Here is a 72,089-nt window from a genome sequence, read left to right on the forward strand (position 1 = left end):
CCACTGGGCTAAGAGCAGGAATTTCGTATAATTCAATAGAGGCAGCTCATCCATTGTAGTTTGTTGGAGAATACTCCTGGTTTAACAAATACTTTGGAAGCCATAGTGTTAAGTGGAAAAGTTTAACTGCACTAGAGACAAATACGCTATTTAATTTTAAAATGTTATACTGTTACACAAGAAAAACTGATCATGTATTTTGTTTACAATGTATAGCACTGCATCAATTAAGCTAATTATTTTAAATGTTGCTTTTGAGTTTATAAAACTGCCTTTGTGATCCAGTCACAAAATAACTCCAGCCTTCAGTATTAGAAGTATAGTAACACTACTGACATGGCATGAGCTAGTATTTTTTACCATATTCATAATTGGACATATTTATTGTACATTATGTAATAAATAGGGCATGATATTGTTCAGTATAGCTGTTTAGCACTAAAAGATTAATGTATGCAAACATGTAGCTCTAACTTATGTGCTTGAAAATACAACTAGACTTAAATGTGTATATAATGTAATAAAATATTAACTACTCTTGTCTGTATTTGTACTGTTAAGCAATTGTGATTCATAGTAAAAAAAAAAAAAAAAAAATTTGAAGCACCTTCTCATCCCCACAATATAGAAAATAGAGGGATGTCACCCCCTCCCTCCCTATTAAATAAAGATAGTCTGTCTATGACTCTCACAATAAGGGGGTATGGGAGCCTTCTAAAATACATGTCTGCATTTTTACAATCATCTTAGAAATTCTGAGATGGTGGTGAGAGTTCCAGAAGGTTATTTAATAAAATTTAGCTTTTTATAAAAAAAATTTACAAAATGTTTTAAGTAGGATCAAATTACCCCAACTCTTTGTTTTTCATTCATTCAATTAAACAAAATTAGCTATGTTAAACTTTGGTTTTGCTTTCTTTGAGACAGTAATACCCCTTTCAAACAAAAAAAAATAATAATCGTGTGTGTGTGTGTGTGTGTGTGTGTATCCAGGTCCTGCTTATGTCTGAAAGGAATAACCCAGGTTGACAATCCTGGGTTTGTGACCCTGCAACCAACCAGGATTTTTCCCGACACTTGCAACCCGGTTCAGTGCCCCAGCTCATGTCTGAAGGGTATGACCCGAGTCATGCCTAAAAGGACTTGATTGGAGGATACAGTGGGCGCTTAAAGATGACATCATCTCCAGGCACCCACTGAGAGATGAAAGACCCAGATACGTTGTGAAGGGTGATGACTCGGGAATAACCCGGGTCCTCACCAAGATGTGAATGGGGTAAGTACAAAAAACCCCGGTTTCAACCTTGGTCAGAGCCGGGGTTTAGATCTCAATTCTTTAATTTTTAACGCAGGCTTTTGAAGTAAAAATTACCTCATCCATATTTTCTCTGCAATTGGATAGCATGTGAATCGGGAGCAAGCATATCCACATTAATGGAAATATGATGATGATGGCTGCAGTAAATTTTACTTCAAAAAGCTTGCGGGTTATTGAATATGCCCCTTAGTATATTAACCATGTAAATGTAGGACTGAGATTATGGATGGACAAAATTATAAAGGATAAGAGAAAATATTGATCCTGTATCACAAAATTAGTTACTTAGGGGGACATGTACCAAAGCTTGGTGTGAGTTAAAGTACCAACTAACCAGCTCCTGTCATTTTTCAAAAAGTGATAGTGTAGAAGCTGATTGGTTGGTACTTTATCTCTCTCCAAGCTTTGATACATATCCCCCATAATGTGCAAAAGCGCAAACAGATCCAAAGTCAGAACTTCACATGGTGCTAGGCTGTCTGATCACATACATAGAACCTGAAAAATATATCCTGTACTTTACCATAGTGGTGTCTTGTAACAGAACATGTAACATTGTAACACTTACATTTTTAATGAAGGTGTGGCCTATACCAATTCTCTACAGTTCCTGTACTAACTCGGATTAAATCTACTGACACTGAAGAACTGGTGAATAAAATTACAGAGGCATTGATTTGGATTAATGTATATGTTTTCTATGACCTTATTCTCTGTCACTTAAAATTGATTTGCAGTTCAGTCATTCCTACTACCCTGTTGTGCTATTAACACTGCAGTCTCACCATTGCCAGTCCATAAGCTCCAATTTATAGTCAGTGCTCCTGTCTTTCACTGTCTACATTGATGTACATGTAACCCAAACTTGCCAACTCTCCATGATTGTCAGGGAGACTCCTTGAAATAGTAGCAATCTTCCTGAAGAGTCTAGCTATCTTCCTGATTGCACCTTACCCCCATTATGTAGCTGTTCTATAAAAGAAAAAACAGAGATATATACATTCAAATGGCATCATTAAGGCGCACATCCACTACCCGATTGAAAGATATCGTTATCGTTCAGTCGCTCGTTAATCGGGCTAGCAAATGTCGGAAACGACCAGCAATGTGCGCTCCCGCTGGTCGTTTCCATCATCACCCGAACATGCCGGTCAATCTGCTGATAACGACTGATTGGCCATGTTCGGGGATGATGGAGGGCGCCTACACTGAACGATCAGGGGATGGGGAACGACGGTATGATTACGATGTAGTAATCATACTGTCTTTCCCTAGTTGGCATGTAGATGTGTGCCTTAAGTATAAATTCCTTGTATATGTTACAAGACACAATGATCCCTATGGCTACATTCATTATCTGAAAAATATCAGTGTGTTTTCATCAACACGTACATCTTACTAACTGCTTTGGGGCTCATTTCCAATAAATCAGGTTTATGAAACGCCTCTCAGATGTAGCAGTACACGTCCACTTTAACGCTGCGCTCATAGGTGTTGCTTTCACAATCTACCTGAAATCTTTTTCAAAAGTAGGAAAGTGTGATGTAACCAGGCTGATAAACATATTTACATTTATTGACAATCCATTAAAAAAATAGTATATGTAAACTTAGTTTCTAATTTTGCCAATCATCCACTTCAACCACAAATGGTTCCTTTACAATTTTCTGCCCGCTGTTTACTATGACACATTCTTGTAAAGGGCGATCTTTGTCATCTGTCTCTTGGAGCTCTATAGAGTGCACCACAGCCTAGAGAAGGAAATAATAAGGATACAATTGGCAGGTTAGCAGTAGAAATACATTAAAAAGACATATTAACGCTGCAGATTTCAAAGTGACAAGAAAGTAAATGTCCTTCATGTACCAGGAATTTTTTTTATTTTTATGGACAAACAGGATTTTCTGCCCTTCACTAATGTTGCACAAGCCTTTGAAGTGCAGCTATGAATACATTAACCATGACAACGTGTAGGACTCAAGTCCATATTAGTAATGCGCATTTTGGCAGAAAAATAGTTTTATATCCTGCCTTTAACTTTATTAATGGCAACTATGCATTTAATTCTCCTAACATACTTATGGTTTCATATGTAATGCTGGGTACACACTAAGCAACGGGTGTACCCAGCGATGCGTCAGACGACCCACCCCCCCCCCCACCGACATTTCGGTCGACCTGTACACACTGGACGATTCAGTGCCTGACCACCCGATATATGAACCCCAGCCACATAGCACTGTATGGGGTCGTCAGCCGCATCGTCTGATTGGACTGCATGTACAAAAGATCAGACACAGCGACTGCACGATATAGTGCATACATCGCCTCGTGGAAGTGTATTCTGGTACTCCAGCGGAATTACGTTGCTCCCAGCTCTCAGTCTCTTCAACTGCTCCCTAGCCGCACCAGCAGCTTCTGCACTGCCACTGGCTCTCCAGCCTCTTCTACGGCTCCCTAGCCGCACCAGCAGCTTCCGTGCTGCCATAGTCTCTCAAACCACTCCACTGGCTTCTCGGCTGCACCAGCAGCTTCCGTGCTGCCACCGGCTCTCAAAGCTGTACTACAGTACACAGACTTGTGTACCGGCTCTCAAAGCCGCATCAATTGTGAACTTTCTTCTGCTACCGGCTCCAAGCCGCAACATCAGCTCTCAAAGCCACATCAATTGTGTATAATCATCTGCTACCGGCTCCCAGCCGCACCATCGGCTCCAAAGCCACTGCACGTGCATACCAACTTCTGCAATTGGCTCCTGCCGCACCATTAGCTCTCAAAGCCGCATCACTTGTACTCCAAGCTCTGCTACCAGTTCTTGCTGCACCATCAGTTCACTAAGTCGTACCATCGACTCTCAAGCCTTACCTGTATCTGTTCCTGTCGTTCCTCTCACCACTCAATCCCATTGTACCTTTGTGTAAATCACTACTACCAGTGGCGTAACTACCGTGGGTGCAGGGGGTGCGGCTGCTATGGGGCCCGGACCAACCCGGGGCCCGGCCTTCCCCCTGCACCTACGGTGCCAGGCCTCTGTCCGCTGCCCTTCCCTCCGACCCTCCTCAAACCCCTCTACTGCACTTACCTGCTCCGGGAGCTGCATGGAGAAGGAGCGCCGCTGATCGGCGCTCCACCTCCATTGGCGTAACTATGGAGGGTGCAAGGGGTGCTGTCGCACCCCTGCACCCTCCATTTGCCGGGCGCCCGCTGAGTGTGTTACCAGCGGGCGCCCGGCTCTCCTGGCGGTAGCCGGAGGACGGAGCTCACTCCGTCTTCCGGGTCCCGCAGTGCACTATGGGAGTGACGTAATGACGTCACTCCCATAGTGCCGAGGAGCGGACGCCACGGATGGACGGCAGCAGCACTGGAGCGGGGATAAGGTAAGTGTTTTTTTTTTTTTTGTGTGTGTGTGCGTGCGTGTGTGCGCGCGCGGTGGGGGCCATCACTACTGGGGGCAACTACAGGGGCTCACTACCGGGGGCAACTACAGGGGCTCACTACCGGGGGCAACTACAAGGGCCTACTACTGGGGGCAACTACAGGGGCTCACTACTGGGGGTAACTACAGGGGCCTACTACTGGGGGTAACTACAGGGGGCAACAACAGGGGCCTACTACTGGGGTAACTACAGGGGCTCACTACTGGGGGCAACTACAGGGGCCTCACTACTGGGGGCAACTACAAGGGGCCTCACTACTGGGGGCAACTACAGGGGGCTCACTACTGGATGTACTGCATAGGGGGACCATTACTGGGGAGCACTACATTAAATAAAAGGAACTGCATAAGGGGGGCGGCGGCAGCTGGGGCTGGCATAGGTGCTGGGGGGTGGTACATTTTAGTTTGGGGGGGGGGGGGGCACCATCATTTGTCTTGCCTCCGGGCACCTGGGATGAAGTTACGCCACTGGCGGGGGGGCCTCAGACCGGGGGGGGCAAGAGCGGGACGAGATTGGGGGCCGCGGGCTGAGAGGGGGGCCAATAAAAATATTTGCTATGGGGCCCCTGTAGGTATAGTTACGCCCCTGACTACTACTCTGAGTTTTAAGACCAGGCGGCCACCTAAGTAACGGTGAATGTGTCTCAGTTCTAAGGGAACAACGGGCGGTTGTTAGTGGCAGAAGACCTCGCTAGCCTGGGTTCTAGGGGGTTCACACGGAGCAGGCTTTGGGATTCATTACAAATAAAAATAGGGGGATCCTTATTCTTTTATCAGTGTGGTCATATATTGTTCCTAATACTGCTATTCAATACACTTGACAAAACAAAAACATACATATAACGTACTAGCTTATGTACCCAGTTTCACCCGGGCTAGACCTTAGATATTTGCTGTTTCCATTACCATCTCACCACTCGTGACACATTAATCCTAATACAATCCCTCCCTCACACCTGTAGTAACTTATTCCCCTCCCTCAGACCTGTTGTAACTTATTCCCCTCCCTCACCTTTGTAGTAACACAATACCCCCGCTCCCCCTGTAGTAACACATTTCCCTTCCTCGCCAGTGTTGTAACACATTCCCTTCTCTCACCCAGTTTAACACATTTGACAATGCCCTCCTTCACCTGTGTAGTAACACATTCCCCTCCCTTACCTGTGTAGTAAAACATTCTCCTCCTATACCAGTGTTGTAACAAATTCCCTTCCCTCACCTCTATAGTAACACATTCCCCTCCCTCATATGTGTAGTAACACATTCCCTTCCTGTACCTGTGTAACATTCCCTTCCCTCACCTCTATAGGAACACATTACCCTCTCACTGTTGTTGAAACACATTTTCCTCTCATCTCTGTAGTAACACATTCCCTTCCCTCACTATTCAAATAGGGGAGTCACACCAACTGCCAGTGATGTTTGCAGCACTTGGTGTGACAGTTGGCATTTTAATATTGATGGTGTTTCAGCCACAATGAGTCAGGATGTTGCACAGGGAGAGGAAACATTTTAGCCCTTCCCTCCTTAGGAGTAAAATTTCAAAGAGTCCCTTCTTAGTGGGTACCTACGGTCATGCAAGACATATACTCACTGATTTTCATGTTTCTAGGTACAGGGTTTGGACTGGGCAGTGATGAGTGAGTTGGTCAGGACACATTATATATATTTCTACTTCAGGGTCCATAGGGTATCCACAGGATACCTTGGGGTATAGGTGTGACGTCAGTCGCAGGGCACCAAAGAGTTAAGCTTTCAGCCTCCCAGGATGCACTAGGTCCCCCTCCTATACCCCGCCCCCGGGCCAAGGCACCCCAGTTTAGTTTGGTGCCCGGCCGGCGTCGGGTGCACCTGTCGCAGTGGGGGCTAGAAGAGCCCCTGAAGCTTTCTTCAGTGCAGCTGTGGCTGCACATCTGGATGTACAGCATGGACAGTCAGTCCTGACGTCCATGCTGTCTTCCCTACACCCCCGCCGGTACCAGAACGCCGGTACCGATCCGGGGATGCTGGTGAGCATCTGGGGTCACAGCTAGCGGTGACCCCAGATGTTCCGGACCATGGCCGGATCCAAGGGGGACAAAGGTAAGCAGCGGGGTCCCGCGGTGGGTCCCTGCTGGTCACATGGTCCTAAGTCCCCAGGCAGGGGGCTCCCTGGGGACTGGCTGCAGCGTGGAGCCAGGTACTGAACCTGCGCTTTCCACTACCCCCTGGGACAGCGGACCGCAGCAGAGCGGTAGCGCTGCGGCGTCCCAGGGGTTAAATGCATGCCAGGGGAGCGCGCCTTCCCTGTCTCACAGCCGGCGCCTCCCCCGCTGCACACAGCCCTCTCTGCACTGTGCTGACTGGTCCTGTGTCAGCGCTCCTCCCCCAGGCCAGCTTCTCTGCAACGCATGGTGAACGCTGCTGGAAGCCTGGAAGGAAGCATCGTGGTCTGAGTCCCCCCGCATACCTCTCCTCCGCTGTGGCTCAGGTCTGTGTATGCAGCGCTGTGTCCTACCAGGCCCTGTATCTGTGTAGTTGAGTGATCAGCGCTGTTAGTGCAGGAATTGTTATTTCTCTGCATTGTATGTGACTGTGCTAGCGCTGCTGCCTGTAACTTTATCTTCTCAAAACTGTCAGCTTTATTACTGTCACTGTTCTTTCTGCTAAAGCCCTTGCGGTGCGGTGCTGCAGGGTGGTCTCTCGCCTATTTAATACTTAATTGGTGAGAGAGGTCACATACGTGGTGCCATCATGTCTGAAAGTGATTTTCCCCTCCGGCTACAGTGTACCACGTGCAAAGTACCGTTAGCGGAGGGGGAGGGTAGCGCGGAGGGCCTTTGCCGGCAGTGTTTGTCCATGGCGCGGCCTATTACGTTTACAGCACCGGTACAGGAGCCGCCCTGGGCTTGTTTCGCTCAGGCGTTAACAGCTTTAGTGGGCCAGTTAGCTCCGCAGCCCGCGTTTACTCCGATGGGTTTGTCCCAGCAGTCTGTGGTGTCGTCACCCATGCAGGGGTTCCCACGACAATTGGTGGTACCCCACAGTCTCCCTATTTCCCCGCTCCCGGGTTCTCAGGAGCCAGCGTGGGTTAACTCCCTGACGAGTTCTGTACAGCACTTGTCGGATGTGTTGCAAGGGGAGTCTGTGATGCGGCCTCATAAAAGGCTGGTGGCGTCTCTGTCCGCTCCTTATGAGGATGACGAAGGGACGTCTGATGATGGGGAGATTCTGGATCCTTACAATCAGGAACCTCTCCATACTAAGGACGCTGATGCTAAGTCCAAAGTATATATTCCTGGACTTATTCGGGCGGTCCGCACAGCCTTGGTGATTGAGGACGAAGTTCCCCCAGCGGCTAAATCTAAGTATGCCTTTTTCAAAGATGTGAAGGGCGATGCCACAGTCTTTCCTCTTTCGGGTCAGTTGGTGGACCATTTAGAGGAGGCGTGGAAACAACCTGGCAAAAGATACCAGCCGCAGGGACGCCTGGCGGTGGCTTATCCGTTCGCGGATAATTATTTTGCTAAATGGGAATCCCCTCCACAGGTGGATTCTCGCGTGACCCGTCTTGTCCGTAGTGCCACATTGCCGATGCCATCCATGTCCTCCCTTAAGGATGCTACGGACCGCAAGGTAGAAATCTGCCTGAAGTCCGCTTATTCCCTTGCAGGGGGGGCAGCACGGCCGGCTATGGCCATTTGCTGGGTTGCCAGAGCGATGGAGCGCTGGGCGGATTCATTAGAGGCTTCTTTTGAATCCGACTGGCCGAACAGGCGGAGTTGATTGGCAATCTCCGTGATTCGGCCACCTACATCAACGAGGCAGCTCTAGACATTAGTACTCTGGTGTCTAGAATTTCTTCAGCAGCGGTAGCTGCTCGTCGCACCTTGTGGCTGCGATCCTGGAAGGCGGACGCAGATTCCAAGAAAGGTCTGGAAGCGTTGCCGTTTACCGGAGAAGTTCTCTTCGGTCCGGATCTGGATAAGATTGTGGCCACGCTGGCGGCAGCCAAATCTGCTTGTCTCCTGTCGGCCGCTGCTCCTTCTGGTTCTGGACCATCGTCCTTTCGGTCATCTAGGGCCCAGGGCAGGCCCAAACCACAGTCGTTTCCTCGACAGGCTGGCCCTAAGAAATCGGTCAAGCCCCGGAAACAAGCATGGAGTACCAGACGTCCGGCCCCCAAGCCAGATGACAAGCCTGCGGCCTGACGGTCCGGGCCTCCCTTTGGGGGATCCCAGGGTGGGAGGCCACCTGCTGCAGTTCTCCCGGTGTTGGTCGTTCACTACGACAGACACTTGGGTTCTGGAGGTGGTCTCCCACGGGTACGCCCTCTCCTTCCGGCACAGACCCCCGGCTCGATTCTTCACCATGGGTCTACCATCAGACCGGAACAAGGCTACGGAGCTGCGGAAGGTATTGCACACTATGCTCCAGGCTGGAGTTATAGTGCCTGTTCCATTCTCCCAGAGGGGCCAGGGTTTCTATTCAAATCTATTTTTGGTACAGAAACCCAATGGGTCATATCGTCCGATTCTCAACCTCAAAGCACTCAACAAGTCTTTGCGGGTCCCGAAGTTTCGGATGGAGACCCTACGGTCCATCATTCTGGCGCTGGAACCTGGGGACTACATGGTGTCATTGGACATACAGGACGCTTACCTGCATGTCCCTATTCTTTTGCGCCATCAAGAGTTCCTTCGGTTTGCAATCTGCAGCGACCACTTCCAGTTTCGGGCGTTACCTTTTGGCCTGGCGACAGCACCACGTGTTTTCACCAAGGTAATGGCGGTCATGGCGGCTTCTCTGCGGCTGCAAGGAGTCCGCATGTTGCCGTACTTGGACGACCTGTTATTGGTGGCAGGATCTCCAGAGCTCCTGTTACACCACTTGGACCTGACCATTGCACTGCTGCAACGGCACGGCTGGCTAATCAACTGGCAGAAGTCCACTCTAATCCCGTCTCGGAGGATTCTGCATCTTGGAGCCTTATTGGACTCGGGACAGCAAAGGATCTTCGTGACGGAGGACAAGATCTCTGCTTTACAGTCAAGGGTGCGCAGTTGTCTGCACAGCCGCCGGGTGTCCTTACACTCGGCGATGAGGTTACTGGGCTCCATGGTGTCGGTGTTCGACATGGTGGAATACGCCCAGTTTCACTCCAGACCTCTGCAGCACCTGATCCTGTCCAAGTGGAACGGCCTGCCTCAGTCTCTGAAGTTCCAGACGATTGTGCTCACCCCGGAGGTTCGCCTGTCCTTTGCGTGGTGGTTAAAGACGACCCACCTCAACAAGGGACGTCCGTTCTGGGTTCCAAATTGGGTCCTGTTGACAACGGACGCCAGTCTTCGGGGCTGGGGAGCAGTTTCGGGTCCACACTTGTTCCAGGGCAGGTGGACGCCGACAGAAGCGGAGCTTCCAATAAATATCTTGGAACTCCGTGCGGTTTTCAATGCTCTCCTGCAGGCACACCCGGTGCAGGTCCAGTCGGACAACGCTACCACCGTGGCCTACATAAACAGGCAAGGAGGAACTCGCAGTCGGGTGGCTCTCGTAGAGGTCTCTCGGATCCTGGTTTGGGCGGAGCGCAATCTTCCGGCCATATCAGCGGTCTTCATCCCGGGAGTGCTAAATTGGGAGGCGGACTTTCTAAGTTGCCAGGATGTTCATCCGGGGGAATGGTCCCTGCACCCGGACGTTTTTCAACTACTGGTGGACAGGTGGGGTCTTCCAGAAATCGACCTCATGGCGTCCCGGCACAACAACAAGTTGCCGGTGTACGGGTCTCGCACAAGAGACGAAGGGGCGTCTCTGGTGGATGCTCTGTCCGTCCGGTGGACGTTCCGGTTCGCATACCTGTTCCCTCCGGTCTCCTTTCTTCCACGGGTAATCCGGAAATTCAAACAGGAAGGAGGGACGCTCCTGTTGATAGCTCCCGCGTGGCCCAGACGGCACTGGTTCTCAGACCTTCAGGGTCTGTCCGTGGACAGTCCTCTGCGGTTGCCGCTACGACCGGACCTTCTGTCTCAGGGTCCTTGCCTTCACCCGGACCTGACTCGGCTGTCTTTGACGGCGTGGCTGTTGAGACGGCCATGCTGAGGTCCCGGGGGTTTTCCAGCTCTGTGGTGCGTACCATGTTACGAGCTCGGAAACCGCCTTCCGCGAGGATATACCATCGCGTGTGGCATACGTTCTTCCAGTGGTGTCGACCGAGAGGTTATGCACCGCAGGAGTTTCGTCTGTCTCGGATTCTCGCCTTCCTGCAAGCGGGACTAGATCATGGGCTTCGCCTTGCTTCTTTGAAGGTACAGGTTTCGGCCCTATCTCTCTGGTTTCACCGTAGGATTGCTACAATCCCGGATGTGCGCACCTTTATGCAAGGTGTTCTCCGTATTCAGCCGCCATTTGTTCCACCTGTGGCGCCTTGGGATTTGGCTGTGGTCCTGAGGGCTCTCCAAGGACCGCCGTTTGAACCACTGGGCTCAGTGGATATTAAATGGCTAACAGCTAAGACTGTTTTCCTTCTGGCCATTGCTTCGGCCAGACGTGTTTCTGAGTTAGGGGCTCTTTCTTGTAGACCCCCTTTCTTGGTTTTTCATGGGAACAGGGCAGTGCTCCGCACTCGGCCCGAGTTTCTTCCCAAAGTTGTTTCCCAGTTTCATGTTAACGAGGAAATAGTTGTTCCGGCCTTTAACTCACCGGGTCTTTCCCTGGGTGAGGCCTCTTTGGATGTTGTGCGGGCCTTAAGGACTTATGTGGACCGCACTTCTTCGTTTAGGAAGTAGGACGCTTTGTTTGTCCTCTATGGCTTCCGTAAAAAGGGTTGGCCTGCTTCAAAGCAAACTTTGGCAGCCTGGATCCGTATGGCTATTTCTGAAGCTTATCTTCATGAAGGCCTACCGGTCCCTCCTTCTCTGAAGGCTCATTCCACTAGGTCTGTGGGTCCTTCGTGGGCAGCTCGACGTGGTGCCTCGGCAGTTCAGATCTGCAAGGCTGCTACGTGGTCTTCTGTCCATACCTTCGTGAGGTATTACAGGTTTGACACCTTCGCCTCTCAGGATGCTTCCTTCGGGCGGCGGATTCTCCTTTCTGCACAGGAGCGTCCCCACCCTTAAAGGATACTGCTTTGGGACATCCCCAAGGTATCCTGTGGATACCCTATGGACCCTGAAGTAGAAAATATGAGATATGGTAAGAACTTACCCTTGTTATCTCTATTTCTACGAAGTCCATAGGGTTCCACAGGACTCCCGCCCTGTCGCACCTGTGCTGCAGATGGGCTTTGCTCTGGTCACCGGTTTTCCGTCTCCCTCTGGTGAGAATGTGATTCTTGTATGTGTCCAGATCTTTTTTCTCTCTCTTCCTTCTCCTCCTCCGGCCTATGGCTTGGTAACTAACTGAGGTGCCTTGGCCCGGGGGCGGGGTATAGGAGGGGGACCTAGTGCATCCTGGGAGGCTGAAAGCTTAACTCTTTGGTGCCCTGCGACTGACGTCACACCTATACCCCAAGGTATCCTGTGGAACCCTATGGACTTCGTAGAAATAGAGATAACAAGGGTAAGTTCTTACCATATCTCATATTATATTAGGGGTGAGCGGGTTCGGATTTCTGAAATCCGAACCCCCCGATCCGAGTCAGGATCGACTTTTCCCGCCTGACTCGGATCTGAAATCGAGGCAAAACGTCATCATCCCGCCTTCCGAGTCTCGCGGGTTTTGGATCCTATATAAGGTACCCGCGTCGGCGCCATTTTCTCACTCGGCTGTGGACAGTGAAGAGGGAGGGTGGGAGTTAGGGCTGGCTGGGCTGTGTAGTGTAGTGCCTTGTAGTGCTGTGCTGTGCTGCTGTTGTCCACTACTTCAAAGTCCATAGGAGCTGGCTGTGTTGTGCTGTGCTGCTGTTGTTAATAGGGGCTGTGTCCACTACTTCAAAGTCCATAGGGGCTGGCTGGACTGTGTTGTGCAGTCAGTTGTCCATAGGGGCTGTGTCCACTCCAAAGTCCTGTGCAGTGTCCCAGTCCTAAAGGGGTGCTGTAGTGCTCTGTCCATCAGGGGTGCTCCCCCCAAGTGCTAAAAAAATAATATATTTTCTGTGTTTGTGAATTGTGTGCGCAGTAGCCGCACGTGCATCAACAAAGTAGTGCCAAGCGTGCACCTGTGTCATAAGTAAAGGGCCGGCTGGCTTGACCGTTAAAGGGTGCTGTAACCCCCAAAGTACACTCCAAACCAAAAAAATATATATTTTCTGTGTTTGTGACTTGTGTGCACTGTGGCTGCACGTGCATCAACAAAGGAGCAGCGCCAAGCGTGCGCCTGTGTCCCATAAGTAAAGAGTCGGCTGGCTCATTTCTTAAAGGGTGGTGTAACCCACAAAGTGCACTACTCTCCAGCAAAAATAAAAAAATATTTTCTGTTTGTGTGCGCTTTAGGCGCACGTATATATCAATATAACATAAATAAAATAGGGAAAGATCAAGAACCACTTCCTCCTAGTGCTGTTGCTGCTGCTGGGAGTTGTTCATCATCCCAGAGAGGAAGTAGGAACATCACTACTTTTACTAAACAATTGACCCTCCAACAGTCCCTAGCGATGAGGATGAAGTACAACAGCAGTCATCCTGAAGCAAAACATATAACTGAGGCCTTGACTGCTATGTTGGTGTTAGACGTGCGTCCGGTATCCGCCATTAGTGCAGTGGGATTTAGACAATTGATGGAGGTAGTGTGTCCCCGGTTCCAAATCCCGTCTAGATTCCACCTGCATCCTCAAAGCAGCAGCGACAAGCGTGCGTCTGTCTGTTAAAGGGTGGTGACACCCTCAAAGTGTGCTACACAAACAATTAAAATATTGTTATTTTTTTTCGGTCTTTGTGAAATGTGTGGGCTGTAGCCGCACCTGCATCCTTAAAGCAGCAGCGACAAGCGTGCGTCTGTTAAAGGGTGGTGACACCCTCAAAGTGTGCTACACAAACAATAAAAATATTCTTCTTCTTTTTTCTGTCTTTGTGAATTGTGTGGGCTGTAGCCGCACTTGCATCCTCAAAGCAGCAGCGACAAGCGTGCATCTGTCTGTTAAAGGGTGGTGTAACCCTCAAAGTGCGCTCCACAAACAATAAAAATATTCTTTTTTTTTTATTCTGTCTTTGTGAATTGTGTGGGCTGTAGCCGCACTTGCATCCTCAAAGCAGCAGCGACAAGCGTGCGTCTGTCTGTTAAAGGATTACATCGGTGACAGCATCCACGTAGGCATGTCAGACAGTCCGTACCTGTACTGGCAGGAAAAAGAAGCAATTTGGAGGTCCCTGTACAAACTGGCTCTATTTTACCTGAGTTGCCCCCCCTCCAGTGTGTACTCCGAAAGAGTGTTTAGTGCAGCCGGGAACCTTGTCAGCGAAAGGCGTAGGAGGTTGCTTCCACAAAATGTGGAGATGATGTACATAAAATGAATTATCAACTCTTCCAGGGAGACCAGCCTCCAGAACGTACAGAGGGACCTGTGGTTCCAGTGGGGATGAATTAATACTCTGTGAGGATGAGGATGTACACACTGAAGAGGGTGAGGATGAGGAGGATGAGGATGACATCTTGCCTCCGTAGAGCCAGTTTGTGCAGGGACAGATTAATTGCCAGCTTGTTTTGTGGGGGCCCAAACGAACCAATCATTTCAGCCACAGTTGTGTGGCAGACCCTGGCACTGAAATGATTGGTTTGTTAAAGTGTGCATGTCCTGTTTATACAACATAAGTGTGGGTGGGAGGGCCCAAGGACAATTCCATCTTGCACCTCTTTTTTTTCTTTGCATTATGTACAGTTTGGGGCCTAGTTTTTCAAACTGCCATCCTGTCTGCCACTGCAGTTTCACGCCTAGATGGGTCACGTGTTTGTGCCGCCCACTCGTGCCGCTTAGCATAGTCATCCAGCTACCTCGGTGCAACCTTTTGGACATAAAAACACTATTGTGAGGTGTGAGATGTTCGGAATAGACTGGAAATGAGTGGAAATTAAGGTTATTGAGGTTATTAATAGCATAGGAGCAGAAAAACCCCACAAATTCTGTGATTTTAGCTGTTTTTATGCTTTTTTTAAAAAAAATACAGATCCAAAACCCAGAACCCAAAACACGGAAGGGTGGTTTTGGCAAAACCAATCCAGATCCAAAACACGAAGAAAGATCCAGATCCAAAACACAAAACACGAAAAGTGGCCGGTGCACACCCCTAATAAATTTATATATATATATATATATATATAATCTATCTCTAGCTGATGCACCCGGGTAGACATTAGATATATACGGTGTACATTTCCATCTCACCACTTCAGTAACACATTATTCTTTCACCTCTATAGTAATGCATCCCCTCCCTCATGGCTATAGTATGAACATTACCCTCCCTCACCGCTGTAGTAACAAATTTCCCTCCCTCACCCATGTAGTAACACATTATCCTCACTCACACCTGTAGTAACATATTCCCCTCCCTTCTGTAGTGACACTTTCCCCTTCCGAGGTGTAAAACACATTCCCTTCTCTCACCATGTAGTAACACATTTGACATTCCCCTCCCTCACCTGTTTAGTAACACATTTTCCTCTCCCACCTCTGTAGTAACACATTCCCTTCTCTTACTATTCAACTAGAGGAGCCACACCAACTGTCAGTGATGTTTGGCAGCACTTGGGCTGACAGTTGGTGTCTGAATACTGAACTGTGCTGCAGCCACGATGAGTCAGGCAGGACATTGCACAAGGGGAGGAAACATTTTAGCCCTTTTCACTCCCTTCGGAGTCAAATAAAAATATGTCATGGAAGGAATATACTCCCTGATTTTCATGTTTCTAGGTCCAGGAGTTTGGGATGGGCATTGGTGAGTCAGTCAGGATCACACTGACATGCGTCTCAATACTGATTGGGCACCCCTCCAGTCTTCTGGTCTGAGCGGGGGTGACTGTTAAATTTAAAATTCAACTGTTTTATTATCAGCTTCTGTAATTCAGTATAAACTGGTCTCATCGTGGCGTCATAGATTTACAGTATTTCAACATCAAATCATGCAGCCAGCCATGGTGCTGCAAGCAAACCTTATCAAATGTTCGTTATTAACATTGTTACTGATTTTCCCATAGTTAAGACCATTTGAAGCATCGTATCTATATGTGTAAGTGTATCAGAAACCTCAGATTTCCATGACCTGCATAGGGGCATCCCTTCTTCACCTTTGTACTTCTATGTGATCACTATACTCATCAGTGCATTGCCTTTAAGTAGGCTACAATATATGAATATGAAAAAAAAGTAAAAAAACACCAACCAGTAGTGGTGTCAGGTCTGTAAAAAATATTCTCATAGTAGAAATAGAAGCAGATTCCAAATGCATGTTTACAACCCTGGTGAAATAGGGCTCCAGTATGGTGTGTGCGTTTTCTAGTTACCATGTTCCCTCCTGCAGCTGCTTCAATACCGCCATTAAGCTACAACGAGCAGTAAACTCGAGGCAACTGCCAGTGTGAAACCATTCAGAGCTCACAGGTCAGAGCAAGATGGCAGCATGACTGGAATCAGGAAAGCGAGTGAGTCTCTCAACAAAGTATTAAATACCTTCTGCTCCTTTTATCCTCACTGGCTTTACTATAAGAGATATTCAGTACACAAGTGTAATTCATCATTGAACACCCTGGGGGAACGAATTGATGAGGTATTCTAAGATATCTCACTTATTAGGCATGGCATGCAACACTTGAGGGACCATGAGGTGGAAACATGGGTGGGACACCTGCACAATAAAATATCCAGGAAAGCCTAAATGAGATACAACAGGCTAATATGAGTAAATAACTATCCACAGCAGATGGTAAGGAAAATGCCTGTGTTGAAATAATATGTATTGTGTGTCTCCCAGAATGGGCATAGGGTAAGAACACTTTATTTCATTTGAAAAAAACAAACAAGCATTATTCTCTTGATGGAGAAGCGTATGTGTCAGTTTTCACCCACAAGCTAGGAAAAAAATAAAAATACTCGTAGGTTTGTACCGATTCCCTGTTCTGGCGATTGGCAGACTCCAAAGATTGGTGATGTCTTGGATATCAGCAAATAAAATTTTAACAATCCCTGACTTGCTGTTTCTGACCATTGTCAGGTTAGGATCAAGGGAATCGAGATTGTCCAACACGTTGGATTTTTACAATCCCCCGACCCAGGCACCGGCAGAACAGGGAATTTCCCCAATAGAGCCTAGATGTATGGGCCCCTTTAGTATTAGTGTTTTTATGTAGTAGGGAGCCTTTAGTGGGGCAGGCACTGATGTGAGCTATTAAATATTTTCTGTAAAGTGCTATGTATGTTGGTGTTCTATAAATAAAGGTTAATAATTACTTGAAATGTGTAGCATACGGACAGTGTATGTTTGAATATGCTGATGTGCAATGTTGGAGACCATGACTGTAGAGCCAGTGTACCTGTATGGCAAAGGAGAGAAAAGCTACTTTAAGCTTTCTAGTAAGTTCTACAGTTGATTGAACAAGGCTGATTTAATGGATTCCCAAATTGTATGACGTGTGTGGGGGACTTTGGGTTGCCTTGTTTATGGTTCAACTTGGATTAAACTAAAGGCAAACAGGTTCATTGTATATGTAATCTGTACAGCAAATTAATTAAACTTACTTATTAAAAGAATGAACATGTAACGGACTTGACAAACCCTGAATGTGATCCTTGCAAACATCTTTCACATTTTAGAACACTTTTCCAAGCTTTAATTCAATTAACTAGTTTGAAGACAATTTTCAAAATTCCAGCATTTCTAGAGAAAAGATTACTTACAAATTAGGGTAATTGGGAGGGTGTAATTACATATTTCTAACCTATATACCTTGCCTACTCTTTTGACAGATTAAAACCTGTGGAAGTACCTAGAAGTGATTTTAATTACAGTACTGGCAAATGAAGATACCCTCATTATGGGGTATATATACTAAAGTGAGAGTTTTTAGAAATGGAGATGTTGTCCATAGCAACCAATCAGATTCTACTTAACATTTATCACCTAGAAGATAATAGTGAGAATCTGGTTGCTATAGGCAACATCTCCACTTCTAAAAACTCTCACTTTAGTAAATATACCTCTAAGTTGGAAGAAATTATTGCACCATTTATCACTAGGAAAGGAAACTGAGTGCAAAGCCCTACTAGTGATTATATATATGTGTATATATATATATATATATATATATATATATATTTTGAGTGTATATCAGGGTGGCTACCTTCGGACACTATTAGAAACTCTTAATTCATCCTATCATTTCAATCTTCTACAGGATTCAATAATTATAGTACGTCTTACACCTAGAATAGATCCGTCCTTTTGGGAATCATACAGGCCAATATCACTTTTGAACTAATTCGGATAATGGCTAAGGTCCGGGCCACTCTTTTATGCTCTGTGATAACTTCAATAGTCTAACTTTACCCCAATATAGAATACATATTGATTACCACAGGTAAGCAACTGGAAGTATATGGTCAATGGAAAAAGAATGTGAAATTAAATGTGTTTAGTGCCTTTGCTGCTTAGGGTTTTCTCATTCCTGTGCTGAGCCCATTTTTTCCATGCTTTCGCTTGTCACGCTGCAACATAATAATCACTATTTTTTTTTTATATGGTACCCGCACAAATTATACAGTTTTTCTTTCAGAAAATGGCTTTAGTCATTTTGCGGCTTCTAACAAATTGAAAAGAATTAAACCAAAATGGGCAAAAGTGAACTAAAAAGCAAATGTGTATATTTACATTTTTTTTTTATATACACCACTTAGGCTTTATTCCCCCCCAAAAAACAGGATTTAGAAAGAGGTTTTCTTAAAAATTTTTGTTAGTATTTGCCAACTTAAACTAAATAGATTTGCAATATCTAGAAATAATATGCTAGTCAAACAAAAGCATACCATTTTGTATATGAAAAAACCTACCAAAATGAGAGGACCTCTCTTTATTTGACCACATGGGATAAATCTGGGCATTAGACCCCCCATCTGTGGAAAATGTAATTTTTCTTGTGTGTACGGTCTAACACACAGTCTGGCAATAAACAGACAACTACTGAAGGAATACATTGTTTGAACGAGAGGACTCACCTCCCCACGTGTCCAGTATGACAGAGATAGGGCACCCTCACCCATCTATTGAAAATGTAATTTTTCCATAGTGCGGGGTGATATTGTCTGCTGGTCACAATACATTAGCTACTAGGGTGCCACATTATTCGAAATAGGGGCCTCCCCTGTTTCAATGTGGGTTCCCCCATGTATGCAAGTGATGGGACACGTACAGTAGTGACCTGCCACACGTATATATGAACAAAGTATGTTTTCCATGATCACCAAACAATAGTTACTAGGAGGCTGCATCATTTGAAACAGGGGACAGAAAGATTTAGGCCCGTATTCAATTTGATGCAAAAAGTCCGGATCTGCGATGACGTAATTTTCGCCTGTTTTGCTTTTACCCCGTATTCAATTTGAAAGACTTTCCGCCTAGGCGGAAAGTCAGTGAAATGTAATAGGCGAAAAAGTTTCTTTAGCAGGCGGAAAAAAGTGCAGAATTGGGGTTTTGGAGTGCAACGTTGCGGGAACCCCCTGTGCAGCCTTCAGACAATCCCCCAAAGGTAAACTGTGTAAAAAAATTAAAAAAAAAACACTTAAGGGCCCCCAAAAAAATGACTTTGAAAAAGGGGACGAAAAAAAATGTTGGGGGACAAAGTTAAAAACTAGCGAACTTGACTCTGGGGGGGTCCCCAAGTATGCCCCAGGTGTTTTTTTTTTTTATTGCAGGTGCTTGCGGCAGGTGGATTTTCACGATTTTTTCATGTTCACTTTAGCAACTTTTAAATATGCGCACCCCCATTTTCAATTACCCCAAATTTGTTGGGATAAGTTATTTTCTGGAAAAAATATTCCTGAATACTATTCTGCATCGCGTATAGAAAACGCTATTTAGCAGCTATTGAGCTCGTTTACAAACACCAAATACCTTCAGCAAGCCAAATCGGGGCGTACCATAGTGAACCCCCATGTCAGAGCATCTTTTGGGGTGTCAGGCTGATTTCCCCAAATCTGACAGTACTTTCCGCCCGTTCAAGTTTCGCCGGGTCCCGTTTTCGCGTACTTTCAAATTGAATACGGGGTAAAGCAGGCACACGCGCAATACTTTTCCGCCTACAAAACAGGTGAAGTAGGCGAAAAGTTCGGGACGCGAAAAAGTATCGCGGCTCGACTCAAATTGAATACGGCTCATAGAGTAAAAACTAGGGAAAGTTAATGTAGGATTTCTTGTTAAAGAGAAGATTTATCGTTATAACCTCCAGGAAGAAAGGTGAGCTTGAAAGACACCTTGAGATTTCTATTATTAGGACCTCCGTGAGAGGTGAGCATAAAATTAAAACTTTGTGTTTTGGATATCTTGTGAGAGAGAGAGATATATGTCCACATGCAGATGTGCCACCAAGTTGGGTCCATATGTATTAGTGAAGGGTGAGCCCTCCAGCCAAGGAGGATCTCAGATATATGTCCACAAATATCTTAATTCCTTGCGCGTTAAACAGCCCTTCTAATAGCACCATGCCGTGGTGTGACTTGGTAACGCGATGCGAATAGTATGCACGAGCAGCTGATTAAAATTATATGTTGCATGCCTATATTCTGTGTGCGACTGCGGGTGTATCTGCATGCAAAATGTCACACACAGTCGCTGACAACATAACATAGCATTTCGCATGCAGATACACCAGCAGTCGCACACAGAATATAGGCATGCTTGAATCATTTTAATCAGCAGAAGCTACTTGTGCGTCCTATTGGCATTGATTTGCTAGTAAGATGCATTTGAAGGTAAAAAGTTGCACAAAAAGACGCTCGGTGCTACCGAGTTGCACAGCGCTCATGTTTGATGCGACTTGTAGCGCATGGAGGTAAGATGTATGTGGACACATCTGTACTTTTTTGAATCGGTCTACTCGAGAGCCAGTAACATAACACAGGAGCCAGGATAACATAGCAGGAGATTGGAAGGCCGGTTGTTTATATAATGAAAAGCAAAACAGCACTAATGCCATAAGGTTTTGTGCAGAATAGTCATGGATGACCAAAGAGTGTGTGAGACCTGTTCCCAGTATCAATATATATTTGATAAAGCCATTTTTACAAGATGCGAATCATCATATGTAAAATATATTCACATAAGAAATTAGTTGTAGTAACGAGTAAAATATAATTTTGCCACCTTTTGTGGCCTTAATAATGTAAATAAGTTTACATTTTGTGTTACCTGAACAGTTTAATGCAAATAGTCAAAAGAACAAGAGAAAAACACTTCCATTATGCAGCAATAGCACAGATGACCATTGACCATTTCAGATACAGGGGTCTATTTACTAAGCTGTGTTAGGAGATAAGGTGAATGGTGATAAGGTACCAGCCAATCAGCTCCTAATGTCACAGGTGGTGTTTGAAAAAATGGCAGTTAGGAACTTTGACCCAGGGAACCTTTTCTGGGCCTTCCCGTGGATGGATTTGGACGGCATCACATTATTTGGACTAAACTTCAGAGCGGTAACATTGGATCCCAGAAGACATACTAGGGGGTTGAGGTCCCGTTCGGACCTCCCGTTGGTGTACGCTGGACAGAATTTTGCCTCGGGGAGCCTATTCCACTGGATGGATTTGAATGAAAACTTCACAAAGGGGTGGCAATTGGTCTGGGGTGCCTAATGTAGTGGTTGGGGTCCCGGTCGGACCTCACGGCGTAGTGCGACAGGCAGAACTTTGACCCAGGGAGCCTGTTTTGAGCCTTCCACTGGATGGATTTGGATGACATCACATAAAACTTAATAACGTGAAGATTTAAACCCGGGCATTCAGCTAGTTAACTTATATTTTAGCGTGGGTGTATCTGGCACGACGTTTGGCAGGAGCCTTCTTAGGGATAGGAAGAGATAATGCCTGTGAGAGGTGTGAGACTGAGTCGGGCTGGGGGAGGGGAGGTGTGGTGCACACTTTGAGGGTCACGTGGCAGGTACGCATTGCAATGGCCCCTAGAGAAGTCTTGTGTAAAGTGTAGCCTCCCCATGGGCTGATGTTCAGCACCGAAATACTCAGATCTCACCATTGCAGTAAACCTCGAAAACTAACTTGGACAGTTGCCCAGCTGCCACCAGTTCGCATAAACCACCATAAGTAAATGGTTTGGGACATGTCAAGGAGGTGCTCAGTGAAGCTGTTGTAGTTGTTTCCCTTGCTGTCAAGGAATATGATGGAAAACTCCTCCCAGTTGTCCACCATGTGCCTCACAATTAGTTCATGCACTTCCTTAGCCACTGGCTGAGTGTTATACATGATATAGGAGAGGGACTGGAACAGGCAGGCTCCGTATCCTGTGATGGGAACAATGGTGTGAGGCACAATCTCCCCTTTAAAATTCAAAAACTCAATTGCCATTTTCGAGAAAATGAAAAATACAAAGCAAGTGAAGTCTTCAATTGGAAAAAACCTAGTGAAAGTGTTAAGGACTTAACAGTGGCAACTCCAGAAGTGGGGCATACATGGGGGAATCGGTATGAAATACCGCCGGTTTGATTCCCGGCAGCGCCTGGCCAACAAAAGCTCCCGGCAGCAGAAGCCCGACAGCGCTGGAAATCCCGATCGTCGATAGGTAAGTACTTACTAGCGTAACCCCCTAACCCTTACCCTCCTTAGGGGTGCCTAACCCTAACCTTCCCAAGTGCCTAACCCTAACCTCCCCCTTCCCCGCTGCCTAAACCCAAGTCCCCCGGGGGGGGTGCCTAACCCTCCCTACCCCTAACCCTCCCGGGGGAGTACCTAACCCTCCCCCCCAGGGCTGTCCGCTCGCGGCGCCCGGCATCCCTTCGAGCGGGATGCCGGGCGCCTGTCTCCCAGCGTCGGGAAAATGTGAGGCATCTACATCTAGACGCCCGGAATTTCACCCTCGCCGGGATATAACAGTCGGGAAGCCTGCTGTTGGTATTAAGGCTGCCAGCGTCCCGATTGTATACATACATGCGCGGTGTGGGGGGGGGGGGGGGGTCGGGATCACACACCCTGCTGCAGAAGACCTGGCTATCGACGCTGGACGCAGAGGACACCGCTTCAGAAGGTGAAAATTAAGGACTACTTAAGCTAATTGGAAACTTCCAATTACTTAATTAGTCCTCAGGGGGGGTGCCGCCGGGGTCTCTGAGCAAGTCCCACTGATTTTTCCTAAACTTAACGATTTTAGGAAAAATCAGACTTGCTCTGGGAGGTGTGAGAAAAAAAAATACGCAGTGATTTCTATAGAAATTTTCAGTCCCCTAATTGAATAGCAAAACCCTGCGGCTGTGGAAAAAATCCAGCGCCGCTGAGTTTTGTTTTTTTTTCTTTTTATTTCACACCCGCAATTGGGATTCCCCCCTAGTCCCTACATTTATAGGAGCACTGGCAGCAGTGGATTTTCTTGTTAATGGAGCAGACAGCATTTTAGGTTATTCCATTTACTAAGAGCAAGCCCTTATGGCACCTCCAAACACTAAGATAGAAGAGGGGTAATACATTGAATCCTGACATATTTTATTATCTGCACCTCATGAGGAGCAGATGATGGATTAGGAGGTAGTATTTCACATTTGCATAGACATATGGGGATTGTAAATAGTTTTAAATATTTCATAATTTTATTTTTAGAAAATTCAGCTGCTGGATGTAATAAATACATACATATAACACAGATCCAGTTGCAAATAGGTAGCAGGAGAATCTACTAAGGAAGCAGCAATGCAACCTATAAGTCATTATAGATTCCACCACCAGTCGATGTACGGTTCCTTCTGAAACACTCAATGAATAAAAATTTATTGAGATACGACAGTTGTGTTCCCTACAGGATGTTGCCAAATGGCCTCTGGTATGGAAAGATGGACATGATAGACTAGTAGTCTCCAGAGCATATTTCTCAGGCCTTGCAGAAGCAGCCCATGGTTTTATTCACTTGGGAATGTTTGGCAATTGTAAACTGGTAAGTGCATATTGGTCTGCGTCTAGCATCTATTATCAGGCAGTAAGAAACCTGCTTCATGCTTTATCTGAACCCAGGAAAATCCAATACCAAAAGAGCCATCCCACAACCATCCTACAGAGGGTCTATTCTGGATAACAAATTGATTTTTATCCAGTTACCTAAAGTATAAAAACCTTTAGTATATATTGGGTTGCAGGCCAGGTCAGCACCGCTCTGGACTCTAAGTATTCATTGCACATGCGCAGAAAATCCAGCCAGGGAAGAAAAAAAAACCGTGCACTGACAGACAACTCAGCCTCTAGGAACTACATCGGCTGCTGCACCTACAGGGCAGATAACGTTGGCGTACTAGCAGCAGAAGTGGCTTCTCAGTGGAACCGCTTTCTGCTAATAGCAATCCAACTTATGATTAGCAGAAGAAAGGGCTTCCAATGTGAAGACAGTGCCCGTGTGCGGGCTGGGGGTGGTGGATTTTTCTGAGGGAGGACTGCAGCCCCTAGGTCAGAGTAGTCACATGACTTGTGCGATTGTTACCTCTGCATATAAAGAGCAACTCGCACAAGCAATTATTTCAGTATGATACATATGTATTACATGGAATAATAAAGCACTGTCTGAAAATTCAAAAAGGAGATTAGAAGTCAGCAGGGACAGAATAGCAAAATTTAGGTAAGGGCTATAGCTCCACTCACAAGAGAGCCTTAGCGGGAGCTCCTATATTGTGCAGGTGCATGCCTGCGCAATACATCCCAGGTAGGGTCTCACTGCACAAAACAAAAACAAAGGTGTTAGATTTTAGGAAGGCTGATTTTGCAGGGATGGGAAGATGTGTAAGTGAATCTTTGGCAGAGTGGAGGAACTTGAAAGGAGTGTAGGTGAGGTGGGAACATTTAAAAAGTGCAGTATTAAAGGCAACAGACCTTTGTATCAAAAGGGTTAGGAAAACCACAAGGAAAAGGGAGCCAGTGTGGTTTGGGAAAGAGGTAGCAAGTATTGTGAAAACAAAAAAGATGGCCTTTAGGAAATACAAGCAGACACAAAATAATGAAGACAAAGAGGAATATCTTGCAAAACAGAAGGAGGCTAAGAAAGTAATCAGATGTGCAAAGGCAAAAGCTGAGGAGAAAATGGCAGTCAGTGGGTAAAGGGGGCAAAACCTTTTTTTTTTTTTTTTTTTTTTTTAAGTATAGCGAAAGGAGAAAAACAAAAGGTGGAATAAAAAGACTAAAGACAGAAAGAGGGAGTCTTGTTGAGAGAGACAATGTAATAGCTGATCATCTTTTATAATTATTTTTGTTCAGTATTCACCACCGAGAGGGAAAGAGGCCACAGTTAAGTTGCAGGTGTAATCAGAAAAATGAGGCAGGAACAAACACATTTACAGAGGAGAAGATCCTATCAACTCTCAAAACTGAAAGTGGATAAATCAATGGGGCCAGATGGGATACAACCAAGGATACTAAAAGAGCTAAAAGGGGTGCTGGTAACCTCATTAACAGAATTATTCAACCAGTCACTAGCTACTGGAGTAATTCCAGAGGACTGGAAAAGAGCAAATGTTGTCCCACTGCGCAAAAGTGGAAGCAAAGAAGAGGCAAGCAACTACCGACCAGTGAGACTTACATCAGTAGTAGGGAAATTGATGGAAAACAGGATTTTGGTACTTACCGATAAATCCCTTTCTCCGATTCCACAGGGGACACTGGAGCTCAAGACAGTGGGGTATAGACGGTGGTAGAGTAGAGCCTGGCATTTTAAATAATTAAGAAGTGTGACTGGCTCCTCCCCCTCTATGCCTGATCAGCCCCAGTTTAAGAAACTGAGCCCGAGAGGAGACGGAGGACAACAGGAAAAAGAGGAGAAGGAGAAGACCACAGAACGGACAAAACCGGCTGAAGGAGAATAGAAGAACCCACCGCAGGGAACACATGCAGTCACACAACCATATAATGAGCCAACAAAACGGCAGGTACAGAGCACTGGGCGGGCGTCCAGTGTCCCCTGTGGAATCGGAGAAAGGGATTTATCGGAAAGTACCAAAATCCTGTTTTCTCCTTCATCCACTAGGGGACACTGGAGCTCAAGACAGTGGGGACGTCCCAAAGCCAACCTCCTGGGTGGGAAGTGCTGAGAACTTGCCGTAACCCGCGGCCAACCGTAACAAGGACCGCCAAGAACCTTAGGCCCAATTGAAAGGCAAGAGCTGTATCTAGTGGACAACAAAGATTAGAATCGTCAGAACACCGTAATCATAGCTGAAAACAAACCGACCCAGACCCTTGGGAGCAGTGAGTCCCAACATGAGTCCATAGGAAAAGGGGCGGTAATTCAAGAATAAAACTCCACAAAACTGTAGTAGAGTTTAAAACAGGAAGGTGCAACAGTCGCAGACTGTAGAATACCAGCACTGCTGAACATAAATTATATCGATATATGTAGAATTATACAGATAACTGATACAGATCCCGTCCACAAACTTCTTTAACAAAGAGTATATCTGAAGGCCAGAGGCATATATCGAACTGTCGTCCAGGACCAGTCCTGAGGTCTAACTAATTAGGTGGATTTCAACCAGCGGAAAGCTAAAACGTAGAAGTCACCAACCAGTGGAGATTCCACTGGCAAGTGACAGGGATGGCATCGAGAAGATTGAGACAACAATTCTTTACAGAGGGTCAGACAACAGGACAACCCAGTCTGGAACAGAGGAATAAAACCGCAACTGGAACCCTTCCATGTATTCAGACGAAGACCCTTCACCTGGAAAAAAAAAAAAACAATCAACCTCCGCCAACAGCGGAAGAGAAAACCACAAATGGACGCCTTCCAACGTAATGGAAGCGTGTAGACAGTAGCAGCTTCTGGCCCGTAACAGTATGAAAACAACTGGGATACCTTAGCTGCTGAAAATCATGGATGCAACAGCCACCCCGGGAAAGCGAGACACCAAATAGGGAAGCATCCTATATAGTGAGGCTAGAGCCCTAGGTCAACATGAAAGTACCTGTCAGTGTAATAAAAGTATCAACAGATACTGAACAGAAAAAAACAAAATAGGAACAGGACCTGTGACTGACGTACGTAATGTAAACCTGTGCACTAGCCTGAAAATGCACCGCAGCCCAGAAAATAGCATATCACTAATCTCTATGCTGGATGGACCCACACACCACGAAGGCTCTAAGGTGTAGAGCCAACTAACGTGTACAGGTACCATAAGGGGGCGAATGTCTGCCAGGACAGAAGCTAGGGTGCAGAATTGAGGATAACTGATGTGTAATGTCAGGTTGCAGTATCAGGAGCCTCTTCCGGAGGATTAGGGGGTGAGCCTGCTCACCTGTGAGTGACCAGAAGCCCTCTGGATGCTACGTAGAATGTCACTGACCTTTTCCATTTCACAACAACCCATCCGGTATAAAGAGTAACATCGGTGGTCAAAGACCCAATGCTCTATAGCTTGGACTTCAGTCTGGAGATATTGTCGTAGAAAATACTGTAGAAACTAGCAGAATTGTTAGTGGAGACATGTAGGTCATACAACAGGACTACATTCAATGACTTTATCTGAGAGTGTTCCATTAGAGATGTGTATTCATATAGAGAATGCACATATACCCCAAACACCCTGCTAGTGTAAGTATCATTACATTAACACTTATAATGGGGAAGAGCATATAGCCAAAGAGGCAGAATCACCAGATAGCGTAAGATATTAACTAAGACCCTCTGCATGTATACATAGAATTTCCATGGATCCCCACAAGTGACCCTTGACATTGAAAGTGGTCACATACCAATATAAAATACAATACTTATATTGCCGAGTAGGAACCTCTTGGTGGATATTTAGACTGTGACGAGTCAATATTATGGAGTACCTGAATATACTGTATATATACTGAGAAGATACCCAAATATAGAATGTTAGTTATCCCAATTAAAGAAGGAAGGGATATACTTTTATTCATAACCCCAATTAGGGCTGTAAGCAGGTTTTCCCAAATATTATAAATTTGCATATGAAGAGTGGGATACACAGCCTTACATACAGACATATACATAGTTGCATGAGAAGTCAATCTCTGAGAAAAGTCAGCATGTCTTATAAGTACCAGGCGCAGACCAAGTGCGCCACTAGAGATACTTACTGCAGTTTTAAATAATAATAGGCCCCTTGCAGAGAGGCGCTGCAATATTGCAGAGCGCTAGATACAGCGGCTTATGTGCCAAGTATTAACGGATGGGGCAGAACTACACTATTGTCCAAGGATGCTAGGCAATAGCTCAGACCTAAGAGTCATGAACAGCCTGAGCTGGACCTAGACATGAGTGCCCCGGGAGCACCTATGTACCTATGTATAACTTTATATACATGTGTGGACATACAAGACCACCACATGTATGTGGTACTTGTAGTGGTATTGGGGAATTGTGTCTGTCACAATGTAAGCTGCAGAATATGACTATTCCATAGAGCCACCTAAGCTATTGTACTCTGGACATAAAACCCAGCTTACAAATTAGTTTACATGCTGCCGGAGCTTGCACACAAGATATAATATATATATATTATATATATGATCTTATGCATAGCCTACAGCTCCTGGAATACCAGGTGGCTTCCCCTCCGAGGATTAACCAGGTCTGACCCCGACATACACACATACATATGTAATGCAGAAGTGTGTAACCTAATCCACACACTAATTTGTACTATCCCTTAAAGTGAGCTATGTATATAGCTTAGTAGTAGAAAATGGCGGACTGTTACGAGTACTCTCCTTGGGAAAAAACACCCCCAGCCCCTTCAGAAAATATCAGCTTAGGGAGCTGTGCTTCAGTAAAATAAATGTGCAAGTGGGGCGCACTGCACAACACTCTGTTCTTCCCAGATAAGAAAATGGGCTTGTTCATGGTGAGTCCGTAGGCTACCTGTTTACTGACAGAGCCCTCATATTAAACTAGAAAACTGTGCAGTGGGTAGCGCTGCAGTGCAAGACCCCAACCCACTCTGGTTATAGGAGAAGTCAGTTAGCACAACGCTAGAGATGTGGGTGTCCCAGCATTTAATTCTGGGCAACAGGGATGGCCAGCACATTTGGGGAGCTCTCATTCCCGAGTAGGGTAGATCCCGGAGTACCGTCACAATTATTGTATGTGCTGCCGAAGCGAGCACATAAGATATAATTACCTACACATAGATATGCGTACTCCCAATGCAATTTACTCCCAAGGTAAATTGAAATTATCGGAAGTTAACTCCGTATCTGGATATTTATTTTGAGATATGGATTATTGGCACAACTGCACTAAAAACAAAACCAGTGCAGGCCAGAGCGACCAGCTCTGTATAGCAGGTCACTAATATGCTATGGAAGAGATGTAAACCTAACCCAGCTAACATCCTTCCAACGCTGGAGGCATTAAGTTATGGAAGAGTATAAAACCCCTTCCGTTGCCGTACCTGGAAGTGACGTGAGTGAGGGCGGAAGTGGAGGTTTCTGCCCACACTTTCCAGGAAATAAAGACGGCCCCTTGCGGGCTTGCTCCGCACACCACGCAGCAGGCACGGTGGCTCGCCACAAGATTATATTGCCCATTTCAATGGTAGGGAATGACGTTGGACACTGGCTGATGACGTCATCATACAGAAACGGAAGGGATCTCTCTCATTCCATTTACGAAGTAGTTATCAGCTAGAGGGAAGTCAGCGAGCCCTACACTGCCCGCTGACTCCAATAGTGGGTGTGCATTATCTGTCAACCTTGCGCTAAGCTGTGTACTGTATTACTTAATGTAGGAGACAGAACACCAGACACACATAATGCTAACTTGCCCCGCCTAACGAAAGCTCAGTGCTCACAAGCAGAGCGAAACAGGTCCGCTTGGGACTAAGGAGGATCCGCTACAGCTAACATCCTTCCCGACTACACAGCTGGGAAATTCCGGCTAATGTGCCTGAGCGCGCACCCGCACGCCTGCGGACTGCGCGCTATGGTGAGGAACCCCGCCCGATTCCGTGAGGGGTTATGCTGGAAAAAGCCCCCAAGCTTACTGCAAAGACAGCAGGAGACCACCGAGGGAAAATTGCCCTTGCCCGCCGTTAAGCTCCGCCCCCATCGCCACATTAGTGGCGGTAAACCTCTGGGGGGGGCACACACTGTGAAAATCACCCCCCACATGCTTACAGGGGACGGGGACTCTCCTAGCGCGATGTAGGTGCTGCCTGACATGACCCCTGATGCGCCACTGCTGTGCAGTAGGGCGGGGTGGGGAGATAGCCTCAAGCTAAACATGCATTTCCATCCCTCATTAATTAGAACGGGGAAACTGCCAGGGAGGACGCCTGAGGGGGGGAGTGGGATTGTAAGAGCTAACGCCGATGCTTCCTTCATAAAAGCACCGGCGCAGCAACCCACAGCCGACAGCGCTGTGAATAACAGCGGCGCTCTCATGTGGCTCTAAGCATAAGCCGGCGCTGGTGCTCCGCTCATACAAGCACCAGTGCGGCAACGAGCAGCCGCGCTGAGCGGCTTCTTGTGCCCCGCCCCAGCCCCGTTATGTACTTATAAAATAGCGGGGCTTATGGTAGTAGCGGGACGTGGCATTCTCCCTCCCTGCATAGAGGAGGGAGGAGCAGGCGTTCTCAGTGACAGCCACGGCAGCATCACGCTATCACCAACGCTGCCATCTGTATAACACGCACTGTAGAGGGGCCCGCGCGGTATCCATCCCCTCATGAAATAGGAGGGGGATCAGTGGCTAGGGATAAGCCCGAGATCCGGACGCTGACTGCAGAGTGCAGCGGCGGGTCTCATCTGCAGCTCCGACACTGCCAGGTTTACTGGCAGGGGGAAGGAGGCTGTATAACAGCCGCGCAGCACGCGCTGTCCCTGAGCCCAGCATTTTGGCCCACCACTCCAGCTAGTCAGGAGTGGTGGGATATACTTACGAACTGCTGCGGCCGGGTTGCTGGGCTGGGGGGCAAATGAGGAAACCCGGACACGAACCGGTTTCAGTTGTGGCGGGTCCTCATGGAGTCCGATGACTCTGTTTAAGGTCCCCCCTCAGGGTCACCGGACACAGGCTGCAGTAGCCGTGTGGTGCCCTCCCGGCGGCTCCCATGTAGCAAGCAGACTGCCACAGTAAGCAGTCTGCCTGTCCTCACGTGTAAATATAAATTTAAAATAAACAAAATACTAAAGGGCTGGAGACAGCCCACAGTGCTACCGACTCTCTCGGGCACAATTTCTAAACTGGGGCTGATGGGGCATAGAGGGGGAGGAGCCAGTCACACTTCTTAATTATTTAAAGTGCCAGGCTCTACTCTACCACCGTCTATACCCCACTGTCTTGAGCTCCAGTGTCCCCTAGTGGATGAAGGAGAAACACTCTTAAAAGAAAGAATCGTAGATTATCTGAAATCCAACAATTTGCAGGATCCTAAATAGCATGGATTTACTGGGGGGAGATCACGTCAAACAAATCTTATTGACTTTTTTGACTGGGTGACTAAGGAAATAGATAAAGGGGGGAGGGCATAGATATAGCTTATCTAGACTTTAGTAAGGCTTTTGACACTGTTCCACATCGCAGACTGTATCCAATCCCAAGCTTTCCGGTTTATTTAACAAAGATAGTTGAATGGATAAGATCATGGCTACAGGGTAGGAAACAGAGAGTTGTAGTAAACCGGGCGCAGTCTCAAGAGGGATATGTTACCAGTGGAGTACCTCAGGGATCTGTACTTGGACCAGTGCTTTTTAATATTTTTATTTGTGACATTGCAAATGGTATTAAAGGGAAACTATGCCTTTTTGCAGATGACACAACAGGGTAGACACACCAGGGGATGACGCAACAGGGTAGACACACCAGGAGGGGTAAAACAAATGATTGATGATCTAGGTAGACTAGAGGAATGGTTAAGAACATGGCAACTACAGTTTAATGCCAAAAAATGCAAGATCATGCACTTGGGTCTCAAAAATCCAAAGGCTAAATATAGTATTAATGACACTATACTGGAAAGTACTGAAGAGGAAAGGGATCTAGGAGTCACTATTTCAGGTGACTTAAAGTCAAGCAAACATTGTAACAAAGCAATGAGGAAGGCAAGTCAGATGCTTGGTTGCATAGGGAGAGGAATCAGTAGCAGAAAGAAAGAAGTGATAATACCACTGTATAGGTCATTGGTACGTCCTCATCTCGAATACTGTGTTCAATTCTGGAGGCCATATCTCCAGAAAGATATCGATACATTACAGACTGTCCAAAGAAGGGCCACTAAGATTGTGCAAGGTCTACACCACAAAACGTACCAGGAAAGACTAAAAGATCTTAATATGTATAGTTTGGAGCAGAGAAGGGATAGGGGGGACATGATAGAAACGTTCAAATATATAAATGGTTTTAACAAGGTAAAGGAAGGAGACATTCTTCAAAGAAAGAGAAGTATTAGAACAAGAGGACATGTTCTAAAACTGGAGGGTGGTAGGTTCAGGGGAAATTTGAGGAAAAATTACTTCACAGAAAGGGTAATGGACAAGTGGAATAGCCTCCCATCAAAGGTGGTAGGGGCTAAGACAGTAGAGCAATTTAAACATGCATGGGATAGACCTAAGGATATCTTTCAGAAGAAGTAAGGATCAATAAGGGTTGAGGTAATAATATGTTTAAAAAATGGGGCAGACTAGATGGGCCAAGTGGTTCTTATCTGCCGTCAAATTCTATGTTTCTATGTGCCAAACCCACACTCTGAAACAGATTCTTCCTACGGTGCACAGCTAAGCTAATAAGGGAAAGTAGGTAGTTTATGTTTTTGAGGTTTAGCAAGTCTATTTACATATTTTAATCTTCTGATTGCTAATAAAAAGTACAGTAAAGCTTTGTTCGTGGGTTTGCAGAATGCTGTCAGTACTTACCATGCCCTCAATCACTTTTCCAAACACAACATGCTTTCCATTAAGCCATAACGGCCGAGTTGTGGCGATGAAGAACTGTGAGCCATTAGTATCTGGTCCTGAATTTGCCATGCTCACCCAGCCAATGCCATAGTGCTTGAGTTTAAAGTTCTCATCAGGAAACTGGTCTCCGTAGATACTCCTACCTGCAACACAAGTAGCATTATCATGATCCTTAATATTGTAAAAGAATACATATTGTACCAGTTTCCCTCTCTCCAATAAACATATGGACATTCATGAATACTGTGATAGTCTCCTTAAAGTGAAGTTAAGAGTGTTCTATTGGAAAATAAAATTGTTCGCAATTAGAAAAGTTTGAATACTGCCCACTGGTAGCTATATAACTCAATATGGGTCAGAAGCAGATAGGTACTTAAATGAAAGAAATGCCATGTTGAAAGTGGGAATATCCTTTGACGTCTAGATTACCTCCAATATGTGACATCTTAGGGGTATATTTACTAAAGTGTGGGTTTTTAGAAGTGGAGATGTTGCCCATAGCAACCAATCAGATTGTACTTAACATTTATCTAGCACCTTCTAGAAGATAATAGCTAGATTCTGATTGGTTGCTATGGGCAACATCTCCACTTCCAAAACCCGCACTTTAGTAAATATACCCCTTAGTGTGTATTGAGAAGGCTGAAATTTACCTCCTTTCCCAACTGGGGTTGTGAAATCTCCTCCTTGGATCATAAAGTCTTTGATAACTCTGTGAAACTTGCTGCCTTTATAGCCAAAACTTTTCTGAATTAAAAGGAAACAAAGTTTAAACATTGTATATGGTGGGCACTGTAATTACATGCACTGCTGTGCTCACACAGTGATGGGCTGCTGAGGATAGCATTACATAGGAGTGAGTCACAGGAATTCAAACTGTGTCTCATACATTCTCTCTCATTTTCCAGCTGCAATGATATATGGGTCATACATTTACTGGGCTAAACCACTACACCGGTTTATTTATTCCAGTACTTGCACATTTATTATTTTACAGTAAGATGCAAATAGAGCTTAAGGAGGCAAATTTGCATCCAGACATGCCATGTTGTGATAGAAGGGGTGCAAACGAATGTCGACATGCTTTAATATGTAGCGCACACAGGGCGGAATTCAATTAAGCGCGGGGTTTACTCCGCAGCTAATTGAACGTGCTGCCCATTTCATTTAGCTGTGGGAACCCTGTGTGCTAAGCCCCAGAGGGTGGATTTTTCCTTGCAGCCTCAGGAGCTGGAATGAAAACTCTGAGTTAAAGTGCTGACTTCTGCATTAAATGTGCGGAGAAACCTATAAATTCCAGCACTTTGCGCGGAATCTATGGGTTAGACAACGTTAACCAGGGCAGGTGCAAGGTTTCCCACACTCTAGCAAGGCGGTTGTCACACTCACTTGAGAGCTGTGGGGACGGAGGAGCTTGGTGATCATCTCGGAGTACGGGGTGCATTTGTGTGGCCACGAGTTCATCACTACAGTCATCTTAACGTGCATGGGGTACTGGTGGAAGTGGCTGTCCCTAAAGCAGGACCAGAGGAGCCCCGGGTACCAGGGGAGATTGGCAGGTCACGGTGTGTCGCAAATGAGGGGACCTGACCTACACACGCTGTCCCACAGATGTCCCCTCCGGCCAATTGGAAGAGAGGGAAGTGGGCTGTAGTTAATGGAGGAACATAACGGATCTCAGAGATCTGTTCCTGCCGTCACCAAGTGCCACCCGAAATAGGCCCGCATGCCATATATGGTAATTAATGAGAGTGGTGTAGCTGATAAAGTGGATGTTTAAAAACAGAACTAAAATGTATTTCTCCCAGGAAGCCTCAGCGGGCCGCCCTCTCAGATCCCGGTGCCCTTAGGCAGCTGCCTAATGGAAGCGCTGGCCCAGGTATTAACACATGGTTTACCACATGGGGAAAATGCAGTTTTCTTGAATAATAAAATGTTTCCCCGCTCTGCAAACGCTGCACATAATTGAATTCCCCCCCATATACTGGGCAGTTTTATTTGAACAGTTCGAGTTGGAGTTCAGCTAGGATGAGCCCTCTACCAAGCCTAAATCTGTCTGCACATTAAGTTTACCCCCTGCAGTGCAACATGGTTTTGCTAAAGTGTCAAATTGCACCGTGTAGCTGGATTTACTTCAAACTACAAGTAAGGTCCTTATTATAATGCAGCTTATAAAGAAAGCAGAAGTAACTAGGCACGGGTTGGGTACGGGATGCTGGTGCTCCACCGGCATCCCAACCAAGTTAGAGTGCCGGTGCCCCCAGGTAAGTAATCCTAACCCTATCCCTCCCTCCCCGCAGCCTAACCCTAATCCTCTCCATAGTGCTCTAACCCTCCCCCTAATCCCAGTACTTGCCTTCAGGATTTCGGTGATTGGGATGCCGGCGCCAGTATTCTGAAAAGTGTCGGAATTCCGGCATCTGCATCCTTACCGCATCCCCTAGGCACACATGACAACCATCTGCCAGCTGGTACTGACAATATCCTCCACTCACTTTCCCCACAGAGATAACCTTCTACAATTGTCTACTTCTAAAAGTGCCCTGGATTTTGTAAAAAAAGGAAACTAAAAATATGATCGTAGCATTTCAAATCAAGACATAGTTTGCCACTTATAATTATTACTAGTATTTTGGACCTATCCGTAGGTGTGGGTCGCTAACTATTGTGGACACTGCTGCAGGATTCCCCCCTACCCCCCTTTCGACCACGATTGGAAAGTGCTTCACAAATAGAATATTCACAATAAATACTCACAAATAAATACACATAGGGCCTGATTCACCAGTGCATGTATTATCTGTAATCTGCGCATGCGCAGGACCTGTTCTGCACAATTGCACGCAGGCAGTAGCATTTACGGGGCGGTGCGGGTGTAGCCTATGTTCCTGGAAATGGGGACGTGTTGTCCCGTTTTCCAGGTGTGGCAAGGCCAGGACTTGCTGGTCGCATGCCGGCCAGCCTGCAGATGTTCGCAATGGTGATCCCAGGCTGTGACCTCAGTCGCAGCGCTTGTTATCGCAGATGCAGCAGGAGGGGTTAGACACCTCCTGCTGCATTTACGTTTTTAGCAAGGATGGAATTGCAAAGCTGCTTGTGTTTGGCTTTGCAATTCCATCCTCTGCTGATTCAGGCCCATAGGGCATATTTTTATTTAGAGGACGTGTAATTGAGCACCTATTGCATGGTATATCGAATGCTCTGTGAACATCTAACCATGCCTGAGAAAATCTGCAGCTTGAAGAGCCCCAAGAGTAAGATTCCAGAAATACTTCTGTAATTTTGAGTTATATGATTAGTGATATTACATTTGTATTTATCACTGCGCACTTATAAGTTGATGTACAAAGGAAGAAATATATAAATAATAGAGCTGGTCTTATCACTTCACTGTAGAACTTACTGTATCTCATATTGTTCAGTACACCATATTTTATTCGACTTTGTGCTAATTTATGTAATCTATAAGAAGCAGCTATAACACAAAAAAGGCAGAAAGACATCCACAATGGTTGTTTATAGTAGAAATGTAGATGAGCCACAGAATATGTTTGCCACGGGGCATGGGTGTGGCACTAATGGCTTGTACTCGCCTAATAAGAATTTGATTCATTTCTGCCTGGTATCTCTTGGGCGCCTTACACCCATCCTATTATCCAATAGCCCTGCTATATGAAAGGATATATGATTGTTTTGGGGAAGTATAAAGGTAAAGTACAATAGGGAGATATAAATGAACAGTGCAGTGCTGAATACAGTGGAAGAATGGGAGACACGTTCACTCTGTGCACACACTATTAGCACCATCTCTTATGGAGCATACACAGAAGGCCATGGTTTTGTAACTCAGATGTGCTGATCTCCTGCACTATTCCTTCCTCCTTGTCACGGGATAGTCAGAGGAATATTATTAATGAGCCTAAGTAAGTTCACAGGAGGGCATGGAGAGCTCCCCAGGGCAAGATAACATGGACAAGTCAGTACAGAGGATAAGGACCCTGTTAAATATCATTGCCCTTCCCCCCAATCCTTCTCTATGCTCTGCCTCTAACTTATCACTCAGCATTATTTAATATTGTAACTTGGAAAAGACTAAAGGGGTAAATTTACTAAAGGTCGACTAAAAAGCAATCAACATTGCTGTTGTGTTTTCAGGGTCTACATCGCACATTTACTAACACTTAAACATTGATGTAAAAAATAGTCTGTAAGTAAATGTGTGATTTAGCCCCTGAAACACAACATCAATGTTTTAATCAATTAAAAACCGACTTTTAGTAAATTTACCCCTAATTCTCTGAACCGTAACTTTTTTGTCCAGGAAACAACATCTTTCTTTCAAGATAAAGGCTACATATAAAAATCGATAGGTCGCCCATATCATTATGACCTATTTAAGTAATATAATTATGCCAACCACAAGCAGCATTTGTTTTCTTACTTTGTGATTGGTCCTCCTGCTCACACCACCTATTCCCTCTTACACCCCCTTTTCTGGCTGAGGCTGTAAGACAGCTCTGGTTAGGGGTAGGAGCATGTTACTAAATCTTTTCTGCAAGTAACAGTGCAGCTGTCATTTGGCTGGTTTGTATATGATGATTTAAAAGTGTATATACATAATGGGAAATATGCAACAGCTATTTAAACTGGGAGATTATATTTTTGGCACCCTATGTAATTTAATATTGCAAAACTTCTTTTATACGTTGAGGACAATTTGAATCATGAATACAAGAGACTGTAACATGCAGAGCAGATGATTTTGCTACCAGGTTAAGTGGAATTATTTCCCAAATAGCAACAGTTTTCTACAGTATATCTTTTCTAAAACCCTTGTTTGCTAATGCTGGCCATACACGCTACAATTATCGGGGCGATCCGCCTGATATCGGCGGATCGCCCCGATAATTGTGGCGACAGAGGGTTAAATATTGCTCGGTCAGGCATGCCGGATTGTCCAGCATGCCCATCCGATGCGATATTTCCCGTTAAACTGTCGGCCGCATCGGGCAGTGTATGCCCAGCCGCGGCCGACAGACAGACATTTCCTGTGTTCCTTCCTATGGAAGGATGAGGGAAATGTCTCCTCCCCTGGGGGTGGAGCGCAGATGTCTGCCGAATACACTGTGAGAGAAATCTCACAGTGTATGCCGGCGACATCTGCGGTTGGCAGCCGGCCAGATAAAATGTCTGTCGGTCTGACAGACATTTTATCTGGCCGTGTATGCCCAGCATAACATGGGATATTATGAATATACAGCAGGCTGACATTTTACTGCTGGACTGACTACTGAAATCACATAGGCCAGCCTAGCCTTAAAGAAGAACTGCAGGTTAACTTCTGCGCTCAGGATTCCGGCAGGGTTAGAATACAGACACCTGTCGGTAAGTATCCTAACCCTCCCCCTCTCACTCCCCGGTGCCTGAACCTACCTCCCCCCCCCATTGCCTAAACCTAACCTCCCAGACCCAGTGCCTAACCCTCTCCCTAGTGCCTAACCCTAAACCCTAGCCCTCCCCCCAGCCCCACCACTTACCTTCAAGATGCCGGTGCCGGGAATCTAACAAGTGTCAGGATTCCGTCGTCATTATTGTAATCGCAGGCATCCCCTGTGCCGGGATACTGAAAGTATACCCTTTCTAGGTCTCGGCAGCCGTCCAATCAGCATTATGGATTACACTGATGCAGAACACTTGTGCATTCCAGGTTTTCCAGGGTGTTGAGCCCTGGACACTGTATAGCAACCTCTATATGCAGAGACAAGGATGAGATTCTCATATACTAAGGGGCTCCCCAACATGAATATGGCATGGTAGTAACAATCTGCCAGACAAGCGCCCCAAAGGTACAAAATAATTATAAATAACTATTAATCCCCAAATTAAGCTGTGTAAGTAAAGGAAGACTTAGTCAAACCCTTCTTTAACTGCACCCCTAAATATATTGTCAGCTGTATAAAATAAAGAAATACTTACTTCTCCAGTTGCCAGTGCAACAAAATTTTTCACAGTTTTTGGCACAATTTTTCCAAATAGACCAATGACAATGCGTCCTGCATTTCTATCTCCGATCTTTATATCGAAAAAAACCTGCAATACAGAAGAATAATGTAACATAGTACTCAGATACCTACAGTATGTGTAAAAATGTTTCACACAACTGTGAGTATAGAATCCTTCCTCACATCTACATGAAAAGTTGTGTTCTCATAAGCTAGTGAATGTGACACCATGTACATAATGAGGCAAAGGCTAACAAAAAAAAACAACTTTAAGGTCAGACTATCTGCAGTCTTTGTGGTATGTGCCCCGTAGCCTACAAGCTTAGCGTGGACACTACAGGAATGAAAGCACCTCAGGATCATTGATCAAGATGGAATTTACTGAAAGACAAAATGGAAGAAAAATAGTTCATTCTCCAATCTATCAAGATTGTTATTTCTAGATTGTTAAATTAAAAAAGGCCCATAGTCCTTGTGTAAAACATACAAGCCTTCCAATAATAATATAGGTATTTATTATCTCATACTGTATTTGCAGCTAACAGAGTGAAACATTTATTTGTTTTCAAAAATCTATATCCACCCAAAACTGAAATAAGTTTTTCCTATAGCTAATTCCACCCAAAATGAAGTTTTTAGTTATAAAAAAAAATACCACTTAGCTTACGGCTTCTCTGTCTTCTCTGTGACAGTAATGCTTATGTCATCTATAGTTGGCGCTGGGGGTACAGTCCCCATTGCTGACAATAGGGACACTGCAAAGCTTTTCTAGCTTTAGCGAAGCCTTCCAGGCATTGCAGAGTCCCAGCCGGTGGAATCGCAATGCGCTTTTGCAGACCGATGTCATACATGTGCAATACTCAGCAGCCCGTAGGTTGCCAACGGATGATGCTGCCGAAGAGGTGACTGTCACTGGGCCTCATCAGAGTGGTGAGACTTGTTAAATGCCAGCGGCATATTCGTTAGGGTCACTGTGATACTCAATTAAAAATGTCACCGGCAATTACGGAGTTACGCCGGAGTTAAACTGGAGGAAAACTGAGGGAAAAGAAACTCAAAACCAGAACACTTTCTACACAACAAGCAACATACTTATGTGAATGAACAAAATCACCATCTTCTGCTGTATGCATATCCAGGCAACTACTTACTGCACTCACTGCTTTGACACTGCAAATACTTCCCTATCTGTGTACTGCTCTTGTTGATTGATCTTTGTTGATCAGAACACTTCGGACTGGATCAGCTCGGGTACATTGTAATTTTGTCCTCATTCAATTTGTATTGCCTTTTCCAATTGTGTCACATCTATCCACTTTAATCATTTGTTTATAAACTAATTCCTGCACCCACTACTCACACACCTCTCCTTTATATATCACTTTTGGAGCTGCGCTCATACATTAACAGCGCTGTTCTTTACATGTATTTTTGAACATTTAACAACTTTAATCCACACTGTCTCTATATCTCACAGCCTCCACTCCAGTTTACATCTCAATTATTACCTTGTCCACAGCATGAACACCCTTACTTCACACAACCCCCATATTCTATGTCCACATAATCCTCTACTTTATCCATCCCTCTCTTCCCCCTCCTGTCTCCTCCACTTGCTGTTCTTCCTTTTTTTCTCTCATCAGACTGCTTCTAACCCTCTGCTTCTTTCCCCCACCTCTCCTATCCCTCCACTCTCAACCACCTCCCTCCATGGTCTTGTTACCCCACTACTAAGCCCCATTCCCTCCTCGTTCTGTCTGTCACCTCCAGGGCTGCCAAGAGAAATTCTGGGCCCGGGTACTGCAACATCCTGTGGGACCACATCATGTATGGCTGCACCCATTTGTGAGTGGGTCTAGCATGTGAGATGCACCCACTCACAGGAGCATGGCATAGCACCCAGCAGCTGGGACTAAAGTAGTCACTACTGTATTAGGATGGCGGGACAGTCCCATAATAGCTGCATTTCTTGTCAGGCTGTATATAGATGCTAAAATGTAACACACAAATTAAAGTGCTTCTACTTTACTTTGTACATCTCTCATGTAAATAACACAAACAATCTATTTTCTATCATAGAGATAGATGTATGAAGGACTTAATTTTTACATAACATCAGGTCATCTTATACACACACATTCCGCAGCACATATCCTAACCCACTGCTCCATGCTCCTTCCTCACTATCTACCCCTCAGTGTCGCCCCTGTCTGTCTGCCCTTCCCCTTTAGAATGTAAGCTCTCACGAGCAGGGCCCTCATCCTCACGTGCTTCTCCTCCCCCTACTTATAGTATAATTTACTCCTAACTCCCCACAATGGCACCTAACACCTGGTTGCTCATGTCCTGCTGCTTGTGTTTTGCAGCTGAGTTTATAACCTTGTCCTTGTCCTGCATTGTTGTGTATTACTATTAACTGTTTTTCTTGTGTGCTCATTTATGTACTGTGTAAGGCGCTGCGGAACCTTTGTGGCGCCATATAAATAAAGGATAATAATAATAATAATAATAATAATAATAATAAATTAGTACCATTATAAAATGGAGCCCTCAAACTTCTGCTCATGCTGTTTTTGTTTTTTTTTTAATTGTGTTTATTTTTTAAAATTTGACAATTTACCCACAAAGAAAACTGTATACCAAGGAGACATAACGGATACAAAATAATCCAGAGATTGACAGTTAGTAATCAGATACATACAGAATAATCAAATATAAGGTAATATCACATAGGCATAGCACAGTATAAGTATAGTGCAGATCGAACGTCTCGACAGTGTCAAGTCCGGGACAAACACATACAGTAACATTATTTCAAAGAATACATATAGTCGGCAAATACAAAGACTCTTACATTGTAGTGACAGTGACGTGAGGAACCGAAGGCGCCTTTCAGTCCCACACAACACAACTCCAAAATATCAATAGAATGAGCTTAAATGTAGTTCTAGAAATGAATCAGTGTAGGGTATATCCCTTCACCAGCTTAAACCACCCAATACCAACTTGTCTTCATAAAATTGACATCTATCAATCAAATAGTAAAAATAAGAAAAATAAACTAAAAGGATATACATTAGACATTGTCTCCAAAAAATAAGCTACTGTAAATAGAGAGAAATACCCACCCCCCTATCCCCCCACCCTATATGACCATAACCCCAACTCACTCTGCTCAGGCTGTTTAGACGCATCAGGGCATATACCGAATCCTGCGATGGATGATGCACAGGTAAGTAGCTGCCCCGGTCATCCTGGGAGAATAGGCTAGTGTACTATGTATGCACCAATGAATGTACACTTCAATTAGGCTGTCACTCAGGTTGTAGTATGAACATTAGATTTTACGGAACAGTATTCAATAATGGTCTTTAAATTACACCAAAAGGACTTTTTTTTTCAGTTTTGTGAGGGGGGGGGTTGACTTTAACAAAGTCTAAGGGGCCCAGTTATCAAAATGTATTTGAGTCCCCGAAAACACCCGTTTTTTTAGGGGTTTACCTCAAATACTAAGTATCCCCCCAAATGTATTAAGGAGGGACCACAACAGATATCTCCGCTACCTGCTGTGATCCCTCCATTACCGCAGGCAACCGCCTCCCCCATAGGTTTTTATGGGGGAAGCAATGCTGCCAAATTTACCGATACGGAAAGCAATGCATTCCAGATATTGGACCCCGCAGCTAATGCCATCTGAAGGTTACATAAGCCGCTGTAGCCTATGGGCTACACCATGCACTATGGGATCCACCGGAACGCTCCCCGGCTACTCTGTTAGGGATTGTTTGGAGAGGGATCCCCAGTGTCCCCTCAGTGACACATGTGCGGCTGACTAACGTGCATGTCCACTACGCACAGAGGCCCTGATTCAGAGCCGGACGCTCTGACAGAGCGCTTGCTCTGAATCAGGCCCGGGTTTTTTGTTATTTTTAGAACGGCCTCCTGGCCGCTCGCATAGCTGTGGGTGACCACCCACAGCTACAGCGAGCGGCCATGATGATGGTCGCGATGGTTAAGACCATCGCGACCATCGGGCTTGCGACGAGACCCTTGTGGTAGGGTCTCGTGGTCGCAAGCCCCAGAGAGCTTTCGGCTCAAACAGAGCCGAAAGTTCTCCCACTGACATCACTTGTGATGTCAGTGGGGCAGCCCCCAGACGGTAGGCGTTCTCAGGGGAACGCCTCCGTCTGGGCAGCCACCCCCCCCCGGCCCGCTCACCGAAGGGGGCGTGCTGTCACTCAACATCGACAGCACGCCCCCTTTGGTGCGAGACCCGGAGCAACGGATTACCCGTCGCTATCCGGGTCTCGTGCATACGCACGATGGAGCCGGCTCCGTCGTGCGCATGCACTCTGGGCCACCATCGACCCGGTTGCGAGCGCTCAGCACTTGCGACCGGGTCTGAATCAGGCCCAGAGTGTCCGGAGCAGGAAACTTCCATCTTTTCACAGTGACGGGTTCTTGACAAAGCCTGTGTCCAGGCAAGCGCTTCTTACTAAATTCAAGTGAAAATTTAAATTTTCACGTTGCAAATTTAGGTGGAAAATATTTATCACATCCACATTTAAAATGCAGAATAATAGACTAGGGAAACCCTGCTATAGCTCGGAGTTGGTGAAAGTAAAATACACTTATGGTCCTTTCGAGTTAGGCTGTGGGCCTTATGAATTAGTTAAAAACACTGGATGGAGATGATAGAAAGATAGATAGATAGATAGATAGATAGATAGATAGATAGATAGATAGATAGATAGATAGATAGATAGATATGCATGAAGAATGCATGTGACCTATGAATAGCATTGACACATATATCCCCACCTAGAGCCTCAATTATCCTCCCAACTTTAAACACCAACTACACAGCCACTCGGAGAGTGCAGTACATGTATGTGGGTGTCCGGTTCCAGCAGGGTAAGTGTCGGTGACATCGCTGCAGCAGCAACCCCGGTACCTTATGAGTGACGGTGGGTCCTCTCTTCCTGTAACCCTCCGACAACGACAGTGTGTACAGCGTCAGGCACACTAGTAGCAGAGCCCGGACCATCTCAGCACAGCCACCGGCAGCATCTGTTTGTACTATAGTATGTGTACAGCCGCTACGTCAGCAGCAGCAGCGGCACTTGGGGCCGGGGATCTCCTCCCCACTATATACAGTAGTCCAGCCTACTGCCCGAAACCGCCCCCTGTACTTGGTGACAGCACTAGCAGCTCTCCTCACAAACTTACAGAAATGAAAAAAAATCAGGATTAGGTCAAATCTACAATCCTCCGGAGCCCGGAATGCCGGAATGGCTCGTCTCCCTGCGGGGCCACGTGCGGGGGACCATATATGGGGACGTGTCGCAGCCAGTGATTGTGTCTTCAGACTGGCCTCGGCGTCTCAGTTGCAACAGACATTCAGGACAAGTTAACAATTGGGGTGCTCATAGGTGTGATGGTCCCGATGTTTGGCCGATGCTGCATCTTCAGACGCAGGCAGCGGAATATCAGAAGACGGCTGTGGGCGTCTTTTTACAAATGACGGCTCCTGCGACATTTGGACATCTTCCCAAATCCGCTGCTACAGAAGGTGCAGTAAAGACCTGATTTGTGTCCACTCCTGAATCAGGCCCATAGTCACACACTTACATACAGTGGGGCAAAAATGTATTTGGACAGCCACCGATTGTGCAAGTTGTTGCACTTTAAAGGATGAGAGAGGTCTGTAATTTCCATCATAGGTACACTTTAACTGTGAGAGACAGAATCAGAACAAAATATTCCGGAAATCACATTGTATGATTTTTAAACAATTTATTTGTATATTCTTGCGGAAAATAAATATTTGGACAATCAAAAAGTTTAACTCAATACTTTATAAAGTAACCGGTTGGCAATTACAGATGTCAAACGTTTCCTGTAGTTCTTGACCAGGTTTGCACACACTGCAGCAGGTATTTTGGTCCACTCTTCAATGCAGATCTTCTCTAGATGTGTCATGTTTTGGGGCTGTCGCCGGGCAACACGGACTTTCAACTCCAGCCACAGATTTTCTATTGGGTTGAGGTCTGGAGACTGGCTAGGCCAATCCAGGACCTTGAAATGCTTCTTATGGAGCAACTCCTTGCCCGGGCAGTGTGTTTGGGGTCATTGTCATGCTGGAAGACCCAGCCATTTTGCATCTTCAATGCTCTTACTGAGGGAAGGAGGTTTTTCCCCAAAATGTCACGATACATGTCCCCATTCATCCTCTCCGTAATACGGATCAGTCGTCCTGTCCCCTTTGCAGAAAAGCATCCCCAAAGCATGATGTTACCACCCCCATGCTTCACAGTGGGTATGTTTTTTTTGGGATGCCACTCATCATTCTTCTCTCTCCAAACACGGCGTGTGGAGTTTATACTAAAGAGTTCTATTTTGGTCTCATCTGACTACATGACATTCTCCCAATCCTACTCTGGATCATCCATATGGTCACGGGCAAACTTTAGACGGGCCTGGACATGTGCTGGCTTAAGCAGGGGCACCTTTCGGCCGCTGCAGGATTTGAATCCATGATGGCGTAGTGTGTTACTAATGGTAACCTTTGTGACTGTGGCCCCAGCTCTCTTGAGGTCATTGACCAGGTCCCCCCGTGTAGTTCTGGGCTGATCCCTCACCGTTCTTCAGATCATTGATACCCCACGAGGTGAGATCTTGCATGGAGCCCCTGGTTGAGGGAGATTGTCAGTAATCTTGTATTTCTTCCATTTTTTACTAATTGCGCCAACAGTTGATCTCTTCTCACCAAGCTGCTTGCCTATTGCCGAGTAGCTCATCCCAGCCTTGTGCAGGTCTACAATTTTGTCCCTGGTGTCCTTAGACTGCTCTCTGGTCTTGACCATGGTGGAGAGGTTGCAGTCTGACTGTTTGAGGGTGTGGACAGGTGTCTTTTATGCAGCTAACCAGTTCAAACAGGTGCCATTAATACAGGTAACGAGTGGAGGATAGATGAGCTTCCTAAAGAAGAAGTAACAGGTCTGTGAAAGCCAGAATTTTTGCTGGTTGGTAGGTGTCCAAATATTTATTTTCCGCAAGAATATACAAATAAATTGTTTAAAAATCATACAAAGTGATTTCCGGAATATTTAGTTCTAATTCTGGACCTCATTCAGAGTCGGTCGTTGCGGCCGCCACCGATGTTCGCTATACTGCGCATGCGTAAAGTTCGCAATGCGCGTACGCAAACTAGCCGCTACGATCACAAATTTCTCTCTCCTTGAACACAGCCAGGTCGGTAGTTTGAGTGACAGATGGAGGCGTTGTGGGTGGTAACAGGGGAAGGTGCTTGAAAATGGGGGAGTGGAGATCCGAACGCAGGCGTGCCTGATTATGCGAACGGCGTTTTATGGGAATGCATACGGATTATGGGAGTGCATAATTAACAAAGTAGCGTCATGGCACATGTGACCTGGGAGGTTTTTACACTGACATGATCGTAGCGCTTAAGAGAGGGTATGGTCAACCTTAAACTCTACGACCAGTTCCGATGATTCCCGATGGTCTCGATTAATCCTTATATGCCCGGAGATTACGTGCAATGCGTACGAGAAGGGGGCGTATTTTTTGTCTTCCGACCGCTTCCTCCCCTTGGTCGGCCAACTACCGATCCGAACTTAGGGACGCAACTTGCGAGGGAATCATTTGCATTTCCGGCCCATTTTTCCGTACAACCGTGCGGCCGCTTCGACCGACTCTGAATGAGGTCCTCTGTCTCTCACAGTTGAAGTGTACCTATGATGGAAATTACAGACCTCTCTCATCTTTTAAAGTGCAACAACTTGCACAATCGGTGGCTGTCCAAATACTTTTTTGCCCCACTGTATATACATACATACAGACACACACATACTACAAATACATATAGTCAAACATAGTCACATACAGCGTACAGGCTCCAAATTTTTCGGGTAACCCCCCGCACCCCCGGAAGAGTAGGCATACCTCCCGCATCCCGCCCACTTCCTAGTGAAGTGGGCAGGATGGGGAGATTTTACCTGGAATTTTCGGGTCCATAGGGAAGGGGCGGGGCTAATTGGAGCAAATCGCTTCATTTAGCCATGTCCCCTCCTCACGGCCCCGCAAATTGCGGGGGTTTTCTGTAAAGGGGGTGGGGCTTAATGTTGTCTATCATCTTCCCCCACCCCCCGAAGATTAGAGCAGCAGGTCCCCTCTTGGTGCCCCCGGAAATTTCAATAATGTCGCCAAGTATGACATACAGTCACACACGTACATAGTAACACACACACAGGGCCGGCACCAGGGGTCGGAGCACCCTGTGTCGGCTCTTAATAGTGCCCTATAGTCGTGCGTGGCAAAGCCGCGCGCGACCGAAAATGGGGGCGTGGCCTAATTACCATAGGCCATGCTCCCTAAGGGAGTAAGTCCAGCACTCCGTCACTAGCTGGGCTTCCCCCAGCCCTCTCCTGGCACTGAATGGATGCTGTGCGAAAGCATCCATACAGTTACTCCGGGGTCCGGCAGAGGTGGGGGTCCCCAAGCTCCCAATTTGACCACGCGCGGGCCACAGGTGGGACAGTACTATCCCGCTGAAATCGGTATGTTGGGGAGGGGTGCGCCCTCCATGGGGTGGCGCCCCTATTCGACAGCACTGGTTGAACACCCCAAAAGCTGGCCTGGCACACACATATACATAATCACACATTTATGGGTCCATTTATCATTAACTATTTGCAGCATATTCCCCAAAAACATCTGTTTTCCATGGATAACAGCAAATAATTAGTATCCCCAGATGTATATCGGAGCTAAATGCTACTGTCCCTCTACTTCCAACAGCAGTCAACAACCTCCATAGTTTTCTATGGGGGATGCAATGCTGTCGTATTTACCAAGCTCCGTAATGCATGGTAAATCTAAAGATGGAGTTGTGCTGCTGTAGCCTATGGGCTAAACATACCCCCTCTTGGCAATGGCCAAGGCTCCTGCGGTGTCTGTAGACTGCGCATGCGTTTAAGTCCCGGCATAGGAGCGAAGAGACCATAGACGCGGTCACTTCACTGCAAGCACATCGCAGGGACAGGTTTTCTATCAGAGCCCCTGTCCCAGAGGTTGCAATTTAATACATCCGGGCGGTATGTTCACATACTGCAATGTGATCATGGGCTCTAATGTTGTGCCCAGATCACATTGCAAATGTGATCATTGATAAATGGGCCCCTTATACACATACATACAGACACTGCCCCCTCCCTAAGTCCTTCTTACTTTATAGGCTGGCTGCTGAATAGTGTTTATCATTCTGTGACCTGGGTCTGCAGTAGGGATAGACATCGGTGGTCGTTGTTTGTTGACCATCAATGTTTTTCTTACGATGTTAGTGTTTTTACCATTCAATAGCGGCGTTCCGATGTTTGCCCCCATCGAATGGTAATGATCTGATGGTGTTGCGATGGTTACCTTTTAAAAAAAAAATGCTGAGAGCTGCGCCGTCCCTGGCTGCAGGTGTCTGCATTGAACATCTTGATCATTGGAGGCTGTCTCTGCCTCAGAGACATGACCTGTTCTGTTCCTGCTTCAGGACCGCCCCCGGTCCCGCCCCCCGTCTCTTTACCTTTCAGTCGCACTATAGGGGTATTTTGCATGTGCAAACAGTGTTTTTGCGCATGTGCAAATCATTGGACCATTTTTTCCCATCAAATACTTTTTATGCAATGGTTACCATCTCATAGAACGTTTTGATGGTGGAAGCCCAGCCATCATTTGATGGTGATGATCTGTGGGGAACCTGCGCTTACTGCGGATACTGTACTAGCTAGCTATGGGCACTCAAAGGTAATCCAATTCTCTGTGTCTAACCAGTATAGATGATGGTGCCTGCGCTCAGCTCTCGCCTAATATGTGTGCAGTAAATAAGATGCTAATGGTCAGAGCTATGGCCCTACCTATACCTGGTTATATAATTCCCCCGAATAAATTACTACTAACCAGCTAACTCAGAGATAAGCACATCATCAATCAAGACTCATTATATCATCAGGATGAGAGGCATGTAACCAGAGGGTAGCGAGGGTGGTCTCGGTGGAGCACGTGCTCCAGGCGCCTGTTCTGACCAGGGCACTGGATGGGAGATGAGACATCCGATGGGGGAGCAGATCACCTGCTGAGCCTGCCCTGAAGCACATAGAGAGATCAGTGACTCCAGACAGGGATCATGGTGTGGACGGAGCAATCCTTGTGGCTCCGCCCAAACCACGCCCCCAGTATGGAGACATTGATCTCTCTAATCTCTATGTGTTCAGACTCAGCAGGTGATCCACCCCCCTCTCCCCCGTTGGATGTCTGAACTCCTGTGCTCTGTGAAAGTGAGGATGGATCAAAGGAGAAGAGTGAGGGAGGAGCACTGTGCATATGTTTGAAAGGAGAGGAGGTGTGTGGGGGGGAGGAGTCTGTGAGAGGAGGGAAGATCTGTTTGTGGGAGGGGATCTGACTGAGTGGGTTGAACTGTGCGTGTTCGAGGGGAGGAATTATTGTGTGAAGGAGGGAGCTAAATGAGGGAGGATCTCATTAAGTGGGGAGAGCTGTGTGTATGGGGAGGGTCTGTGTGAGGAGGGAGGATCTGTGTGTGTTTCAGAGGATGGGGTATTGTGTGAATAGGGAGCTGAGTGAGGGGGGAGAGAGCTGTGATGGGGGATCTCAGTGATGAGAAGAGCTGGGTGTGTGAAGGGCTGAGTGAGGGAGGAGCAATATGTGTGTTTGAGTAGAGCTGAGTGAAGAAGAAGAAGAGCTGTGTGTGGGTCTCTGTGAGGGGGGAGATCTGTGTGTATGGGGAGGGTCTGTGTGAGGAGGGGGGATCTGTGTGTGTTTCAGGGGATGGGGTATTGTGTGAATAGGGAGCTGAGTGAGGGGGGAGAGAGCTGTGATGGGGGATCTCAGTGATGAGAAGAGCTGGGTGTGTGAGGGGCTGAGTGAGGGAGGAGCAATATGTGTGTTTGAGTAGAGCTGAGTGAGGAAGAAGAAGAGCTGTGTGTGGGTCTCTGTGAGGGGGGAGATCTGTGTGTGGGGGGATATGTGTGAGGGGGAGATCTGATTGAGGGTGGGAGAGCTGCGTGCGGAATTTATATACTTATGTATTAATATATACATTAATATGGGACCCTAAGGTGGTACTTTGCCTATAGTCCCATGGGATCTTAATGCAGCTCTGGGACTGAGCAGAAGGCAGGAGGGGTGGAGCCATGGGCAATAACAAAGAGGGAGGAGGAGGCGGTCCCCTCCCATCATCACCCCCAACTTCTTCTCTTCGCCTCCACTGAGCTGGGTTCAACTTCCAACCCTGGTCCTGACAACAGCCGTTCCGGGTCACACAGATTGAGCATCAGTCACACAAAAGGAGAGAACATGACGGCTCTGTCTGTGTTGCTGAGGAGAGACCTAAGCCGGGTGCAGCTGCTGAGAAACCAGGTTGCAGTGCCCGTCACTGGGAGGAACCTGAGTAGTGAGCCTAGTGGGGTCACATCTGACTGCTCTGATGTCACATGCCAATAATGCCTGTGGCATATGGTGTAGAAGAGGCACTACTGTGGCGTAATGGGTATAAGCGACACTACTGTGGCATAACATGAATAAGGGGCACTACTGTGTGGCATAATGTGATTAAGGAACACTACTGTGTGGCCTAACGTGAATAGGGGCACTACTTTGTGCCACAATGTAAATAAGGGACACCTGTGGCATAATGTGATAAGCAACACTAATGTAACATAACATGAATAAGGGGCACTACTGTGTGGCATAATGTGAATAAGGGGGAGCACTACTGTGACATAATGCGAATAAGGGGCACTACTGTGTGGCATAACATGCATAAGGGGCACTACTGTGTGGCATAAGGTGCATTGTGTGCATTATTGTGTAGCATAATGTGAATTATGGGCACTATTGTGTAGCATGTGAATTTTGGGCTCTATATGTGGCTTAATGTGAATTGGGAGCATTTTATTACTTTATAATGTAACAGTGATTATATTAATGTTATATTACTTTTGTAATTTGTATATATATTATTAGTGGAAGTACTTTAGTGGGTAGGAATATATCTAGCCCTCCATGCCCCAGTGTGAAACTGAGCGAACGAAAAATGCGCTCGCTATTTTGTAAAGACGCCCCTTTGCCGTTCACAACACACGTCATCTCCGGTATTTTATTAGATTAATCAGGTACATCGAAAGGCCTCTGAACTGCTTGCAGTGCTTGTGGTAGCTTTTTCCTACCGCAATCACTGCGAGCAGTTCAGGCTAAAAGATAACCTAGTGACGTGGTCGATGACGCTCCTTTACTAATTATGCACTCCCATTAAATGCCCTTTTCACCGTTAGGCACGCCTGCGTTCGGATCTCCACTACCCCGTTTTCAAGCACCTTCCCCTGTTACCACCCACAAACGGTACATTCTGTCAATCAAATTAGCAGCCCCTCGCTGTTTTGCGAGCGCACGATTTCCGACCGCAATGACTGGTTTGCGCATGCGCATTACGTTCCATACGTATCTGCAGTTGTGCGAACATCGCTCAGAGCGAACGAGCAGCCGCTTACGAGCAGCTCTGAATCAGGCCCCACAGTTCCCATCACAATAGCTAGTTCACACACGCGCACTGCGATGCATACGCATGCGCAGAGCTAAAACATCGGCCGAGTGCGTTCCTTGCTGAATCAGGCCCTGTGTGCTGTGCACAATAGAATTATACTGCAAGTGATAATTAGAGCTGTGTGCTGTGCACAATAAAATTATACTGCAAGTGATGCTAGAGCTGTGTGCTGTGCACAATAGAATTATACTGCAAGTGATGTTAGAGCTGTGTGCTGTGCACAATAGAATTATACTGCAAGTGATGTTAGAGCTGTGTGCTGTACACAATAGAATTATACTGCAAGTGATGTTGGAACTGCATTCTGTGCACATTTGACTGCAAGTGATGTTAGAAATTCATTCTGTGACAATAGAAGTTGACTGCCATGAAATATGCTTTGAAGCAATATTAGAGCAGATTTTCTGGATAGCGCTGAACAGAATGCTGAGAAGTAGTACAGGTTTTCTAGATAGCACTGAACAGGATGCTAAGAAGCAATTATTGGAGAAGGTGTGCTAGAACATACTGAGGCAGAATGTTTATGAAGTAATTACTGAGCAGATGTTCTGGAACACATTGAGGTGGTGTGAAGCAAATACTGAAGCCTGGTAACTGGAACAAGTGCAGAATACTGTCAGCAATATGGGAAACTGATGACCAGAACAGATGTAGGATGCAAACAGAACCATGAGCAACACTGATCTCTAGGGAGAGAAATTATTTTGAGAACAGTTAGGAGTCCCTGGTTTTAACAGGGATGCTGCAGGCAGCCAACAGGGACACTGATCACAGGTGACACCGCTGGACTCAGTAATGGAGACTTGGACCCCGATATGTGACATGGGCGAGGTGCTACTCTTAGTCAATCACATGTCCACAGTACAATATGCGATCTTTGAAAAATTCACCTTTGTCTTACTCTTTATTGACTCTAAGTGCATATTTAATTTCTGTCAGTGACAATAATATAATCTAGATCAGTGGTTCTAAAACTCGGTACTCAGGGCCCCACGCAGTTCACGTTTTCCAGGTCACCTAGCAGGTGCACAGATGAATTCAGTAGTCACTGACACATTTTAAGAGATCCACAGGTGGAGCTAATTATTTCACTTGTGATTCTGTGAGGAGACCTGGAAAACAATGCCCTGTTTGGGGTCCTGAGGGCCGAATTTGAGAACCTGTGATCTAGCTAATACTGCAAATCCATCCCACCGTAGTTCTTGGATGACTGCTACTTATGTCTAGGCCCTGAACAATCGCTGATACAGGGCACTAGACCATGAGCCACCACAAATACTGGGTCCTGTGTCATGAAACTGCCCCCAAACTGTAAAAGTGAAACCTATTGTGGATGGCCTTGAGGTGAACACAATGGTCAGGTCAGTGTTCATTATACCCCAACAGTGCATATTGTATGGTATGCTTTAGCACTACTGCCTAATGTATACTATACAACAATACAGCACCTTAGCCACAAGGAGAGGTATTTCGCCCTTGAAGGCATAGACCAGGGATGGGGAACCTCAGGCCCAGGGGCCGTATAATTCCCCTGGAATCATTTGGTCAGGCCCTCTGAGCTTTATTCTGCTAGCCTGATCTGGCTAGCAGGGTGCCTAGAATGGCACCCTGCAGCCAGAATCTATGCATCCTTAGAAAGCTTCAGACGGTCACACCGCTGCCCTTACAGCTCCCCGAGGCATCCTGAGCATTGCTTTAATCACCGGTGATTGTGTCCCGGCCCCTGTGTGACATCGGGGTCGTGGCCTGCACCGGTCCCGCAAATAATATTTTATAAATCAAAATGGGCTTCAGCAGAAAAAAGTTTCCCCACCCCTGGCATAGACCAAAGCCCATTTTCTGCCAAAGTTAATTGGTTTAGGAATTTGTTTGATTGAATTGTAGCCTTGCTGCTGACCTGTGCTTTCATTGTACCTGGTTAAAATTTCTGTTATATTATTAAGGACAGTTGTTTTACTACATTACTCTCATCTAGTAGTTGTTGTTTGTACAGTTGGCCAGTTACTGTGTTATTCGACTAGGGGGTGACGTACACTAGGAAATTCAGTAGAGAGAAGCAGCCCTGTGGGAGGGCTGTGCATGTATTTTGTTGCAGGTGATCAAAACTTCAGATCTATAATCAAGGATTCAGGCAATTATTCAGTGAGTAATTTCTCTTTGTATTGTCCTTTTGTGTGTATCTCCTCACAAAGTTACCCGACCTGTATTCCAAGATTGACTGAGGAACATCCAGTATCCTGAAGGTGAGAGTGGGTGGATTAGGTAAGTGTCTCCTTGTACCCCTCTCACAAAACAAAATGCTATTACATAACAAAATATTCCAGAATTTGCAGGGATTTCACACAAGACAACAAATTGAGTACTCATCACTCATATTGACTGGTCCCTAACCAGACTTTAACCCCTACAATCTATTTTGAATGCAAAGACTGGACTATTTTTTTTGCAATAAATTCTTCTACTGTTCTCCAGTCTGTCTGCTCCCTCCCTCATTAATTGTGTCAGGTCCTTTGCTAGTATAGTACTGACTTAGGGCCTGATTCATAGATGTACAATCATCCGTTCAATAGATCTATCTCACTTGGCTTTAGGTGTTCACAATGTGTTGCAGAAAATACATAGGAGGCTGAAGAGTTTTATGCAAACTACAAGAAATCATGAGCCAACAAGCCCTGGAACTGTGAGCAATGCAATGGATTGTAGCAGTGTTATGTCAAGGAGTATTCTAGAAGATATTTCCTTCTCAAGATATAACAGACATTCTAGTCAGACACATCCCCTATTGGTGAAACCACCTGGGCATCTACAATTGACTTTACGTGTGAGCTATTATACCGCTGTCTTAAAACCCTTTTCAGACATAGCAAGATTGCAGGGTTTTTACTTGGGCTCGGCCAACCTACCCGGGTCTCACTTATGTCTGAAAGGCACCAACCCGAGAACACATTCCCGAGTCGACGCCCCTGCTATTGACTAGGGTTTTTCCCGGGACGTTAGTCTAGGGTAGACAACCCAGGTTATGTGTGAATGGTGCCACCTGGGATTTTACTCCTAGCTCACCCATATAAGTTCCTGATAGGTTGGCCACCCCTGCTTGATGAATTTAGAAGACTTAATCAGTGGCAGCCGAAGACCACACAAGGCCACATGTGGAGGAGAACATTACCATTGGTGAGAACATTGCCAGTGTCAGTGAGTGAAGGAAAATATTGCCAGTGCCAGTGGGCGCAGGAGATCAAAGCTAGTGCCAGTGGGCACAGGAGAACATTACCAGTGGTGAGAACACTGCCAGTGGGCACAGGAGACCAAAGCCAATGCCATTGGGTGCAGAAGACCAAAGCCAGTGCCAGTGGGCGCAGGAGACCAAAGCCAGTGGCAGTGGTAAGAACATTGCCAGTGAGCGCAGGAAAACATTGCCAGTTTGTTTAAGACCATGTCTCATTGGAAGGAGGAGGAGGTCCGGCAGCTATTGCATTTTATGGAGAGAAGGAAATAAAAGCCCAAATTACAGGCACCGTTAAGGATGCCATGATCTATGAGAACATTGCAAAGATCCTGTGCAGCATGGGGATTGTGAAGACACAACAGCAAATTCTTAATAAGCTTCAATCCCTTAAGAAACAGTATACAAAGGTCCATGACCACAATTGAAATTGCAGCGGAATGGGAAGGATGGGGTGGCCCCTATATGATGTGTGCAGTACCGTTTTTGGCCACACAGCACTATGCAACCCCATTGCCTTATCTTCATCCAGTGATGCTGGCACAGTGTCTGTGACACAAACAGGCACGTCTGTATCGGCTATTGTGTGCTGCCAGCAGAGCCTGGCGTCATCGCAAGTCCTATTCGATCCTAATAACACAGAGTCATCTCCCAGCATCATGGAACAGAAGTGACAGCACTATAACGGAGCCATGGATCAGAGTCCGAACCACAGACGCAGGGAAACAAGCCCACCCTATACATTAATAGTAAGTTCCCCTGTATTAACTTTACTAAAAACTGTATATGTTGCAGCGTTAAGCTATGTGCTTTGCAACTTATATTAGGAATTGTCTATAAAATGGTACTAGACACCGTTCCATATTCTGCCTATTCTTATCGTAGTCACACATAACCAGTATAGTGAAGTCCGTGACATTGGTACATTGTTCAATATTAAATGAGTGTTGCCTTGTTAATGATTAGGTGCAGGATGCTAGAATGAAACCGTATCTGTTGCAGCGTTTAACTAGAGGACAGTAACCGCAAGCACGGATACGTTGATAGCACTGCTCTTTCATTTGTAATACCTTTTACAATCATGTGTTGCATACTAGTTTGTGATGCTTATTGTTTTTATTTTTAGTTTACAGTTTTCACAGTCCCAATACAAGAGCTGGATTTGGAATGGCAGGCTCAAGAGGATGTCAGATGTTAGCTTTGCAGGAAAGGTTCTGTCATGATAACCGCAAATTTCTCAGCCAACTATGTACACAATTCCACTCACAACCAACACAGTTGCCATCCACCACCCATTATGCCTGGCACCTCATTTAGGCCTACATCCCAGTATGCACGACAAGCACAGTCTTCCCCAGTATTTGCACAGAGTAGAAGTAGGAATGACCAGAGTGGGCAACTATTTGTAGATTTATTGGCTACCACTACTACCTCACAACAACCTACTCCAAGTAATAGTTTGGAGTTTACTGAAATATTTTATTATATATACACCATAAGTTAGAAATAGCTGCTATTCAAAATTAACTGTATGTTTTAAATATAATATACATTGTTTTTTGGTGTGTTATATTAAATGTGTCCACTCATTATATGAGCAGCATATTCCATAGTCCATAGAGAAATATGGAGAGAATTTAGCACTTTTTTGTATTTTTTGGGGTGTCTTTTACCTACCTTTTTGAATAAAGGCCTTGTTATAATAACAGCCACGGGTACTTTTTATGAAACTTTTTTAAGGTACATAATGTTGTATTTTTGAGATGTGTTATGCTTTCATATCTATATATATATATATGCTCTTAACATGAGATAATAAAATAAAAATTGTTGTGGAGAGACAAATATCTTGCCTTTTATTCAGGGGTGTAACTAGAACTTTATAGACCCCATAGCAAAATTTTTAAGGGCCCCCCCCAACTCAGGTCTCAATCAGGGTGTATATATAATTGTATATTGTGTATATATATAAATATATATATTTATATATATATGAAACTCCAGGAAAGAACCGCACACACTTTGATAAGCAACACAGGGTGCCTAAACTTCTTAATAATATATATAAAAGTGAGACCAGATCCCTTTCATCAAAAAAAGGGGAAACCAACCTCTGAAGTCAGCACACCAGACAAACGGTCAATGAAAAAAAACATATATTGTGAAGTACAGCCAAATTACATCGGGGAAAAAAAACTTGCATGTCACATCTGCGATGCAGTAGATACTCAACAGTGCCTGGTGACCTAATGCAGTATGCTGGGTGAAGCGCCCGATGGCCGTTTCGGTGGTATAACCACCTTCATCATGAGCACAAGCTGAATACAGTAACCTGGCCTAGAAATAGGAGAAAAGCGCGCCGAATCAGACATATAATTAACACTCTCACCTGATGCCGGGGAGCCAAGACTCGTTCTGGGCTTCACATAACGGACATAAACGTCTGTTCATCTCAAACTGCGAGATATAGGCACCCCCCGCAAGACGTCATGCCGCAAAGAGACCCATGTCGGCGCGTGATGCGAGGGGCGTGTGGCAAGCACAAAGCCTGTGCAGTGGAAAGCCGGGGACACGTGGTGCAAATGCGTGATGTGTCCCAGTCTACAGGCAGTCTACAGGCCACGTGCAAGCCTCCTTGGGATGCCTGACCCAGAGGTGAGACTGACTCAGTCTTACACCGCATGTCATCATAGAAGCTCTGAAATCTGTGCAAAGTGACCTTAAGCCTACGTTCTGCATCCGCACAGCAATGCCACCAGTAACTAAATTGTCTTCTGGGTTACATTTCTGTGCCTGTGGATTATTTCAGATCCCATTAGGTGTAGTAGCAATAGTATCCTATTCCTAGACTGCTTTTGGTTAGGTACTAAAGTAGTGTGGTAAGGGCATATGTGTTGCCAATCAGGCAGTTTATTAATTTGGCAATGGATCAGCTCCTTTAAGGTCAGGGGTATACTTTTTATGAAGTTACTCAGACGCTATGGGTCTCAAGCATTCAGCAACATTGTTCGGGGGCTGAGGATGGAAAAGTAATTTGCGACATTGTGGACTGTAGTGCCACCTCTGCAGGAAGTTTACAGTCATTTGAACTCAAATCCATACTCCTCATTTCCATAAATGTTGAACTCACCTATCACTCAATACTAGGTGATTACTTTTAGTGCCTTCGAAATTTGTGAACCCTACTTGTATGTTGTACCCCATTTGGACTCTTGGTTTTCCATTGACTACCCCTCTGTCTGATGTGCTAAATTGTGGATTCCCTGTGTTCTGACCTGGCTCTGTTATCTGGACTTCTGCTGTGCTAACTTATGGATTCCCTGTTGTGATAGGGTTAAAAGATTTGCTATTCGAAAAAGGGACACAGTGAATAATAATAGCAACATTATTATTCATTGTGTCCATTTTTTCTAATAATCCATATAAAGACCCAGTCTTAGCAGGTGCCTGTTTTCTACACATTACTAATCTTTTTATTATTATAGGGCCATCCTTTATTGTGTGTTCAATTGTATCTCATTTCCAGATTTGTTATTCACAGTGCAGAATGTAGCCAATGCACGATCACGTGAAAATAATATATAGCTAAAGTGTATTGCATTATTAAAAATAGGTTCTCATAATCACTTTCATCCTAATGCACTGCAGAAATCTTTAGAGTTGGGATATTAAAACTCATTGAAGCAAGGCTGAGTGTTTACTTATGAATGGCTTTATTCATAGGGATGATTTCTGCAGGTGAAATCATATATATCCTGCTTGGACAAAAGACTGAACATCCATAAAAATGTTCTTTGATGTATGATCATATTAATCAAATTAACATAAACCTCCTAGTGTTTAATTGACAATAATGATACTTATGTGACAAAGCTATATATTGTCTGCAGAGTTCATGTATCTATGTTGAATGGGTCATACTGTCAATTTCTTTAGGTAATTGCTGATTTATGTGTTCCCTGAAATGCTATCATGTTGGAATGATGAGCACATCATGCACACCTATTTATGGAGATCCTGTTAGTGTATTGTCTATTTATTTATTAATACATGTTTAAGGGACTTTGGGATCTATTTACTAAGCGTTGGATGGAGATAAAGTGGACAGAGATAAAGTACCAGCCAACCAGCTCCTAACTGTAATTTTTCAAACACAGCCTGCGAAATGGCAGTTAGGAGCTGATTGGCTGGTTCTTTATCTCTGTTCACTTTATCTCCATCCAAGGCTTAGTAAATAGACCCCCTATTTATTATACAAATTTTGCAATCTATTGTACAGTCCTGTTGTTGAAAACTGACTGTTGGTTTACAAAACCTTGGATTATTTGTTAATGTATTAGTGGTTGCTCACTGCTTACTACTTAATGTGTCTCAGCTACTAGGGCCCAACTTGTGATACTGAGCATTAAATTCGTTATAATCTGAAAAATCACATTTGCAGATTAAAAACAGAATTTTGCTCTATTATTCATTTTCTGCTTATATTAGGGGTAATGAATCCTACATAAGTAGCCCTGGTACCATTGTGAAGAAATGCAATCCATTTTTTGAAATAGGAAACATATTTATGTAAATGTTCAGGCTATACAGCATATGTTTTTAAAGACAATAAAGTATTGATTATCTTTGCAATCAAAAACATATAGGGTTAAATGTAATAGCATGCCAGCAGACTTTTAAAAAACATTGTAATGTTCAAATAAATATTTTATTGTTCTGAATCACTTGTGCCCATGAATAATGTTGGTCTACCCACCTGGTTCCATGTGACCTGAGCTGTGGGGGCTGTATGAACAGAGGAAGGAGGCCTCTGTGATTGAAGCTCAGCAAGATTAGATGCGAGCAACTGTTCAGGCACTGGGGCTAAGGGTTTATTTTATTGAGTATGTTCTGTCCAAACCTTCCCATAATAACATTGCTGCAGGACCTTAATATCTTGTGTTACTGCAAGGTCTTCTTCCACTTACTCCAGGAGTTGCACAGCTGATGATGGTGCCTGGCGTGCAGACAGTGAGAAGATTGGCCTCTCTGGTGATAATCTCAAGAGTTTATTAAGTGGTTGTTTTGTACCTTTTAAAGTTAGAGACAAAAAAAAAATATATTTTTTTTTCCCTTGTTCATACTTATGAGAAAACTAAAATATAAGGAAGTTTCTTCTTTGTGAGTTTAAATTTAACTAACTATATAAAAAAATAGCAAACACGACTTGAACAGGTTATATCTTAATTATTTTCACCCACTTTTATACACTCATGACGTTTAATATAGATAATGCTAAACTTGTTCCATGTGTAGCCAGTTCCTTTGTTACGAAGGAACAAATCTTAAAACATTTGTAAATATATCCCATCATATCTGAAGATGAAATACTATGGCAGTCAAATTTTGTAGTATTTAAAGAAAACATTATTGAGATGACTAAACCGAAATTAGCAGTTTAACTATAAATATATGCTGTATCTATAAATTAAAAAAAGTTACATAATGCATTCAAAGTTAATGGCAATTAGTCACAAAATAAATTAAATCATGTGTAAAATATTAAAAAACTATCACCTTTAAAACAAGAAGCCCAGGGGGGTGGCGTGAGAATGAATAATAGTACAGGAGTATAGCCAGGTCTATGATTGTTAGAGTATGTATATTTTGTTTAAAGGAAAATAACCTAAACCTGTGTGTGGATATTATGCAACTGTAATATTTTCCACCCAACCTCTTGCGGATATATGCAGGTCAACATGGGCTACTCAAGATGTGAGTACCATCACCCCCCAAAATAAATATAATTGTGATAAGCATTTTATAAATGTGTTTTAAGGGTAAGAAAATATTACATGTTTTTGACTAACTGATATAGGATACTTTTTTCGATAATGGTTATTTTTCCTCACCACTATTATAACATTTGACCTAGGTTTTATTTCAAAGCTATGTTACAGAACAAAGAATTTGTACAAAATGTGAACTGGATGTTGTAAATGACTAACTTAATGCATTTTTTTTTTTAATTCTCTTTGAAATTGTAACCTTGGATGCAGGGCCCTCTCACCTCATTTTTTGTTTGTTCCCAAATGTAAAGTGCAATGGAAAATACTTGTGTTATATAAGTAAATGTGAATAAAGTGCTAATAATACATTACATTACTATAATATAATGTTATTTTAAAAAAATTATGATAGTTAGTTATTATACTCTTTGTATATATTTCTGGAGTGTCCGGAGTGTGATTTGCAATTTCTGCACACCATTCATGTCGACATTTGGTTGAATAAATGATTTAAAAAAATAAAAAAAAAATACAACCAACAACTTTTTTCTTCTCTGCTTCAAAATGCAGTGACAGGAACAGCAGCAGGCCACATATGCTACTCAATGTTGGCCAAGCAAAATGATTGTGTATGTGTAACCTCAGAAAGTGTATTTTCTTAGGTTTGAACTTTGCAGCAAAAGCGAATCCAAAAGCTGTATTTGCTTATAGAAACCAGTCAGCCACAAAACGATGAAATTCTACAAAAGACATGGCAAACTTGAGGCATTTTGCTCTTTTAAGAAGACCTAATTTAAATTTGCTTTTATGAATAAATTTAGATTGCATTATACAATAGCCTATAAAATCTGAAAATAATAAAAAAAAAACTGAAAAATAAATAGTAAACCCACACTCAATTGTCAACAATGATGATGTATTCTGTATTGGGGACATGTTTATTTTTTTTTTAAACGTGTTATTGCACACATATTTTACCTTTTTCTCATACACAGATGCTGCACATGAGTATATAGTCCTCAAAAAAAAATAATCATACACCCAGGTGTCCATTACCAGATGCAATGAAATACATCCAGTTACTCATTAAATCATGTCAAAAAATACATTTATAATTTCTTTGAATTTAAGTATAAGTTTCATTCTTTTTAGTTTGAAAAAAAGTTATAATCGTATGTAGTTTGTGTTGTTGTTTAAATGTCTTTCCTTCATTATATATAAATTTAATGATTATTTTTCAATTTATTTTAATTTAATGAATTATTATTAAATAGTATGATTAATGTAAGCTATTAGTGTTCCAGTGACATTAAGAATTTGGGATGTAGTCAGCATCCCGTCACACACAATACTGGTGGTCAGAAGCCCAGCACCGGAATCCGGACCGCAGTCAGAATCCTGGCTCCAGAATCCTGATGACTGTGATCCCAATGATGAGTATTAGGGATAGGGGAGGCTTGGGGTTAGGTTTAGGGTTAGTCAGAGGGTTAGGGTTAGGCCACAGTTTCTCAAACTCGGCCCTCAGGACCCCAAACAGTGTATGTTTCCCAGGTCTCTTCACTGATAATTATCTCCACCTGTGGATCTTTTAAAGTGTGTCAGTGAGTAATGACTACACCTGTGCTCCTGCTGGGTGACCTACAAAACGTGAACTGTGTGGAGTCCTGAGGACCGAGTTTGAGAACCACTGAGTTAGGCTATGGGGGAGGGGGGGCTGTTAGGGTTAGGCTGCCGAAGAGAAGCTTAGGGTTAGGCTGCAGGCGGGGAGGGGTAGGGTTAGGGGAAGGGCTAGAATACTTATCTGCATGCATCGGGAACCTTACCGTTGGCATCATCAGCACCGTGATCACGTACCCAACCCCACAATACATATACTTAATAAAATGTTAATAGTCAATGTCAAAAGTGTATATGGCTTAAAAATGGAATGTCAAAGAACATTCTTAAAGCACAAAACTGTACATAAAGATAATAAAAACATAAATATTATAAGATAGTAATAATCATGTTACAAATAAACCAAACATTGTGAATTGTTAATGTGAAATTACTGTATTCGTAGAGAATATGATGTAAGAAATCCTTTCTTAAGTGCGAGAAGTTTTAAGTCAGAAATGTGACACATGCTGTACATTTTTTTTTGCTAGCGTCTGTTTTACTGTACTTATTTTAATTTTATCCATCCTAATCTGGTTTAGCCACACAGAGGGTCTCATTCAGACCCGTTCGCAAGCTCCCGAGCACTCGCAAGCGGGTCGATGTTTGGCTGTGCGCACGCGCAGCGGCCGCACTGCGTGTGCGCAAGCCCCAGAGTGAGAGAGAAATTCTCTTGCTCCGGGGCTCGCTACAAAAGGGGCGGCTGTCGATGTTGATCGACAGCTCGCCCCATTTTGTAGGCGTGGTGGGGGATGGTTTCACAAACGGAGGCGTTCCCAAGCGAACGCTTGCCGTCTGTGGGTGTCTCTATTAGAGCCGAAAGCTCTCTGGGGCTTGCGGCACACGAGACCCTACCACAAGGGTCTCGTCGCAAGCCCCGATAGTCTTGACCATCGCGACCATCATCCTGGCCGCTCGTTAAGGCTGTGGGTGGTAACACACAGCCTAGAGAGCAGCCAGAAGGCCGGATCATTTTTTAGATGCGGCCGCCCTCATTCATAGCGAGCGCTCGCATTTTGCGAGCGGCTCTAAATGAGGTCCAGTGTCCCTAAATACCTCCTGTCTCTGGAAACATCAGAAAACTTTTTCGTGTAGAATGATCCAAAAGCATCCAGATGTTCAACATGATATTAGGAAGTTTATTTACTGAACAGCGTTTTACAAACTTGCGATTTACAGTATGGTGGGCTTGCCACGACATCTAAAGTGGTGAATTATCTGTAATTCATCTGTTTAGGACTTCCTAAGGGGGATAGAAAGTGTTAAACTTTTTTTCTACTATACTGGTATTGCATAATATTTGTACTTCACTATGCATTTTTCCCCTGGTGATAAAATAAGCAGCTAATGTTCTTATGATATAGTCAAAAGGACTAGACTATAATGTTTCTTTAGTATTTGCAAAGTTTGATATATTTATTGTTAAATGAATCCATCATAAAACTTGCTTACGTTTCAACTTTCATCTAGTATAAAGTACATTACTTCTTGGAGGAAATTATGGAGATCTTCTCATATTAAACACTGGTTAAGTATACATTCATAAGTCATAGTTTTTTCTAACAGGTGGAAAAAAATTACATATAAGTTCCAGCTTTATGCTTCTCCAAAAAGTACTTTGCATTCAAAAGCACATAAATCTTTAAGTTGTGCGGTTGGAAAGTTGTTTGGGTTTTGTGTAGTAACTAAGTCATCTATGTTTAAGATTGTGCTTATTATAGTTAAAATATGCAGGACGCCTGACCTGAAAGTAAATAAGAATTCCTCCAACTTCTGCTGGCAGATGACTACACTTTTACAGATACACTTTTTCACGTTTTATTGTGCCGATGGACTCTGAAGGATGTGTTCATCTGTAAAACAAAGGGTAATCTGGCATAAATCACTTGTGCAGTTATAGGAAGAGCTAAACAGTCGTAAATTATTAAGCCATTTTTTATCCTAGATCATGACAGTGGGATCGTACATACTTTTAGCACCACTATAGCACTAAGAAAGAGGTTGGCTTATTTAAAGAAGAGTTAAATATGGATATTAGATATCAGATATATATTATCTATCTATTCTAGACAACATACTGCACCATTAAATACTGTTCCCAGTAGATGAAGTTATGGTTTTCAATTTTAGCATCTCCCTTCCCAATGGAAATTAATGGGCTCAATCCTATTAGCTGTGAAGGAGGAGAGTTGCCGTTGCAACAGTGTAGAAACACCGACAATGGCACCACTACTCGCCCCCATTGCGGCTCGATCTCACCCCGGACTCCAAGGTTTTCGTAAGCAGTCCTATAGGCATACAGCCACACTTACTTACCCCACGAGGGGACTCTTAGCTAATAGGATTGAGCCAATGTATTCAGATGTACTTCATTGCCCTAAGGTCTTCAGCACAAAACTTTAGCTGAGTCAGAAATCGGCAGAGGCTGAAGGCAGGCAACAATGGTTTTAGAGTCAAATTATACAGCAAAGGTCAACAATAATAGTTTTAAAGAGCAATAACAAACAGGCTGAAATACAAAAACCCACAAGGTTGCCTGTGTGATGTTACACATGAGCTCTTATAAGAGCTAAGCACCAAATGAAGAGCATGATGCCTCAAGATGTCTCTATAAATGTGACTGCACCTGCTCATGCACACAGGGTGATAGGGAAGTTTAGAAGTTGCAGAGAAAGTAAGTGCAGAGGTGTAGCTTAGAGCCATAGAGCCCCCCTATAATGAAGTCTACATTGGGAGGGGGTGTGGCCTTAATGTGGGAGTAGGTTCAAGTGAAAAGAAAAACTATCAATAGCAGTGTTTGCTTGGGGCATAAAGGATCCTCAGGGGAAATGCAATGGTTGGGGCCCAAGAAACTGCACCTAAGGGAAGGGAAAAGGGCAACCTAGTGAGCAGAGATGACGCAATTGGCTCAGCCAGCCCTGCACAGCAGGGAGGCACAAGGCCTGAGAGGCACCGCTGCCACCTTCTCCATTTGCCATGAGCCCGCTGAGATTTTGTTACTAGCGGGTGCCAGCAGCTCCCTCCCTGCAGCCGGAGGCTGGAACTCACTCCTAAGCTCTGCCTTCCATCACCCACAGTGGGTGTGTCGAAAGACATCACAATGTTTCCCACAGTGCTGAGTGCAAGGAGCTGTCAGGCGGCGGCGGGCGCAGGAGCAGTGATTCAGGTGAGTACAGTGTTGTGTGTGTCTGTGTGTCTTTATGTGTGATGGGTACTACTAATGTGGGCATTGTATAAGGGGCACTACTATGGGCATTGTACAGGGGACACTACTACTGCGGGCACTGTATAACGGGCACCACTAATGTGGGCATTGTATAGGGTGCACTACTTCTTTGGGCATTGTCTAGGTGGCACTACTACTGTGAGCATTGTAAAGGGGACACTACTACTGTAGGCATTGCATAGGAGGCACTACTACTGTGGGTATTATGTGTAAGGGTCACTAATTCTGTGGGCATTATGTATAAGGGCCTACTGCTGTGGGCAATGTATAAGGGGCACTACTACTGTGGGCTTTGCATGTAAGGGACACAATCACTGTGGCCATTGCGTATAAGGGGCACTGCTACTATGGGCATTATGTGTATAAGGGGCTGTACTATGAGCATTGTGTATAAGGGGCACTATTGTGGACATTGTGTATAAGGGGCACTACTGTGTGTTGTACCGTGAATAAAGGACACAACTATGTTATGTAATGTGAATCGGGCACAATGTGCGGTGTAGTGTGAATAAAACTGCTACTGTGTGGCAAAATTTGAATTGGGGGTACAATTGTGTGGCCACGCATCTTCCTTGTGAGACTGCTCCCTTTTTTGGTGCTTGCTGATGGGCGGACGGGAAGGAGCAAATTTACAGTTTGCATGGGGGTGCTGAACACTCTAGCATCGGCCCCAAGGCCAGTTCTCCCATTACGCATGGTACATAGCTGCGTAAGGAGCCACATAGTGAAGGGCATCTTCCGGCTCCCGCAGTGGGTAATGGGGGTGACGTCATGACGTCACTCCCATAATGCAACGCGGTGGATGGAGGAGCTGATATCGGTGGCGGGACCGGGAGCAGGAGTGGGTTTCAGGTAAGTGCTTTTTTTTTGTATTTTTTATTACGTCTCTACTACGAGCGGGGGGAGGTGGATTACTACTGGGGGCACCACAAGGGGGATTACTACTGGGGGCACCACAAGGGGGTTATTACTACTGGGGGCACCACAAGGGGGGACTACTACTGGGAGCACTACAAGGGGGGCTACTACTGGGGGCACTACAAGGGGGGATTACTACTGGGGGCACTACAAGGGGGATTACTACTGGGGGCACTGCAAGGGGGGGATACTAGGGGCACTACAAGGGGATACTACTGGGGGCACTGCAAGGGGGGAATACTACTGGGGCACTACAAGGGGGAATTACTACTGGGAGCACTACAAGGGGGGATTACCACTGGGGGCACTACAAGGGGGGTGAGGAATACTACTGGGGGCACTACAAGGGGGGAATACTACTGGGAGCACTACAAGGGGGGATTACTACTGGGGGCACTACAAGGGGGGGAATACTACTGGGGGCACTACAAGAGGGGGATTACTACTGGGGGCACTACAAGGGGGGCTTCTACTGGGGGCACTACAAGAGGGAGGACTACTACTAGGGGTACTATATAAAGGGCACTGCTTAGGGGGTACCACTACTGGGGGCACTGCATGGGGGGAGGAGTACTACTGGGGCACTATATAAGGGGATTACTACTGGGGGCACAAGGGGCACTGCACAGGGGGGACCATTACCGGGGGCACTGTAAAAGGGGCACTGCATAGGGGGTACCACTACTGGGGGCACTGCATAGGGGGACTACTACTGGGGGCACTATATAAGGGGAATAGTACTGGGGGCACATGGGGCACTACATAGGGGGGCACCAAAAAATATACTCGCTTACCAAAAAATTTGGGCTAGGGCCGGCCCTGATTGGCCCTGCAAGTGAGGATGTCTGGACAGCCCATGGTGAACATGTAAGTGGGCAGAGAAAGTACGGGCAAGCCTTTGCTGATGAAAGCTGCCAAATCTTATTGCGTGGCGGTAAGATTCAATGACTCTATAGGGCAAAAATTATTAAAATCAGATTTTGTACATGTCACTTCTGATCAGCAGCCTTTGAGAAGCCACTGACTTCTGTAGAAGAGGAGGAAGATTATAAGCGAAGAATGCAGAAGTGGCAGAAAGTGTGGGTGGTGTGAAAAGAGCAAGAGAAAAAGGGGCATATTTATTAAACAAATTTTGGAGGAAATCCCTCTAATACTGATGCAAATTTTAAGCATCCACTGGATGTATTACAGGTGATCTGCTGCAGTTCCCCTGTTTCTGATCACAACAGCAGCCCCTATAGTTTGGTGCGGTAGCTGACGCCATCTTAAGATGGCATTAGCCATTGTAGCTTGTAGGCTACATACCGCAGATTTTACCAGGAGAGGGATCCTCCGTGTCCCTTCCCGGTAATAGCCACTCTCGCGTGAGTGATCAGATGAACATGCATGTGCAGTAGGCTACCTAATATCTGTGATTAGAACCTTCGTGGAGCTGGAAAAGTTATTTGAGGATATATCAATATTCCAATGATCCAGCAGTAAAAGAGTAGTCACAGCCACAGAAGTACATACATCAAAGCTCATTTGCCTGGAGATTTCTCAGCACCAGCACAGGACAGCACACAGCTGCAGGGAAGCTTTTATTCATCTGGCGATTCACCATTCCCTTTTCTATGGACTGTATATGGGGAACTAGTAAACCATCTTTTTTTGTCCATATAGGGGAACTTTATTTCCAGAAACATTTCTAACACTAATTATAAAGCCACTCAGCTCTTTGGACTCCTAGAACAAAATTTTTTTTTCTATACCACTAAATTACCTCATTTACGGAGATCTATGTATTATACTGTACATGGCTATTTCCTACCTATCTTTGGTATTAGAATCTGCATAGTAATAAATATTTTTCATTGTTATATATTCTCACACAAGTTATTTTAATATATTATTTTAATATATTTCTTTGGTAGTGTCTGCACATTGTACTGTGCTGTTATTGTTTCTGCTACACAATAGGAAGATCTGCACCCCCTGGGTAAAAGTGTGCAGGCACTTATTTACCAATGTTTCCCCTGAGGTAATAACGGCCCGATTCTGACACCCGGACCAACTGTTCCTCCGCCTCTACCCACGCTACACCCCTGGGTAAGTATATTAGTTATCAATAGAAAAATGTATAATAATAATAGACAATAACTGTATAATAATAATAATAATAGACAATAACTTTTTGCTCCAAATCATGACTTTTTGTGTTGTTTAGTGAACAATTCATATTTCAGTGCATGAAGTTGTACAACCATATATGCTTACATTTCCTGCAGTTATTTTCAGCTATTTTATGTGCACAAGCCTCTTGTAATGTCAAATGTAAAAGTAATTTTGCACTTTTCATCTTGAGACAGATTTCTGTTTGGCGAAAAAAAGAAAGCTGGTAGCATTTCACCCCTCATTAAACCATCAGCATGATACAGTCCATACACTTTTTATGTACGAGAGTTTGTTAAACACTGGCATTCCTATCATTTTACTGGGCTGGCACAAAAATGGCTTTCAGCTCACTGGATGTCTCCATAGCATTTTCCACAACTGAAAAATACATTGACATAAATAAACGACAATGAAATTAAACAAACTGATATGACATATTAAAATTCTAAGACACCATTAAGAGTTGATTAAACCAGTATAATAAACTCAATTAAGTATTCGAGTTATTGTCTAAAAGGTACTAATTTATTCATAACGTCCTCATGGAAAAAGGTATTTAAAGGATTTTACCATAACATACAGCCTATGGAGAATTAAAGGGGCAGGGACCAAGGGTCATATGTCCCAAGTTCCTTCACTCAGCTGGACCTCTGGTGCCTTCTCTCACCCTTCCACTCACCATTCTGCATAGTCGTGTATCTCAAACTGTCACAGAGATATTCTGGTCAGATGGTCACTGATGGGCAGTGGCTAGTTCTATTCAGCTAAAGTCAACCACCTACTTAATTGACGTCTTCTCCAGGAGATCCCTCACGGGAGGGCAAAGTGACAAGGGTATTGGGTAGGCACAGGATTGTGTGATTCACTTCGAATCGCCAGATCATTTGACCACTCCAGTTACATAGCTCCCACGACTTGACAATTTGCAACTTGCCAACTTGCCAATCTGAAATTTACAAAGCATAAAGGGTGGGGCAAGTTGTGTATCAATTGGGGGCTGTTTTATAATCTGTATAAATATTGGGAGGTATGTTACATAGTTTGCTGTACACTGTATAGCTAAGAGCAGTGGGGAAGAACAAAATAGAAAAATAGGTAGTGTGGAGACAAACCGATGAGAAGAGGAACATGTGAGGTAATATCTAAAAAGGATGGCACGTGTGTGGCAGAAGCAAGTAAGAATAGGGATATGTGAAAAAAAAATATGGAGGGTACAATGGTGTATCTATAATGGCTGCAGGGTATGCGGTGCACACAAGCCCCTGGGTCCAGGAGGGTGCACAACACACACCCTGTACCAATATATAGTTACACTTACCTCTCTGCAGTCTCTGGAGTACTCCATTTGCAGGTGGACCGAAGCTGTAGAAAAACAAAACACACAGGGAAAGTGGCATGGCGGCCATTTTCCAAGTGATTTACTCATGCGCACTAGAGATGTCCCCCAAGAAAAAGGCGTGGGTGCCATTTTCCCTTAGACCTGCACATAAGCAGTAGACTCTGGCACCAAGCCACGGAAGAGATGGCGACTGTCTCAGCTACTATATTAGCTAGGCTGGTGGAGTAACTGAGCTTATGCCCATGGAGAATCAAGGAAGCCATTGATGGCTTATAAAACCTACACCCAGCCATAGACATTACTTGAAGATGCTCATACCCCAAGCTGAAAAACACTGAGCTAGCCATATTTAGGATGTGCGTCATGTGCCGTCAGACACAGCAGAGGGCCCTGGGGGTGCCACCTTCACTGCCTCACGTTCCTTGCTACTGGTTAGCAGAGTGACTGGAACGGCACCATGCAGCCAATATCTCTGCTGCAGTGCTGTCCAGAGCATCTATTGGACACTCCAAACAGGCATCCTGCAGTCTGTGCAGCCGTTCAGAGTATCCTCAGGATGCCTTGGGTAGTGCTGCACTTTCCCCTGCTGGTGGTCCCGCCCCCTCTGTGCGATGTCATGGATTTGGGGCGGAGCCGACACAGGCGTAGCATTGCTGAGTGAAAGGAGAGTTATCTGATATTCAGTGGGTTCATTTTTAAGACTTTATAGTATATACTGTAATATCTGCAGAATTGTCTTTGATATAAATATACAGCAGAATAAACCAGCCAAAATATGTAACTGGTTAGCCAAAGCTTAAAAAACAAAATCAGTGACCTGTATCATTCAGCTTTCTTGTCTTGATGCTCAGTTGTTAACCTTTGTCTCATTAATCGAGTATAGACATTATATAAACTATGTTTGTGTACTTGTTTGGTCTGTCAAAACATCACAGAGCTTATGGCTAGTTAGTTAGAGGTATTGGCAAATTAATGAATATCTTCCCTTTTTTCCAGGCAGCTGTAGCAGATGCCACATCTCTGAAATTACCTGCAGAGCTGAGAACAGAAGAAAAGAACATTTCAGAGTTGAGCGAAGGGCATGCCCCGCTAGAATAAGTCTCTTTGAACTGCGTGATACAAATAAATCAATACTTTTATTTCAGTCTAAGTGGGCCTCAGGGAAATAATTATGAAAAAATCAGATACAAGCCTATTGTGTGAGTTCAGACATTTCTTGGCAGGGTGACCTGCTCATCATGCACAAGATTTGTACACAATGAAAAGGAAAATCAAGAAAATATCTGGAATATCACCATAATTTTGCAAAAGAAGAGTGTAATACATGACCGATCACGCAGTGGCAGGAGATATGGATTCCTGTTATTAGAAACAGGATTTAGACAAGACTTGGTTTTGAGAATCGTTACAATGTGCCCGCAATGTGCTAAAGAGAGTGTAGTAACTGATTCAGTAACTCACAGTCGCATAGTAGAGTTGGCACAGGAGATCAATTGTCCCATACCAGTTCTGTATTGTACAGTTATGGATGGCATAATATATGATATATGGGTGTGTTTACATTAAAACTGCAGATGATATCGTCACCAGTGCATAATTCCTATACGTACAAAGTATATACCTTTCCTTAGAAGCCTATTATTTGTAGGTAAGTACTTTTAGTGATATCATTTAAAATAGTTTCCAAGCACGTATTGCTGCGGAGTCTGTCATTTAAACACATCCTGCTGGGTTCATGTAAAAGTTACTATACCAGGGGCCTGATTCAGAGATGGCCGCAGCATTGATGTGAGAATAAGCTAATGCAGCAGGAGACGTCTAAGGAGAGAAGACACCTCCTAACAGCCTCACAGATCCGAGTGCTGCATCCAAAGGCGCAGCATCATATCACCATCACAACCATCGGTCGTCTGAGAAAGCCAAAGGCTACTCCGAATGGCTGTTTTACCTGCGTAGCCCAGACCAGGAAATCTGTGTCTTCCAACGCAGATCCTGACCTCTGCACTAGCAGAAAACAGTGGTCCCCACCCCCAAATGGATAGGCTGCAGCTGGGTGACACTGCGAGCGAACTCGCAGATGGAGGCCTGCACATATGCAGTACACATCCTGCACATGCGCAATCCATTTACCAGCAGAGATGCACGCACTCAAAGTTGCTAGCTCTCCCACACACTAAAATATAGGCAGATTCTCACCAAGCGGCCTTTGTATTTAGCCTCTTTTTACTTAATTCAAGCAAAAACTGCAAATAAAAAAAGCACAAAGACACTACCCACCACTACTAAAAGGAAAAACAATCATAATAAAAGAAAACCAGTTATAAGTGTATATAAACATAACTCGGGGCCTCACAACATGGCAACAGCTTGGAAAGTTAAACTTGCCTTAGAGAATCAGCTGTCCTC

At 44.9% G+C, this 72,089-nt stretch overlaps 2 protein-coding genes across 2 annotated transcripts in view; one reads left to right on the forward strand and one right to left on the reverse strand.

Annotated features, from left to right (window-relative positions):
* Positions 1-928, forward strand: part of SNX24 (sorting nexin 24) — a 170,397-nt gene extending 169,469 nt beyond the window's left edge. The window contains exon 7 of the mRNA XM_088475090.1: positions 1-928. This exon is cut by the window's left edge and continues 1,560 nt beyond it. The gene's annotated coding sequence lies outside the window, so the exon portion shown is untranslated.
* Positions 929-2,614: 1,686 nt separating this feature from the next.
* PPIC (peptidylprolyl isomerase C) lies at positions 2,615-43,915 on the reverse strand. The gene is made up of 5 exons (XM_088475158.1): positions 43,726-43,915; positions 38,746-38,859; positions 33,423-33,516; positions 32,728-32,912; positions 2,615-3,069 (listed from the first exon to the last, which is right to left on the reverse strand). The coding sequence occupies exons 1-5, from the start codon at positions 43,816-43,818 to the stop codon at positions 2,935-2,937; spliced, it is 621 nt and encodes a 206-aa protein (XP_088331284.1). The 5' UTR covers positions 43,819-43,915; the 3' UTR covers positions 2,615-2,934.
* Between the last annotated feature and the right edge of the window lie 28,174 nt (positions 43,916-72,089).

This window comes from Taudactylus pleione, unplaced genomic scaffold, assembly GCF_031769625.1.
Source record: "Taudactylus pleione unplaced genomic scaffold, aTauple2 ptg000162l, whole genome shotgun sequence".
NCBI lineage: Eukaryota > Metazoa > Chordata > Amphibia > Anura > Myobatrachidae > Taudactylus > Taudactylus pleione.

Excerpts from the sequence above, each read along its gene's own strand:
- PPIC (XM_088475158.1), bottom strand. The coding sequence starts at position 43,818 with ATGGTCCGGGCTCTGCTACTAGTGTGCCTGACGCTGTACACACTGTCG. Across the intron at positions 33,517-38,745 it reads TTGCACTGGCAACTGGAGAA|AAAAGTTTTGGCTATAAAGG; the intron begins GTAAGTATTTCT and ends CTTTTAATTCAG. Across the intron at positions 32,913-33,422 it reads AACCCCAGTTGGGAAAGGAG|GTAGGAGTATCTACGGAGAC; the intron begins GTAAATTTCAGC and ends CTTGTGTTGCAG.